Genomic DNA, 71378 nt, shown 5'->3' on the forward strand with positions numbered 1-71378 from the left:
AGTCAAAAAAATTCAGAACCTAGATAAAACTCCCCCTGCTGCTACTCTGATTTGCATTTGTGTGGCTCACAGCATCTTCATTTACATGATAAAGCCTCCCCTAGAATTAAGGGGAGGGGGGGTCATGGGGGGACAACTGCCAAGCAAGGCCCACGTCAATTTCCGACAATTTACGGCAGTTTTCAGTGTTGCCTGCAAATTGCCGTGCACAGTCGTAAACCTGAAGTTCCACGGCAATCTACAGTGTCACATACTGACGAAAATCCCACTTTTCATGCAGTGAAAGGAGATGTACAAGTGGCTCTGATGCAAGTGCGGGCGACACCCATTGACAGTGATCTACCGTCCCCTGCAGAATTACTCCTTGGCAGACCTATCACCACACTCCTACCGAGTCATGCAGATCCGGGTAAACTGGAACACAGACAGCACCTGGAAAGAAGGACGATAAGGATGAAAACACATCATGATCAATGTAGTGGTAGAGACCTACCCCCATTGTTTCGTGGACAGGATGTGAGAGTGCTGGACAAGGAGAGGAAAATATGGCACCCAGGGACTATTGTGGAAAGATGCAGGGAGCCAAGAAGTTACCTGATCCAAACACCAAATGGAAACACAATTAGGCGTACCAGGAGCCATCTTCGTGAAATGTATGCAACACACACACAGAAAATCCAGAAGAAGGTACAATTCGCTGAAACACCCAAAAGAGATGTGACTGAACAAAATCACAAGGATCCAGTTGAACACAAAGTCACACAACCTCTTGAAGCAAAAACAGACAATACAGGCCCTGAGACAACAAAACAAACATGCACAAGGTCCGGACGGGTCATAATCAAGCCAATGCAATACAAGGACTATGTGTAAAACTGAATGAAAAGTTAAGCATTACTATTAATACCAAATATAGGCTGAATGTTCATTTCTGCACACTTAACCCAAACAGGTTGTTATTGTTTAAATTTGCATAGTGTGCACCCTATTGAAACAACATGCAATCTTGTTATGGTCTGGGTTGTCTATCTATGTTATACACTTATGTTAAACAGGGGGGATGTTGTGATACGTAATACGTGATGATGTTATACGCTGTGTGCGTGTACCGGATGTAATGTGAAGTAGAGCACGTTGATCCCTAGTAAAAGATGTTCTTCCTAATCTCTGATTCTGTCTATTAATACTTCAGTGACGTGAGGTCCGACGTACGTCTAACACTCGTAAAGAATTACAGGTGTTCTGGAAGGAGGTTTTGGATGTGATTTCTGAAATGACTGGAGAGAATATCCCTTTGGACCCTAAACTATGTTTATTGCATATATATCCTGGAAATGGCTCTGTTAATGCAAATATATGAAAGCTTATATATTTTAGCTTAGTTGTGTAAGTGTATTCTGTAACTGTATAATTTTATATTCTGAGTTGTTCATGGAGGTTTTACAACAAAATCAATAAATTCAGAGTGAAAAAAAAAAGTAAGGTGCCATGCTCAATGCAGTCTACTGCTTTTGAATACTTTACAGTTTTCAGTTTTTGGTTGCACTAATACTTTTTCTTCATATGTTTAAAAAAATTACTTGCATTAACAAAGGAAACTGTAAAACTGTCTACAGATCACTACACTTCTAGTTCCAAAGTTAATTTAATGTTATTTCACCAGTCTTTAAATAAAATGAATAAACTAATATGGACTTTAACAAGTTTTTAGATTAAGGGCCAGGGTAACCTGACCCAAATCTGATAGCTAAGATTTGACTTCAAGTCAGGGCTGTTAACCACAATTATTATTTGTATAAAAATGTACAATACTATTGAATATGTTTGTTGTAAATTAACTCTGTAGATTGTTGCTTTAGCATTATTTTAAAAGATAGAATAGAAAAAAAAAAAAAAAAAATTATATAATATATATATATATATATATATATATATATATAGAGAGAGAGAGAGAGAGAGAGAGAGAGAGAGAGAGAGAGAGAGAATATAAAGGACAAATATGATCAGCGTGATTTCACTGTGGACATTGGATGAAGAATGACATAATGACAGGCCAGGGTAACCTAACCTCTACTGATATTTATGTTCAAATAAGTTGACAGAAGTCTTGTCTTGTGTACAATTTGATGTTAAAGACATCTGTTAATAATTAATTTAAGAATTAATACTTGGTCAGCAATAAACTACTATAAAAGGTCTGTTTCTCTGAGGAGCTCTTCACAAACCATCAACCATGAGAGTTGTTGTGCTTGCCCTCGCTATAGCCCTTGTGGGTAAGTCAAATATATTTATATATTTATATATTTTTCTTATTCTCTCTCTTTTTAGCTCTTTGGAAAAACTTTTTAACCTCTTGAAAACAGAATTTTTTTAAAATTTCACAGAAAATGTTTTCTGTTTCTTTCAGCGAGTCAACAGATCAACCTTGGTAAGTAATGTGATTTGGCAAATGAGTTTTAAGTGGCAATTTAGATTGCATTATTGCTTAAAAGTACTGACCATAAGAATTGACTCAAATCAAAAATACTGTACACTTTTCAGTTCCTGAGTTTGCCCTTGATAAGACCTATGTATACAAGTATGAGGCTCTGCTCTTGGGTGGTCTTCCTCAAGAAGGTCTGGCTAGAGCAGGTATTAAAATCAGCAGCAAGGTTCACCTCAGTGCCGTGACAGAAAACACGTTCCTGATGAAGGTAATGACCATTAAGAACTGTATACATTGTAGATGTTCAACACTGAGTGAAAAAATGTGTGAGCAAGCACAGGCTGTTTAAAGCAACAATTCCCTCATTTAAAGTTAAAATGTTCCCTTACAGCTCATGGATCCTCTACTCCACGAGTATGCTGGCATTTGGCCCAAGGATCCATTTGTTCCTGCCACTAAGCTCACCTCAGCTCTGGCTGCTCAGCTTCAGATTCCCATCAAGTTTGAGTATGTTAATGGTGTGGTTGGAAAGGTATTCGCCCCTGCAGGAGTCTCCCCTACGGTACTGAACCTGCACAGAGGAATCCTCAACATCCTTCAGCTCAACCTCAAGAAGACCCAGAACATCTATGAACTGCAAGAGGTGAAATAGTGATCCTAGTACGTTTTTCTTATCTATATTGAGTTCTGTGATCTAATTTTTTATTTGTCCATCAAGGCTGGAGCTCAAGGAGTGTGTAGGACCCACTATGTCATCAGTGAGGATCCAAAGGCCAACCACATTATTGTCACCAAGTCTAAGGATCTGAGCCACTGCCAGGAGAGAATCATAAAGGACATCGGCTTGGCATACACTGAGAAATGTGTTGAATGCACAGAGGTAATGAAGAAGAATTTAGATGTTTTCTAAAATATTTAATGAAAATGCCAAGAGGAAAATAGTCATAGACCTTTATCTCAACAGAGGGTCAAGAGTCTGATTGAAACTGCATCTTACAACTACATCATGAAACCAGCTGCTGCCGGTGTATTGATCGCTGAAGCAACAGTTGAGGAAGTGCATCAGTTTTCACCCTTCAATGAGATTCATGGTGCTGTCCAGATGGAAGCAAAGTATGATTGATCCTCTCTGAGATTTCTCTCAAAATATTAATTAACACAATTACTACGATTTTTCATTATCTTTAAGGTTACGTTGAAACTTCAGAAATAATTATTTCTTTCAGACAATCCTTGACTTTTGTTGAGATTGAGAAGACCCCTGTTGTTCCAATCAAAGCTGATTACTTGGCCCGTGGATCCCTGCAGTATGAGTTTTCAACTGAGATTCTTCAGACCCCCATTCAACTCTTGAAGATCAGTGATGCACCAGCCCAGGTATAATTCATTACCAAAAACCTTTAAAGATCTCCAAGTCAAAACCCTTGATCTATGATGATGTTAGCTGAGCACTGCCTTTACTCTTTCTAGATTATAGAGGTCCTAAAGCACTTGGTTACAAACAATGTGGCCATGGTCCATGATGATGCTCCACTTAAGTTTATTCAGCTCATCCAGCTCCTGCGTGTTGCCACCTTGGAGAATATTGAGGCTATCTGGAATCAGTTCAAGGACAAACCAGTTTACAGGTACAATTTGTGAGCAATAAGTTAATAGGAATATAGTTAAAGGGCATTTTTTTTATTATGATTATATTTTAAACAATGAATCTGTTAGGCGCTGGCTTCTGGATGCTCTTCCTGCTGTTGGCACACCAGTCATTGTAAAATTCATCAAGGAGAAGTTCCTGTCTGGTGAACTTACCATTCCTGAGTTCATTCAGGCTCTTGTGGTTGCTCTGCAAATGGTCACTGCTGATTTGGACACTATCCAGATGACAGCTGTGGGTAGATTTTACCATACTTAAAGTGCTGTTATTTAATTCTTACCTAAATTAAATTAATAATTTAATCTGTATTGTGAAATTAATTGTATTTTGCTTTAACAGAGTTTGGCTATGCACGAGAAAATTGCCACAATCCCAGCTCTGCGTGAAGTCGTCATGCTTGGATATGGTTCCATGATTGCCAAACACTGTGTTGCAGTTCCCACTTGCCCTGCTGAGCTCCTCAGGGTAAACACCTCGAGCCCTCCAAAACTTCTGTCAGGGACTTAATCTTTAATATTTGTCTAACTGTACATGTCTCAAACTCCTCAGCCCATCCATGACATTGCTGCAGAAGCCATTTCCAAGAATGACATTCCTCAAATCACTTTGGCGCTGAAAGTTCTGGGCAATGCTGGTCACCCTGCAAGTCTTAAACCCATCATGAAGCTCTTACCTGGACTGAGAACTGCAGCTACTTCTCTGCCTCTTAGAGTCCAGGTTGATGCCATCTTGGCCCTGAGGAACATTGCCAAAAAAGAGCCCAAACTAGTAAGTGTCAGACATTGTAGGAATGTACAGTAAAAGATGATTATGCATATTTTCTTCCAATAATATACTAATCTTGTTCCCTTAGGTTCAGCCAGTGGCTCTGCAGCTTGTATTGGACAGGGCTCTCCACCCTGAAGTGCGTATGGTTGCTTGTATTGTGTTGTTTGAGGCCAAGCCCTCAGTGGCCCTTGTCTCCAATCTTGCTGGTGCTTTGAAGACTGAGACTAACATGCATGTTGCAAGCTTTGCCTATTCCCACATTAAGTCCTTGACCAGAATCACTGCACCTGATTTGGCATCTGTGTAAGATTTTTTTTTTTTCTCATATTGTTTACTTCATCTCGTCAAATGAGAACAAGCCAGCAGTAAAACTGATTGTCCATTTCAGTGCGGGTGCAGCTAATGTTGCCATCAAGCTTATGAGCCGCAAGCTGGACAGGCTTAACTTCCGTTTCAGCAGAGCCCTTCAGCTGGACTTCTATCATAGTGAGTCTTGCAATTTCTATAAGAAAGCTAAAAAAAAAAATGGTATCTTGGGTGTTTCTTAATATGTGTTAAAAATTATTCTGACATAAAAGAGTGCATTTATTCTTACATCTGTCCCTGTGCAGCTCCTCTTATGATTGGAGCTGCTGGTAGTGCCTACATGATCAATGACGCCGCCACCATCCTGCCCAGAGCTGTTGTAGCTAAAGCACGTGCTTACCTGGCTGGAGCTGCTGCTGATGTTCTTGAGGTGGGCCAGTCAATACTTTAAAAAAAAATCAAATTCATGGTATTAAAATGTTTTCAGTCTTCACTCAGTTGATTCTCTCAAACAGATCGGTGTGAGAACTGAAGGAATCCAGGAGGCTCTTCTGCAATCTCCTGCTGCAGATGAAAGTGTAGACCGTATCACAAAGATCAAGCGCACACTGAGAGCAGTAAGTTCATGTATAGTGTATTGTATTATTTTGTACTTTTACGTAATATTATAAAAATGACAGGCAAAATGTATATTACTTCTCTGTTTAACCCTTTAAGCTCACAAATTGGAAGACCTTGCCAACCAATCAGCCATTAGCTTCAGCCTATGTTAAATTACTTGGACAAGAAGTGGCTTATTTCAACATTGACAAGACCATCATTGAGGAAGCAATACCGGTAATTTGTTGTAGTTTATGTCTCCTCTTTCATTACCATATTTTTTTTAGATCTGTCTCACAAATAATTCTTACAATTAGAATTAAGTTTCTCATAAACTCTATTCCCAGATTGTCAATGGACCCAAACCACGTGAAATGTTAAAGGCTGCCCTTAAAGCTTTGCAGGAAGGAATTTCCATTCAGTATGCCAAACCCCTGCTTGCATCTGAAGTGCGTCGTATCTTGCCAACAGCAGTTGGTGTGCCTATGGAGCTCAGTTTGTACACTGCTGCTGTTGCTGCTGCAAGTCTCAATGGTATGTTTTTTCTTCAAATTTGTCATCCTTTCCTTGGATATGAGGGTGTCACTTCAAAGTTTGATGTTGTTCTGTTCATCCTTCTAGTTCAGGCCACCATTACACCTCCTCTCCCAGAGGCCATTGAGACTATGACTCTTGAGCAGCTCAAGAAGACTGATGTTCAACTCCAAGTTGAAGCTAGACCAAGGTACACTTTTGCAGCTACATTCATGAAGATGAGATACAATGTACATAACAACAGTTTTACAAACAATCTCAACAATCACAATTACAAACCTTATTCTTATTTCAGTGTTGCTCTCCAGACCTTTGCTGTGATGGGAGTGAACACTGCCTTCATCCAAGCTGCTGTTATGGCAAGAGGAAAGATCCGTACTATTGTCCCTGGAAAAGTGTCTGCCAGAGCAGACATTCTCAAGGGCAACTACAAGGTGGAGGCTCTGCCTGTTGAGCTTCCTGAACACGTTGCTGATGTGAGGTAATGCAATCTTAGTCAGGCCAGTGTAGCAAACATTTTGAATCAATTCATAAAAAATTCAAAGGTGTCTGAAAGTGAAATATGACCCAGCTTTTTCTTGTCCCTACAGTTTTGAAACTGTTGCTGTGGTCAGAAACATTGAAGAGCCCACCGCTGAGAGAATTGTGCCCTTAGTACCTGAGGTGGCCATGCAAAATGCTGCTTATTATTCGGTAAAATTTGAACACACATGATGGATATGTGTTAGTATGCAGAGCATTCATTTGGTTCAAGTTTTAAAATAGCAAGGCTTGTTATAATATCAAATTATTCTTTTCAGTCCTCTGAAACACCAGATGAGACTCCTGTGAGATCTGCTGCTCCATTTCACAAGACTCTTTGTCTTGCTGTCCCATACATTGAAATCAAGGGGTGCATTGAGGTGCACTCTCACAATGCTGCTTTTATCAGAAATACTCCCCTCTTCAACATTATTGGACAGCACTCAGCCCGTGCTGCACTGACAAGAGGTATTATTTCAGAGAAAATGACATTGATTAAACTCAAATATTTTCAGACAACATAATAATTGTCCTTTTGGCTGTAGCTGAAGGTCCTGCAGTTGAAAGACTTGAGCTTGAAGTCCAAGTTGGTCCTAGAGCTGCTGAGAGGCTCCTTAAGCAAATCAGCCTCATTGATGAGGAGACTCCAGAAGGAAAGGCCTTCCTGTTGAAACTGAGGGAAATCCTGGAGACTGAAGATAAAAATGTGAGCGTCTCTTCTGAAAGCAGCAGCAGAAGCAGCAGAAGCAGCAGCAGCAGTCGCAGCAGCAGCAGTTCAAGCTCCTCCATGTCCAGCTCTCGTATGAGTAAGGTGAGGATATGTCAAATGTACTGTGTTGGTTAGGTAGACAATATTTGTCATAAATATTCATTTATACTTCATTTTTAATGTATTTTCAGACTGCCACTATCATGGAGCCTTTCAGGAAGTTCCACAAAGATCGGGTAACTAGTCTAAAACACATCTGTTAAAAATCTTGTTTCTTTAGATCATCAATTATCATGTCTATAATGATTTTTGCTTGCAGTTCTTGGCAGCCCATGGCGCCTCAAAGGCAGTAAGCAGTGGAAGTGCTGCCTCTAGCTTTGAGGCTATCCAGAAACAGGTGAATCAATTAGTGTTATGTGTTTGTTCATAATAACATAAAATCCAAATGTGAAATTTTGAACTAAAATCCACTTGAATTGATTATGATTTATGGTTTCAGGCTAAGTTCCTCGGAAATGCTAGTCCACCTGTTTTTGCTGTCATTGCCCGTGCTGTGAGAGTTGACCACAAGCTGCTGGGCTACCAACTTGCTGCTTACTTTGACAAGCCAACCGCAAGAGTGCAGCTCATCGTTTCCTCCATCGCTGAAAATGACAACCTGAAGATCTGTGCTGATGGTGCCCTGCTGAGCAAGCACAAAGTCACTGTAAGACTGGAACTTGAGTGAATCTTTTTTTCTTTTTAAAATAATAATTTTCAAAAAATTACCTAAATGAATTTCTCAAGTGAAATTATTGACATCAATACCATTCTTTGGACACAAATGTCCTTTTTCAGGCCAAGGTTGCTTGGGGTCAAGAATGCCAACAGTATGCAGTCATTGCTAAAGCTGAAGCCGGTGTCCTGGGCGAATTCCCTGCTGCACGTCTAGAACTGGAATGGGAGAGGCTGCCGGTTATTGTCACCACCTACGCCAAAAAGTAATGTTCAGCAACACTGAATGACAAATTCATAGAGTAGAAAATGGCACTTGTTTAACCTGCTCTTCTTTATGCATCCCTTCACATTTAGGTTGTCTAAGCACATCCCCATGGCGGCTCTCCAGGCGGGCTTTAGACTTGAAAGAGCAACGAACAGTGAAAAAGAGATTGATCTGACTGCGGCCTTGCCAAATCAGAGATCCTTGAATATCATTGCTAGGATTCCTGAGGTGAAATAATTTTCCTTTAAATTTTGACTCACACAGAGATATAATAAGGAAATACAAATAATAATTTTTTGTTCCTACTTTTCTAGATGACACTGTCTAGGATGGATATTCCTCTTCCTGTCGCTGTTCCCATTAATCCAGACGGAACTCTTTCCATTCATATTGACGAGGACATTCTCTCCTGGATCCAGAAACATATCAAGGAAGAATAAGAAATAAATTACATTTTGAAAATGTGAGCTGTCATTATGTAAAATGTATTGTTCTTTGACTAAATACATTAACAATGTTGTTATGTACAGTATGTAATGTAATGGAATCTAATCCTAATAAATACCCTGCAAGTGTCAGAATTGTGTGAACTGCTTTCATTTTACAATAACACTATGTTTTTTGTAGACTTTTTTTGTTTCACAAATACTCACAATAAACAATTTGTGAAAAATAAATAATATTCACTGTGAAGGGGGGACCAAGTTCAAATTCTGGCTTGTGGTCTTTTCTGATCCCGTTGCTCTTCATCAAAGTATTTTCTTCCCTTTCACCCTGTTTTCATGTGATATTCAACAAATTGCAAATAAAAGTTTATGATTGGGAAACTCCAACTGAATGTAATTAAAGTCTGACAAAGAAAGTCAGGATTTAATTTGGATCTAAAGGTCACACTAGGCCAATATTTATCAACCAGCAGGACAAGGGGACATTTTTTTTTTACAATGAAAAGGCTAAAAACAACAAGAAACCCTCGTAACCCCCGCTCACTGATGGATGGAACGCTATGCTGACTGACAAATGGGGTCTTACTTGGGAGCCCCAATCACCGCTGAGATAAAAAACTAACAGCCAATGCAATTGTTGAGTGGAATTCACATGTCAAGCTACTCCACCGTACAAATGGGTATAAGATGGTGGCATGCATCCACTCATTAGGTTTATGTTGAGGAGCTGAGACAGTGTCCCGGCCATTCAGCGTACCCCGGGTTCAGGGTTGTGGCAGGAGGGACATAATATCTCTCTTCCTTCCATCAGGGAACAAGGGTTACAACAGTAACCAAGATGTTCCCTATCTGTCAGTCATTACGATGTTCGACTGACCCTATGGGATCCCTATGGAAAGCACCACAACCACTGACGAGAACATGAGGATATCGTCTAAGTAAACAAAGACGAAGACATTAAGCATGTCTCTCAAAACGTCATTTACAAGGGCCTGAAAAACTAAAAGGTAGAACGCGGTATTCATAGTGGCCTAGAAGGGTATTGAACGCAGTCTTCCACTCGTCTCCCTCCTTAAGGCCTGTACACACCGGGACGAATATCGCGCGCGCTTATCGCCAGCGTTTTTCGTGCCGTTTTTCGGCGCGTCTTGAGTGTTCACACCCAAGCGATTTTCACTGGCGCTGCGCCGAGTGAACGTGCACATTCAGTCGATGCGCTCGCGGTACACAAGGTGGTGCTGCGGCACTTTAAGCCTCTGACACTCGCTTGTCACACAGAAGGAGAAGAGAGACAGTATTTACGTGCTTGCCAAAACCATAGACATATTATGTATATGGACAAAACCATTCACACACTTTTTGCTAACTGGCAAGCAGCATTAGCAGTTCATCTTCTTCTTTGTCTACTTACTACTTCTTCGTCGTATCAATGTGTGCTCGGCAAGACCGTTTTGTGCTTGAGCGCCACCAAGTCGTGTTTTACTGTCACTTCAGAAGCTCCAGGCACGTGAACAAAAGCGCCGATCTCATTGGTCGGACAGTTTTTTACGCGCCGCGTCAAAATAAAAAAACGAACCCGAGGCGTTTTTTTTTTAAATGACGCTTTTACGCCTGGCGTTTTGCGCGTCGGTGTGAACACTCACATTGGCGCCCATTGTTTAGTCCCGAGGCGTTAAACGTCGGCGATAAACGCGTGCGAAAATCGTCCCGGTGTGAACAGGCCTTTAATGTGTACTAAACTATACATATTGCGGAGGTCCAGTTTCATGAAGATTCTCGCTGCCTGCAAGATTTCAAAGGCTGACGACATCAACGGTAACAGATACTGGTTCTTAAGGGTGATGTTGTTTAGCCCTCGATAATCAATGCAGGGTGCGTCCTTCTTCTTCACGAAAAAGAACCCCGCCCCGGCAGGAGAGGAGGACTGGACAATGGTTCCGGCGGTCAATGACTCAGATAGAGTGCAGATAGAGAATATAACCTCCCGTGAGGTGGTGTTGTACCAGGGCGAAGATCAATACTACAATCGTATGGTCGATGGGGAGGGAGAGAGGTGGCGCGTGAACGACTGAACACTGCCCGCAGATTGTGGTACTCCTCAGGAACCCTAGAGGGATCAATAGACTCCTCCTGAAAAACAGAGATAGAAGAGACAGCAGGGACTGCAGACACAAGACACTTGACATGACACGGTAAACTTCAAGATAAAATAGACCCCTCCCCCGATTATGCTGTAGTAACCATGGGTGACCCAAAACAATAGGGGATAGTGGGGAATGAAAAGTAAAACAAGAAATAGTCTCTTGGTGATTACCAGAAATACTGAGACTCACTGCTACGGTGGCTTGATGAATGTTAGACAGCACACGGCCATCTAATGCAAAGGCAGGGGGAGGATCAGACAGTTCACGTAAGGGAATACCATGTTCAATAGCCCAGCTCTGATCTATGAAGTTTCCCTGAGCACCGGAGTCAATAAGGGCAGAATAAGGAAATGATGAGCCCAGCCAGCACACGACAGCGTCAAACATTTTGCGGTTCTTGTGAAGTGAGGAGATGGGGGTTGCGCTCACCAGTACTCTCTGAACTACTGGCGAGCTCTTGCTTTTACTGGACTGGAAGCAGCATAATGACCAGAGCCGCCACAGAACAGGCAGAGACCCTCCTGAATGCGCCGTTGACGTTCGATGGAAGAAATCTGTGTTCTCCCCAGCTCCATTGGTTCAGGATCAGAGCTTGACTCAGAAAAGGGTGTGGCAGAAGGATACGTCAGTTGTTCGGGGTTGCTTTGGCATGCACGTCGACACAGATCAAAACGCTTGTCAAGGCGGATCACCAGCTCTGCCAGTTGGTTAAACTGGGAAGGAATCTCTTGTGCAAAAATCTCATCCTTGAGTTCATCATTTAACCCTGCCAGGAAACGTGCAGAAAGAATCGAACGTGAATTCGTTCCATTCACAGGTAGTGGCCAAAGTCTGAAACTCAATAGCAAAGTCAGTAGCGGAATGCCTACCCTGGCGCAAGGCGGCGAGCTGCCGAGAAGCTTCCTTTCCGAAGACGGAGCAATCAAACACCCTTATCATCTCCTCCTTAAAGGTAGCGAATTGATGAGAGCACGGGGAACCAGCCTCCCAGAGAGCCGTCCCCCAGTCGCGAGCCTGTCCAGTGAGGAAAGAGACAACGAAGGCAATTTTGGAACGTTCCTCCGCATATGTGGTAGACTGAAGAGACAACACCACCAATAATGAGTTTCACAAGGAGTAAATCCAAAGAATTTTATAAACAGTTAGGACATCTTGATCAACAAATCAAAAAAATAGAATTACAACTTTTTGTTAATGATGACCATGAGGAAAAGAAAAAGCATCTTTCATTAAAAGCACAATACAATAAACTGACTAGTAGTAAAATAGCTACAAATCTGATGTGGCTAAATCAGTCTCACTATGATTAAGGTGAGAAGCCCGGAAAATTATTGGCATGGAGGATAAAAACGATACAATCAATATAGAGCTATAAACCCTCTCTTGCTAGATAATGGACAACTAGATATTGACCCAATAGAAATGAATAATGCCTTAAAATCATATTATAAAAATCTATATAATTCTGAATGCTCAGATACCTCAGTAAACCAAAATAATTTTCTTGATGAAATTGAATTTCCCCAGTTGACAGAAGACATAAAACTAGATCTGGAAAACAATTTATCTATTGAAGAATTGATGGAAGCAGTACAAAATAAAATATGAGTAGCGGAAAAGCGCCTGGGCCTGATGGCTTGCCGCTAGAGATTTATTAAAACTTTTCTAAAAAAACTGCTGCCTCACCTACTCAGTGTGTTCAATGAATCATATGAAACAGGAAAACGGCTCGGGTTATGTATATAACCCATGTTCCCTGAGAAGGGAACGAGCACTGCGTTGGAACGACACTTTGGGGATGCTCCCTAAGCATCAGCGTATCTGAAGTCTGAATGAAAACTAAACCAATCCGATTGGCGTGCGTGATGACGTAACTGTGACGGCATACCCGGAAGTATAAAAGGGGAGCCGGCGCATAATGTCGGCAGCTATTGCTCTGAAGCATGTGCTCCAGGCGTGCCTTGGTGTGGCGACGTGACGCAGTGCTCCAGGCACAACTAGGACTGGCGCACCCTAGCACCAGGCGTCGTAGGGAGATCCAGGCTATAAAACCTGATAAAGGTGTGTGGGGTAGCCCACCCAGCCGCCTCGCAGATATCCTGCAAGGGGACCCCAGAAAGGAGGGCCACTGTGAAATGAGCCCTCACAGCCACAGGTGAAGGCAAACTGCGCACCTGATAGGCCATGGTTCCAAAAGTTGTTGAGATCTCCTCCACTGTGCAGACTTCGCTAAATAAACTCTGAGAGCCCTAACCGGGCAGAGTAGGTGAAGTCTCCCTTCTTCCGCCGCCACGTGAGGCCGAGAATGGAATGCCTGCAGAACCAAGGACCTGACCACCCTTGATGGGACCTTAGGCACATAGCCCGGCCTAGGGTGTAAGATGGCTTTTACTCCGCCCGGGGCAAACTCCAGGCAGGTTGGCGTTACAGCCAAGGCCTGGAGATCTCCCACTCTCCTAAGAGAGGTAATGGCAAGGAGAAAAGCCACCTTAAGGGTCAGGTTCTTTGGTTCAGCTGACTCCAATGGCTCAAAGGGGGCCTCAGCCAGCCCTTTGAGAACCACTGCCAGATCCCAAGTTGGAACTCTGGAACGAGCCGCAGGCCTCATCTTCCGAACCCCACGGAGGAACTGTACAACCAGCTGGTGCCTACCCAAAGGCCCATCACCCATAGGAGCATGGAAAGCCGCAATGGCAGCCACATACACCTTGAGTGTGGACGGGATCAGACCCGCAGAGAAGCGATCTTGAAGGAACTCCAGCACTGAATGCCACTGGGCAGTTAACTGGGTCCACCTCACGCTCCCTACACCAAGTGGAAAATACATTCCACTTGAGGCTGTACAGTCTCCTCGTAGACGGAGCCCTGGAACTGAGTAAGGTCTCTATCACCTCTGCCGACAGGCCAGCCTCTAGGTACCAGGCCCCCTCAGGGGCCAGACCCAAAGGTTCCAAATCTCCGGGCGGGGGTAAAATATTGTGCCCGCCGCCTGAGATAGGAGATCCCTCCTCAGAGGAATCTGCCACGGATGACCTGCCAGCAGAGCTATGATATCCGAGAACCACACTCGAGTCGGCCAACGGGGTGCTACCAGAAGTAGGCTGACCCCCTGTCGACGGACCCTCTCCGGGACTCCCGGGATGGATGCGTGAGGGAAAACCACAGTGGACAGTGGGACGTCTCTCGAGACGCAAACAGGTACACTTCCACAGGGCCGAACCTCTCGCCTATGGCCTCCACCACCTCTGGGTGGAGTCGCCACTCCCCAGGCCTCAGCCCCTGCCTCGACAGGATGTCTGCTCCCTGATTCTGGAACCCTGGGACATACATTGGCCTGATGGACAACAGTTTCCCTTGGGACCACAGGAGGATCTGATGCGCCAGTCTGCATAGAGGGCGCGACCTCAAACCCCCCTGATACTGCGCCCCAACCAGTGAGGGAGGCATCTGTTGAAACGGATTTCCGGCAACAGGACGCTCCCAACACTGGCCCCTGGGACAGAAACCAAGGTTTCTTCCATATGACTAGGGAACGAAGGCCACTGCGTGTTACCCTGATCATACAGAATGGATTTCCCCTCAAGGAAAGCCACCTGGTTTACTTCCGTATCAGGACATGGTGGCCGCGGAGGTCCGGGAAAAAGCTCCTCAGAGCTTTGTAGACCGCCAGCATTTCCAGGCAGTAGATGTGCCAGGAGAAATGCTGGGTCTCCCACAGACCTCTCGCAAAGCGGCCGCCATGACCACGTCCCAGCCAGTGAGGGAGGCGTCTGTTGAAACGGATTTCCGGCAACAGGACGCTCCCAACACTGGCCGCTGGGACAGAAACCAAGGTTTCTTCATATGACTAGGGAACGAAGGCATCTGCGCGTTACCCTGATCATACAGAATGGTTTTCCCCTCGAGGAAAACCCCCTGATTCCCAGCCACCACTGTAAGGGTCTCGTGCAGCAGGCCAAGAGATATTCTGTTGGACGCAGCTGCAATGAGCCCCAGCTGTCCTTAAACTGCTTCACAGTGATGCTGTGGCCTAGCTTCATTTTAGAGACCACTGCCCGTATGGACTCGATACGTGCGGGAGACAATTGTGCCCACAACGTAGAGAGTCCCATACGACTCCCAGGAACACAGTTCTCTGAGAAGGCGTCAACACGCTACTGCGTGTAGAGTCTCAACCCCAAGCACTGAGAGCAGCCAAGGACGACACCTCAGTGCCGAACAGCTGCTACTGCGAGGGGAAAGGGCTAGGCCGCCTGGAAGAACCTGATATTGGTACGCTTTGCCCCCAAAAGCAAACCTCAGGAACTTCCTGTGACACAGAAGGATGGATACAGGGAAGTATGCGTCCTCTTCAGACCCATCGTGACAGACCAGTCCTCAGACTGGATCTGAATCACAATGGAGGAATTGCTAAGCATCTTGAATCTGAATCTCCTCAGAGAACGATTCAAGTACCTCAGATCTAAAGTTGGACGCAACTCGCCATCCTTCTTAGGAACTATGAAGTTCCGGCTGTAGAACCCGGACTCCCTGTCTGGCGGAGGAGCACATTCTGTGGCCTCCCTACCAACATGGAGTGAACTTCCTGTTCCATTACCCGAACCTGCACAGGCACCACTGCCGTCCAGACCACCCCACTGAACTTCGGGGGAAGGTAACCGAACTGCAGTCTGTATCCCCTTTTCTACAGTCGCAGGCCCCAAGCTGATATATTCGTAGGCATAACCATGCGCCGAGATAATCTGCTAAGGGAACCAGCCTCTCGAGGCCGGCCTCGGGTGTCAACCGAGCCTCCTCCCCGACCCCATGAAGTGGCCAACCGGCAGGGCAAAATCGAGGAAGATTTTTGGTGTGCGTACGCGTTTGTTGGACCGCCGCAAGTCTCGCTAGAGGCGGCTGGTGCAGTGCACGTGCGCGGGGAAGCGTACTAGACGGCAGGAGCACAGCATCGATTCCCGAAAACTCCACAGGGGAGACGACCTCGATCGCTTCTACCCGGGAGAAGGGGCTGGCCAGCAAGGGCCTCATCTAAGGGAGCAGCTCGACAGGGCCGCAACACTAGGGCGGACACTGCGATTAGCAATTGCCTGAAACTGATGTGTCCCGCAGGCCACAAGGCGGCGAGAACGACATCAACTTCAGGAGGACTCCATCTTAGGTGAATATCCAGACAAGTCAAACACGCTTGGGTGACAGAATTAAAGTATCCAACTTATCAAAGTCAGATAACATGACACTCAATTCCTCGGAATTAAATGCCATCATAATCACCCAACCCATGCAACCTGGTCTGAATAATAGGCTGAATAAAAAATACATCTAACACCTCAAAGTCAGATAATATTTTAATTAAATTCCTCGGAATTAAATGCAGCCACAATAAGGTGAAACATGGTCTGAATGATAGGCTGAATATCTAACTCCTCAAAGTCAGATCATTAAGCCAACCAGTATCCCGTGCACAACGATCGCGTGTGTTCACTTTGATTGCAGACCCATAACCTGCGCGCTGCAAGATTGAATCTTGCATATAAGAAGTGCTTATAACTTCGACTGCCTCGATGCTGAGCACGTCTAATTCCTCAGAATCAGACCGCTCAAGCATCGGGTCCTCCGCCCCGGGGGAAGAAGCCGCAGCGCGGGCTTCCACGCAGGGAAGGAGAACATCTGAACTGTCAGACAAAGACTGGGAAGATGCCTCAGCAGTCCCAAGTCTCACTGACATGTCCATCCGTGAGCCCCATCACCGGCCTCGCCGCACCGCCTCTGCGGATGCGGGACCGATCCACGGGGCTCACGGGGCTGGCCGGCCTCAACGAACACGGCCAGCCGAGAGCGGAGCAGCCTGAGTTTCAGCTTCTCATAATGCTCGCAAGCGGCTCCCTCGAGAGCCGCCCAAGCATGCTGAACACCCAGGCACTGCACACACAGCAGGTGTGCATCCGAGCCCGACATGTAACGGGGACACGGGTGCACACACTGCTTAAACTCTCTTATCTTTTCCATCATTCACACACTTTTCGCTTTCACAACTGGACAATTCAACAGTAAATAGAAGGACAATTTTGACAGAGAGCACTATGCTGAAGAGCAAGAACTGCCGACATTATGCGCCGGCTCCCCTTTTATACTTCCGGGTATGCCGTCACAGTTACGTCATCATGCACGCCAATCGGATTGGTTTAGTTTTCATTCAGACTTCAGATACGCTGATGCTTAGGGAGCATCCCCAAAGTGTCGTTCCGACGCAGTGAGAGTTCCCTCGAAAGGGAACTGCCCCCTTCTTTAAGATCTGCATTAATTACTCTTGTGTTAAAACCGAGCAAATCCCCAACAGATAAGGCATCTTATCGACTTGATGTCATGTGACACAAAAATACTATGCAAGGTTTTAGCAAGAAGGATTGAAATTCATATACCCAAATTGATCCTATATGATCAAAATGTAATAATACTCGTAGAGTTTTAAACATATTATATAAAAAGCATAACACCAAAGACCATGCAATCCCGTCCTTAGATGCTAAAAAGGCGTTTGACAGGATTGAATGAGGTTACCTATTTGAAACACTTAGAAGATATGGATTGGGAATAGAATATTTAAAATGGCTCAAACTACTGAACAATAAACCATTAGCCCAAGTTATAACTAACAGTACCATCTCAAAATGATTTAATTGGGCTAGAGGTACTAGACAATGCCCATTGTCTCTTTTATTGTTTTTGTGTGCAGTCGAACCATTGGCAATGACTATTAGAAAGAGCCCAGATATAAAAGGTGTGAAGATAGGAGAGAGGGAGCATTGCATATCTCTATTCACAGATTATATTGTTTTTGTAACGTAACTGCTCTGAGACAGAAGGTTGAGGATCCAAGGGTAACCCACAATCGTAGTCAAAAACAGGCAAAAGGTCATACACAGGCAATCAGTCCAATCAGGCAAACAAGACAGGAGAGACAGGCAAACGGGTAATCCACGGAACAGGCAAGAAATCCAAAACCAGAGACATGAAACCAGGGAAACCACTCAGAAATGCAGTTTACAACAAACAAGACATCACAGTGAATGACAGAGCGAACATGGTTTATATAGGCTAGGGGTAATGGGGTAATGAGGTAATGAGACACAGGTGCAAACAATGAGTGATGATGAGTCTGTGCAAAGGATTATGGGTAATGTAGTCTTTGATGGAATGACAGTCCGGGTTGGAGTGCCCTCTGGTGGTGATCACGGGCACTCACACTGGTGAATTGTGAAATTCTAACCAATTTGAAGAACCCTATCCCTGCACTGGTCAATATAGGCCTACTGGGGAAATTTGGAAGATTCTCTGGTTATAAAGACAATAAAAATAAAAGTATTCTGTTATTACTAAATGACCAGGAAAACCCCTGTAGATTATACACAATTTAAAAATGCAACGGATGGTTTCACTTATTTAGGGATTCAAATAACATCATCATATCATATAAATGATATTGTCCCCTCTAATTATGACCCGCTATTAAAGAGAGTTATGGAAAATTTGGATAAATGGGGTGCAATGCCCATTTCCTTAATAGGCCAAATAAGTGTAATCAAAATGTCAGTCTTACTCAAATTTCTATACCTTTTTCAGTCTATTCCTCTACCACTACCTGCTGCTTTCCTCTCCACTTCCACTAAAGCCATTACAAGATTCATATGGAATAATAGGCGCCCTCGACTACGTTTATCCCTTCTCTACCTACCATATGATCAAGGAGGGCTTAAAATACCAAATATAAAACTATATTACTGGGCAGCACAGCTTCAAACAGCAATATTTTACTTTTTTATTTTACAGACCACCCTGCTTGGATCGATATTGAGAAAGATGAACTACCACTCCCTTTACAGTCATTTATATTCTCAGCACAAATTAAAATACTTAAAACGTCCACTCTTAACCCCTTTCTCAGAAATACCATATCAGTTTGGCATGAGGCCCATTCCTTTTTGGAGGAAACAATATCTATATCTCCTTTTTCACCAACAAGGGGCAACAACAAATGTATACCTGGAATAAAGGATATGGTGTTTAAAAAAAGGCTGTTGAAAGGAAAATGCATGATAAAAAACGTATATGTAGGAGGTACACTCATGACCTTCCAACAGTTGGTCAGATAATATACACTTCCGCAAAAGCATTTCTTTAAATATATTCAAATTAGGAGTAACATATATTCCAAAATTAAAAGAACCTCAACTCTCTACTTTAGAACAAATTACTCTAAATCATATGAATGATAGAGGAATGCTTTCTATGTTTTATAAGACATTATTGTCTGGATCAAATGAGAGCTCCCAGGCATACCTATCAGCATGGAAAAGAGATCTCCAGGTGGAGATCACTGTGGAGGAATGGGAGCACTCCTGCCTCTTAGCTCAAACTCAATCCATCAATACTAGATGTAGAATACTACAATATAAATGGATGTTTAGGACATATATTACCCCAGTTAAACTGCATAGGATCAATTCTAACATACCAGACAATTGCATAAAATGTAATGATGAAACTGGTACATTGTTTCATTGTATGTGGCAGTGTAAAGAATTACAGGTGTTCTGGAATGAGGTTTTGGATATGATTTCTGAAATGACTGGAGAGAATATCCCTTTGGACCCTAAACTATGTGTATTGCATATATATCCTGGAAATGGAAAAATATGAAAGCTTATAGATTTTAGCTTAGTGGTGTAAGTGTATTCTGTAACTGTATAATTTTATATTCTGAATTGTTCATGGAGGTTTTACAACAAAATCAATAAATTCAGAATGAAAAAAAAAGTGAGGTGCCATGCTCAATGCAGTCTACTGCTATTGAATACTTTACAGTTTTCCGTTTTTGGTTGCACTCATACTTTTTCTTCATGTGTTTAAAAAAATTACTTGCATTAACAAAGTAAACTGTAAAACTGTCCACAGATCACTCCACATCTAGTTCCAAAGTTCATTTAATGTTATTTCACCAGTCTTTAAATAAAATGAATAAACTAATATGGACTTTAACAAGTTTTTAGATTAAGGGCCAGGGAAAACTGATAGCGAAGATTTGACTTCAAGTCAGGGCTATTGAATATGTTTGCTGTAAATTACCTCCATAGACTGTTGCTTTAGCATTATTTTATATGATAGAATTAAAAAGATATTATATATATATATATATATATATATATATATATATATATATATATATATATATATATATATATATATATATATAATTTTTTTATTTTTTATATTATATAAAATAATGATCCTATGCAGGCTAACTGGGGTAATATATGTCCTAAACATCCATTTTTTGTAGTATTCTACATCTAGTATTGATGGATTGAGTTTGAGCTAAGAGACAGGAGTGCTCCCATTCCTCCACAGGGATTTTGGAATATATGTAACTACAAATTTGAAGATATATTATATATATATTATATAATAGTTATATATATTATACATAATATTATATATATATATATATATATATATATATATATATATATATATATATATATATATATATATATATATATATATATATATATATATATATATATATATATATATAAAAACAAATGATCAGCGTGATTTCACTGTGGACATTGGATGAAGAATGACATAATGACAGGCCAGGGTAACCTAACCTTTACTGATATTTAAGTTCAAATAAGTTGACAGAAGTCTCGTCTTGTGTACAATTTGATGTTAAAGACATCTGTTAATAATTAATTTAAGAATTAATACTTGGTCAGCAATAAACTACTATAAAAGGTATGTTTCTCTGAGGAGCTCTTCACAAACCATCAGCCATGAGAGTTGTTGTGCTTGCCCTCGCTATAGCCCTTGTGGGTAAGTCAAAATATATTTATACATATTTTTTTCTTCTCTCTCTTTTTAGCTCTTTGGAAAAACTTTGGAATCTCTTGAAAACAGAATTTTAAAAAAAATTCACAGATATTGTTTTCTGTTTCTTTCAGCGAGTCAACAGATCAACCTTGGTAAGTAATGTGATTTGGCAAATGAGTTTTAAGTGGTAATTTAGATTGCATTATTGCTTAAAAGTAATGACCATACGAATTGACTCAAATCAAAAATACTGTACACTTTTCAGTTCCTGAGTTTGCCCTTGACAAGACCTATGTGTACAAGTATGAGGCTCTGCTCTTGGGTGGTCTTCCTCAAGAAGGTCTGGCCAGAGCAGGTATTAAAATCAGCAGCAAGGTTCACCTCAGTGCCGTGACAGAAAACACCTTCCTGATGAAGGTAATGACCATTAAGAACTGTATACATTGTAGATGTTCAACACTGAGAGAAAAAATGTGTGACCAAGCACAGGCTGTTTAAAGCAACAATTCCCTCATTTAAAGTTAAAATGTTCCCTTACAGCTCATGGATCCTCTACTTCACGAGTATGCTGGCATTTGGCCCAAGGATCCATTTGTTCCTGCCACTAAGCTCACCTCAGCTCTGGCTGCTCAGCTTCAGATTCCCATCAAGTTTGAGTATGCTAATGGTGTGGTTGGAAAGGTATTCGCCCCTGCAGGAGTCTCCCCTACTGTACTGAACCTGCACAGAGGAATTCTCAACATCCTTCAGCTCAACCTCAAGAAGACCCAGAACATCTATAAACTGCAAGAGGTGAAATAGTGATCCTAGTACGTTTTTTATCTATATTGAGTTCTGCAATCTAATTTTTTATTTGTCCATCAAGGCTGGAGCTCAGGGAGTGTGTAGGACCCACTATGTCATCAGTGAGGATCCAAAGGCCAACCACATTATTGTCACCAAGTCTAAGGATCTGAGCCACTGCCAGGAGAGAATCATAAAGGACGTCGGCTTGGCATACACTGAAAAATGTGTTGAATGCACAGAGGTAATTGAGAGATTTTCTAAAATATTTAATGAAAATGCCAAGTGGAAAATAGTCATAGACCTTTATTTCAACAGAGGGTCAAGAGTCTGATTGAAACTGCATCTTACAACTACATCATGAAACCAGCTGCTGCCGGTGTATTGATCGCTGAAGCAACAGTTGAGGAAGTGCATCAGTTTTCACCCTTCAATGAGATTCATGGTGCTGTCCAGATGGAAGCAAAGTATGATTGATCCTCTCTGAGATTTCTCTCAAAATATGAATTAACACAATTACTACGATTTTTCATTATCTTTAAGGTTACTTTGAAATTTCAGAAATAATTATTTCTTTCAGACAATCCTTGACCTTTGTTGAGATTGAGAAGACCCCTGTTGTTCCAATCAAAGCTGATTACTTGACCCGTGGATCCCTGCAGTATGAGTTTTCAACTGAGATTCTTCAGACCCCCATTCAACTCTTGAAGATCAGTGATGCACCAGCCCAGGTATAATTCGTTACCAAAAACCTTTAAAGATCTCCAAGTCAAAACCCTTGATCTATGATGAAGATGTTAACTGAGCACTGCCTTTACTCTTTCTAGATTATCGAGGTCCTAAAGCACTTGGTTGCAAACAATGTTGCCATGGTCCATGATGATGCTCCACTTAAGTTTGTTCAGCTCATCCAGCTCCTGCGTGTTGCCACCTTGGAGAATATTGAGGCTATCTGGAATCAGTTCAAGGACAAACCAGTTTACAGGTACAATTTGTGAGCAATAAGTTAATAGGAATATAGTTAAAGGGCATTTTTTTTATTATGATTATATTTTAAACAATTAATCTGTTAGGCGCTGGCTTCTGGATGCTCTTCCTGCTGTTGGCACACCAGTCATTGTAAAATTCATCAAGGAGAAGTTCCTGTCTGGTGAACTTACCATTCCTGAGTTCATTCAGGCTCTTGTGGTTGCTCTGCAAATGGTCACTGCTGATTTGGACACTATCCAGATGACAGCTGTGGGTAGATTTTACCATACTTAAAGTGCTGTTATTTAATTCTTACCTAAATTAAATTAATAATTTAATCTGTATTGTGAAATTAATTGTATTTTGCTTTAACAGAGTTTGGCTATGCACGAGAAAATTGCCACAATCCCAGCTCTGCGTGAAGTCGTCATGCTTGGATATGGTTCCATGATTGCCAAACACTGTGTTGCAGTTCCCACTTGCCCTGCTGAGCTCCTCAGGGTAAACACCTCGAGCCCTCCAAAAACTTCTGTCAGGGACTTAATCTTTGATATTTTTCTAACTGTTTGTGCCTCAAACTCCTCAGCCCATTCATGACATTGTGGCAGAAGCAATTTCCAAGAATGACATTCCTCAAATCACTTTGGCTCTGAAAGTTCTGGGCAATGCTGGTCACCCTGCCAGTCTTAAACCCATCATGAAGCTCCTACCTGGACTGAGAACTGCAGCTACTTCTCTGCCTCTTAGAGTCCAGGTTGATGCCATCTTGGCCCTAAGGAACATTGCCAAGAAAGAGCCTAAACTGGTAAGTGTCAGACATTGTAGGAATTAAATTTTTTTGTTGTTGCACATATTCTTCCAATAATAAAATAAACGTATTTCCTTCCTCAGGTTCAGCCAGTGGCTCTGCAGCTTGTATTGGACAGGGCTCTCCACCCTGAAGTTCGTATGGTTGCTTGTATTGTGTTGTTTGAGGCCAAGCCCTCAGTGGCCCTTGTCTCCAGTCTTGCTGGTGCTTTGAAGACTGAGACTAACATGCATGTTGCAAGCTTTGCCTATTCCCACATCAAGTCCTTGACCAGAATCACTGCACCTGATATGGCATCTGTGTAAGAAAAAAAATATTTCTCATATCGTTTACTTCATCTCATCAAATGAGAACAAGCCAGAAGTAAACCTGATTGTCCATTTCAGTGCGGGTGCAGCTAATGTTGCCATCAAGCTCATGAGCCGCAAGCTGGACAGGCTTAGCTTCCGTTTCAGCAGAGCCCTTCAGCTGGACTTCTATCATAGTGAGTCGTGCAATTTTTATAAGAAAGCTAAAAAAAATTGTATCTTGGGTGTTTTTTAATATGTGTTAAAAAATCTCCTTACATGAAAGATTGCATTTATTCTTACCTCTGTCCCTGTGCAGCTCCTCTTATGATTGGAGCTGCTGGTAGTGCCTACATGATCAATGATGCCGCCACCATCCTGCCCAGAGCTGTTGTAGCTAAAGCACGTGCTTACCTGGCCGGAGCTGCTGCTGATGTTCTTGAGGTGGGCCAGTCAATACTTTTAAAACAAAATCTAATTCATGGTTTTAAAATGTTTTCAGTCTTCACTCAGTTGATTCTCTCAAACAGATCGGTGTGAGAACTGAAGGAATCCAGGAGGCTCTTCTGCAATCTCCTGCTGCAGATGAAAGTGTAGACCGTATCACAAAGATCAAGCGCACTCTGAGAGCAGTAAGTTCATGTATAGTGTATTGTATAATTTTTTACTTTTACATAAAATTATAAAAATGACAGGCAAAATGTATATTACTTCTCTGTTTTAACCCTTTAAGCTCGCCAATTGGAAGACCTTGCCAACCAATCAGCCCTTAGCTTCAGCCTATGTTAAATTACTTGGACAAGAAGTGGCTTATTTCAACATTGACAAGACCATCATTGAGGAAGCAATACCGGTAATTTGTTGTAGTTTATGTCTCCTCTTTCATTACCATATTTTTTTTAGATCTGTCTCACAAATAATTCTTATAATTAGAATTAAGTTTCTCATAAACTCTATTCACAGATTGTCACTGGACCCAAACCACGTGAAATGTTGAAGGCTGCCCTTAAAGCTTTGCAGGAAGGAATTGCCATTCAGTATGCCAAACCCCTGCTTGCATCTGAAGTGCGTCGTATCTTGCCAACAGCAGTTGGTGTGCCCATGGAGCTCAGTTTGTACACTGCTGCTGTCGCTGCTGCAAGTCTCAATGGTATGTTATTTCTTAAAATTTGTCATCCTTTCCTTGGATATGAGGGTGTCACTTCAAAGTTTGATGTTGTTCTGTTCATCCTTCTAGTTCAGGCCACCATTACACCTCCTCTCCCAGAGGCCATTGAGACTATGACTCTTGAGCAGCTCAAGAAGACTGATGTTCAACTCCAAGTTGAAGCTAGACCAAGGTACACTTTTGCAGCTACATTCATGAAGATGAGATACAATGTACATAACAACAGTTTTACAAACAATCTCAACAATCACAATTGCAAACCTTATTCTTATTTCAGTGTTGCTCTCCAGACCTTTGCTGTGATGGGAGTGAACACTGCCTTCATCCAAGCTGCTGTTATGGCAAGAGGAAAGATCCGTACTATTGTCCCTGGAAAAGTGTCTGCAAGAGCAGACATTCTCAAGGGCAACTACAAGGTGGAGGCTCTTCCTGTTGAGCTTCCTGAACACATTGCTGATGTGAGGTAATGCAATCTTAGTCAGGCCAATGTAGCAAACATTTTGAATGAATTCATAAACAATTCAAAAGGTTTCTGAAAGTGATTTATGACCCACCTTTTTCTTGCCCTACAGCTTTGAAACTTTTGCTGTGGTCAGAAACATTGAAGAGCCCACCGCCGAGAGAATTGTGCCCTTAGTACCTGAGGTGGCCTTGCAAAATGCCCAGACTCCTGCTTATTATTCGGTAAACTTTGAACACACATGATGGTTATGTGTTAGTATGCAGAGCATTCATTTTGTTTAAGTTTTAAAATAGCAAGGCTTGTTATAATATCTAATTATTCTTTTCAGTCCTCTGAAATACCAGATGAGACTCCTGTGAGATCTGCTGCTCCATTTCACAAGACTCTTTGTCTTGCTGTCCCATACATTGAAATCAAGGGGTGCATTGAGGTGCACTCTCACAATGCTGCTTTTATCAGAAATACTCCTCTCTTCAACATTATTGGACAGCACTCAGCCCGTGCTGCACTGACAAGAGGTATTATTTCAGAGAAAATGACATTGATTAAACTCAAATATTTTCAGACAACATAATAATTGTCCTTTTGGCTGTAGCTGAAGGTCCTGCAGTTGAAAGACTTGAGCTTGAAGTCCAAGTTGGTCCTAGAGCTGCTGAGAGGCTCCTTAAGCAAATCAGCCTCATTGATGAGGAGACTCCAGAAGGAAAGGCCTTCCTGTTGAAACTGAGGGAAATCCTGGAGACTGAAGATAAAAATGTGAGCGTCTCTTCTGAAAGCAGCAGCAGAAGCAGCAGAAGCAGCAGCAGCAGTCGCAGCAGCAGCAGTTCAAGCTCCTCCATGTCCAGCTCTCGTATGAGTAAGGTGAGGATATGTCAAATGTACTGTGTTGGTTAGGTAGACATTATTTGTCATAAATATTCATTTATACTTCATTTTTAATGTATTTTCAGACTGCCACTATCATGGAGCCTTTCAGGAAGTTCCACAAAGATCGGGTAACTAGTCTAAAACACATCTGTTAAAAATCTTGTTTCTTTAGATCATCAATTATCATGTCTATAATGATTTTTGCTTGCAGTTCTTGGCAGCCCATGGCGCCTCAAAGGCAGTAAGCAGTGGAAGTGCTGCCTCTAGCTTTGAGGCTATCCAGAAACAGGTGAATCAATTAGTGTTATGTGTTTGTTCATAATAACATAAAATCCAAATGTGAAATTTTGAACTAAAATCCACTTGAATTGATTATGATTTATGGTTTCAGGCTAAGTTCCTCGGAAATGCTAGTCCACCTGTTTTTGCTGTCATTGCCCGTGCTGTGAGAGTTGACCACAAGCTGCTGGGCTACCAACTTGCTGCTTACTTTGACAAGCCAACCGCAAGAGTGCAGCTCATCGTTTCCTCCATCGCTGAAAATGACAACCTGAAGATCTGTGCTGATGGTGCCCTGCTGAGCAAGCACAAAGTCACTGTAAGACTGGAACTTGAGTGAATCTTTTTTTCTTTTTAAAATAATAATTTTCAAAAAATTACCTAAATGAATTTCTCAAGTGAAATTATTGACATAAATACCATTCTTTGGACACAAATGTCCTTTTTCAGGCCAAGGTTGCTTGGGGTCAAGAATGCCAACAGTATGCAGTCATTGCTAAAGCTGAAGCCGGTGTCCTGGGCGAATTCCCTGCTGCACGTCTAGAGCTGGAATGGGAGAGGCTGCCGGTTATTGTCACCACCTACGCCAAAAAGTAATGTTCAGCAACACTGAATGACAAATTCATAGAGTAGAAAATGGCACTTGTTTAACCTGCTCTTCTTTATGCATCCCTTCACATTTAGGTTGTCTAAGCATATCCCCATGGCGGCTCTCCAGGCGGGCTTTAGACTTGAAAGAGCTACGAACAGTGAAAAAGAGATTGATCTGACTGCGGCCTTGCCAAATCAGAGATCCTTGAATATCATTGCTAGGATTCCTGAGGTGAAATAATTTTCCTTTAAATTTTGACTCACACAGAGATATAATAAGGAAATACAAATAATAATTTTTTGTTCCTACTTTTCTAGATGACACTGTCTAGGATGGATATTCCTCTTCCTGTCGCTGTTCCCATTAATCCAGACGGAACTCTTTCCATTCATATTGACGAGGACATTCTCTCCTGGATCCAGAAACATATCAAGGAAGAATAAGAAATAAATTACATTTTGAAAATGTGAGCTGTCATTATGTAAAATGTATTGTTCTTTGACAAAATACATTAACAATGTTGTTATGTACAGTATGTAATGTAATGGAATCTAATCCTAATAAATACCCTGCAAGTGTCAGAATTGTGTGAACTGCTTTCATTTTACAATAACACTATGTTTTTTGTAGACTTTTTTTGTTTCACAAATACTCACAATAAACAATTTGTGAAAAATAAATAATATTCACTGTGAAGGGGGGACCAAGTTCAAATTCTGGCTTGTGGTCTTTTCTGATCCCGTTGCTCTTCATCAAAGTATTTTCTTCCCTTTCACCCTGCTTTCATGTGATATTCAACAAAATGCAAATAAAAGTTTATGATTGGGAAACTCCAACTGAATGTAATTAAAGTCTGACAAAGAAAGTCAGGATTTAATTTGGATCTAAAGGTCACACTAGGCCAATATTTATCAACCAGCAGGACAAGGGGACATTTTTTTTTTTACAATGAAAAGGCTAAAAACAACAAGAAACCCTCGTAACCCCCGCTCACTGATGGATGGAACGCTATGCTGACTGACAAATGGGGTCTTACTTGGGAGCCCCAATCACCGCTGAGATAAAAAACTAACAGCCAATGCAATTGTTGAGTGGAATTTACATGTCAAGCTACTCCCCCGTACAAATGGGTATAAGATGGTGCATGCATCCACTCATTAGGTTTATGTTGAGGAGCTGAGACAGTGTCCCGGCCATTCAGCGTACCCCGGGTTCAGGGTTGTGGCAGGAGGGACATAATATCTCTCATCCTTCCATCAGGGAACAAGGGTTACAACAGTAACCAAGATGTTCCCTATCTGTCAGTCATTACGATGTTCGACTGACCCTATGGGATCCCTATGGAAAGCGCCACAACCACTGACGAGAACATGAGGATATCGTCTAAGTAAACAAAGACGAAGACATTAAGCATGTCTCTCAAAACGTCATTTACAAGGGCCTGAAAAACTAAAAGGTAGAACGCGGTATTCATAGTGGCCTAGAAGGGTATTGAACGCAGTCTTCCACTCGTCTCCCTCCTTAATGTGTACTAAATGATACATATTGCGGAGGTCCAGTTTCGTGAAGATTCTCGCTGCCTGCAAGATTTCAAAGGCTGACGACATCAACGGTAACAGATACTGGTTCTTAAGGGTGATGTTGTTTAGCCCTCGATAATCAATGCAGGGTGCGTCCTTCTTCTTCACGAAAAAGAACCCCGCCACGGCAGGAGAGGAGGACTGGACAATGGTTCCGGCGGTCAATGACTCAGATAGAGTGCAGATAGAGAATATAACCTCCCGTGAGGTGGTGTTGTACCAGGGCGAAGATCAATACTACAATCGTATGGTCGATGGGGAGGGAGAGAGGTGGCCCGTGAACGACTGAACACTGCCCGCAGATTGTGGTACTCCTCAGGAACCCTAGAGGGATCAATAGACTCCTCCTGAAAAACAGAGATAGAAGAGACAGCAGGGACTGCAGACACAAAACACTTGACATGACACGGTAAACTTCAAGATAAAATAGACCCCTCCCCCGATTATGCTGTAGTAACCATGGGTGACCCAAAACAATAGGGGATAGTGGGGAATGAAAAGTAAAACAAGAAATAGTCTCTTGGTGATTACCAGAAATACTGAGACTCACTGCTACGGTGGCTTGATGAATGTTAGACAGCACACGGCCATCTAATGCAAAGGCAGGGGGAGGATCAGACAGTTCACGTAAGGGAATACCATGTTCAATAGCCCAGCTCTGATCTATGAAGTTTCCCTGAGCACCGGAGTCAATAAGGGCAGAATAGGGAAATGATGAGCCCAGCCAGCACACGACAGCGTCAAACATTTTGCGGTTCTTGTGAAGTGAGGAGATGGGGGTTGCGCTTACCAGTACTCCCTGAACTACTGGCGAGCTCTTGCTTTTACTGGACTGGAAGCAGCATAATGACCAGAGCCGCCACAGAACAGGCAGAGACCCTCCTGAATGCGCCGTTGACGTTCGATGGAAGAAATCTGTGTTCTCCCCAGCTCCATTGGTTCAGGATCAGAGCTTGACTCAGAAAAGGGTGTGGAAGAAGGATACGTCAGTTGTTCGGGGTTGCTTTGGCATGCACGTCGACACAGATCAAAACGCTTGTCAAGGCGGATCACCAGCTCCGCCAGTTGGTTAAACTGGGAAGGAATCTCTTGTGCAAAAATCTCATCCTTGAGTTCATCATTTAACCCGTCCAGGAAACGTGCAGAAAGAATCGAACGTGAATTCGTTCCATTCACAGGTAGTGGCCAAAGTCTGAAACTCAATAGCAAAGTCAGTAGCGGAATGCCTACCCTGGCGCAAGGCGGCGAGCTGCCGAGAAGCTTCCTTTCCGAAGATGGAGCAATCAAACACCCTTATCATCTCCTCCTTAAAGGTAGCGAATTGATGAGAGCACGGGGAACCAGCCTCCCAGAGAGCCGTCCCCCAGTCGCGAGCCTGTCCAGTGAGGAAAGAGACAACGAAGGCAATTTTGGAACGTTCCTCCGCATATGTGGTAGACTGAAGAGACAACACCACCAATAATGAGTTTCACAAGGAGTAAATCCAAAGAATTTTATAAACAGTTAGGACATCTTGATCAACAAATCAAAAAAATAGAATTACAACTTTTTGTTAATGATGACCATGAGGAAAAGAAAAAGCATCTTTCATTAAAAGCACAATACAATAAACTGACTAGTAGTAAAATAGCTACAAATCTGATGTGGCTAAATCAGTCTCACTATGATTAAGGTGAGAAGCCCGGAAAATTATTGGCATGGAGGATAAAAACGATACAATCAATATAGAGCTATAAACCCTCTCTTGCTAGATAATGGACAACTAGATATTGACCCAATAGAAATGAATAATGCCTTAAAATCATATTATAAAAATCTATATAATTCTGAATGCTTAGATACCTCAGTAGACCAAAATAATTTTCTTGATGAAATTGAATTTCCCCAGTTGACAGAAGACATAAAACTAGATCTGGAAAACAATTTATCTATTGAAGAATTGATGGAAGCAGTACAAAATAAAATATGAGTAGCGGAAAAGCGCCTGGGCCTGATGGCTTGCCGCTAGAGATTTATTAAAACTTTTCTAAAAAAACTGCTGCCTCACCTACTCAGAGTGTTCAATGAATCATATGAAACAGGAAAACGGCTCGGGTTATGTATATAACCCATGTTTCCTGAGAAGGGAACGAGCACTGCGTTGGAACGACACTTTGGGGATGCTCCCTAAGCATCAGCGTATCTGAAGTCTGAATGAAAACTAAACCAATCCGATTGGTGTGCGTGATGACGTAACTGTGACGGCATACCCGGAAGTATAAAAGGGGAGCCGGCGCATAATGTCGGCAGCTATTGCTCTGAAGCATGTGCTCCAGGCGTGCCGAGGTGTGGCGACGCGACGCAGTGCTCCAGGCACAACTAGGACTGGCGCACCCTAGCACCAGGCGTCGTAGGGAGATCCAGGCTATAAAACCTGATAAAGGTGTGTGGGGTAGCCCACCCAGCCGCCTCGCAGATATCCTGCAAGGGGACCCCAGAAAGGAGGGCCACCGTGGAATGAGCCCTCACAGCCACAGGTGAAGGCAAACTGCGCACCTGATAGGCCATGGTTCCAAAAGTTGTTGAGATCTCCTCCACTGTGCAGACTTCGCCAAATAAACTCTGAGAGCCCTAACCGGGCAGAGTAGGTGAAGTCTCCCTTCTTCCGCCGTCACGTGAGGCGGAGAATGGAATGCCTGCAGAACCAAGGACCTGACCACCCTTGATGGGACCTTAGGCACATAGCCCGGCCTAGGGTGTAAGATGGCTTTTACTCCGCCCGGGGCAAACTCCAGGCAGGTTGGCGTTACAGCCAAGGCCTGGAGATCTCCCACTCTCCTAAGAGAGGTAATGGCAAGGAGAAAAGCCACCTTAAGGGTCAGGTTCTTTGGTTCAGCTGACTCCAATGGCTCAAAGGGGGCCTCAGCCAGCCCTTTGAGAACCACTGCCAGATCCCAAGTTGGAACTCTGGAACGAGCCGCAGGCCTCATCTTCCGAACCCCACGGAGGAACTGTATAACCAGCTGGTGCCTACCCAAAGGCCCATCACCCATAGGAGCATGGAAAGCCGCAATGGCAGCCACATACACCTTGAGTGTGGACGGGGTCAGACCCGCAGAGAAGCGATCTTGGAGGAACTCCAGCACTGAATGCCACTGGGCAGTTAACTGGGTCCACCTCACGCTCCCTGCACCAAGTGGAAAATACATTCTACTTGAGGCTGTACAGTCTCCTCGTAGACGGAGCCCTGGAACTGAGTAAGGTCTCTATCACCTCTGCCGACAGGCCAGCCTCTAGGTACCAGTCCCCCTCAGGGGCCAGACCCAAAGGTTCCAAATCTCCGGGCGGGGGTAAAATATTGTGCCCGCCGCCTGAGATAGGAGATCCCTCCTCAGCGGAATCTGCCACGGATGACCTGCCAGCAGAGCTATGATATCCAAGAACCACACTCGAGTCGGCCAACGGGGTGCTACCAGAAGTAGGCTGACCCCCTGTCGACGGACCCTCTCCGGGACTCCCGGGATGGATGCGTGAGGGAAAACCACAGTGGACAGTGGGACGTCTCTCGAGACGCAAACAGGTACACTTCCACTGGGCCGAACCTCTCGCCTATGGCCTCCACCACCTCTGGGTGGAGTCGCCACTCCCCGGGCCTCAGCCCCTGCCTCGACAGGATGTCTGCTCCCTGATTCTGGAACCCTGGGACATACATTGGCCTGATGGACAACAGTTTCCCTTGGGACCACAGGAGGATCTGATGCGCCAGTCTGCATAGAGGGCGCGACCTCAAACCCCCCTGAAACTGCGCCCCAACCAGTGAGGGAGGCATCTGTTGAAACGGATTTCCGGCAACAGGACGCTCCCAACACTGGCCCCTGGGACAGAAACCAAGGTTTCTTCCATATGACTAGGGAACGAAGGCCACTGCGCGTTACCCTGATCATACAGAATGGATTTCCCCTCAAGGAAAGCCACCTGGTTTACTTCCGTATCAGGACATGGTGGCCGCGGAGGTCCGGGAAAAAGCTCCTCAGAGCTTTGTAGACCGCCAGCATTTCCAGGCAGTAGATGTGCCAGGAGAAATGCTGGGTCTCCCACAGACCTCTCGCAAAGCGGCCGCCATGACCACGTCCCAGCCAGTGAGGGAGGCGTCTGTTGAAACGGATTTCCGGCAACAGGACGCTCCCAACACTGGCCGCTGGGACAGAAACCAAGGTTTCTTCATATGACTAGGGAACGAAGGCATCTGCGCGTTACCCTGATCATACAGAATGGTTTTCCCCTCGAGGAAAACCCCCTGATTCCCAGCCACCACTGTAAGGGTCTCGTGCAGCAGGCCAAGAGATATTCTGTTGGACGCAGCCGCAATGAGCCCCAGCTGTCCTTAAACTGCTTCACAGTGATGCTGTGGCCTAGCTTCATTTTAGAGACCACTGCCCGTATGGACTCGATACGTGCGGGAGACAATTGTGCCCATAACGTAGAGAGTCCCATACGACTCCCAGGAACACAGTTCTCTGAGAAGGCATCAACACGCTACTGCGTGTCTCAACCCCAAGCACTGAGAGCAGCCAAGGACGACACCTCAGTGCCGAACAGCTGCTACTGCGAGGGGAAAGGGCTAGGCCGCCTGGAAGAACCCGATATTGGTACGCTTTGCCCCCAAAAGCAAACCTCAGGAACTTCCTTTGACACAGAAGGATGGATACAGGGAAGTATGCGTCCTCTTCAGACCCATCGTGAACGACCAGTCCTCAGACTGGATCTGAATCACAATGGAGGAATTGCTAAGCATCATGAATCTGAATCTCCTCAGAGAACGATTCAAGTACCTCAGATCTAAAGTTGGACGCAACTCGCCATCCTTCTTAGGAACTATGAAGTTCCGGCTGTAGAACCTGGACTCCCTGTCTGGCGGAGGAGCACATTCTGTGGCCTCCCTACCAACATGGAGTGAACTTCCTGTTCCATTACCCGAACCTGCCCAGGCACCACTGCCATCCAGACCACCCCACTGAACTTCGGGGGAAGGTAACCGAACTGCAGTCTGTATCCCCTTTTCTACAGTCGCAGGCCCCAAGCTGATATATTCGTAGGCATAACCATGCGCCGAGATAATCTGCTAAGGGAACCAGCCTCTCGAGGCCGGCCTCGGGTGTCAACCGAGCCTCCTCCCCGACCCCATGAAGTGGCCAACCGGCAGGGCACAATCGAGGAAGATTTTTGGTGTGCGTACGCGTTTGCTGGACCGCCGCAAGTCTCGCTAGAGGCGGCTGGTGCAGTGCACGTGCGCGGGGAAGTGTACTAGACGACGGGAGCACAGCATCGATTCCCGAAAACTCCACAGGGGAGACGACCTCGATCGCTCCTACCCGGGAGAGGGGGCTGGCCAGCAAGGGCCTCATCTAAGGGAGCAGCTCGACAGGGCCGCAACACTAGGGCGGACACTGCGATTAGCAATTGCCTGAAACTGATGTGTCCCGCAGGCCACAAGGCGGCGAGAACGACATCAACTTCAGGAGGGCTCCATCTTAGATGAATATCCAGACAAGTCAAACACGCTTGGGTGACAGAATTAAAGTATCCAACTTATCAAAGTCAGATAACATGACACTCAATTCCTCGGAATTAAATGCCATCATAATCACCCAACCCATGCAACCTGGTCTGAATAATAGGCTGAATAAAAAATACATCTAACTCCTCAAAGTCAGATAATATTTTAATTAAATTCCTCGGAATTAAATGCAGCCACAATAAGATGAAACATGGTCTGAATGATAGGCTGAATATCTAACTCCTCAAAGTCAGATCATATTTTATTTAATTCCTCAGAATTAAATGTAGCCCTAATCATCAGACGACACTGTTTTATTGTATTTATACGGACTCATAAACCACGCGTTGCCTCAGCAACGTGGTTCAAGCCGTCATAATACAATTGGCTTTCATCCCTCGAGAAAAGCCAAACAGTATCACACAATACGGTGAACCATGGTCTGAGTGACAGGCTGAATATCTAACTCCTCAGAGTCAGATCATATTTCATTTAAATCCTCAGACTTAAATGCAGCCATAATCATCAGGCGATACTGTTTTATCATACTATACGGACTCGTAAACCACACGTCGCCTTAAGCCAACCAGTATCCCATGCACAACGATTCTAATTCCTCAGAATCAGACCGCTCAAGCATCGGGTCCTCCGCCCCGGGGGAAGAAGCCGCAGCGCGGGCTTCCACGCAGGGAAGGAGAACATCTGAACTGTCAGACAAAGACTGGGAAGATGCCTCAGCAGTCCCAAGTCTCACTGACATGTCCATCCGTGAGCCCCATCACCGGCCTCGCCGCACCGCCTCGGCGGATGCGGGACCGATCCACGGGGCTCACGGGGCTGGCCGGCCTCAACGAACACGGCCAGCCGAGAGCGGAGCAGCCTGAGTGTCAGCTTCTCATAATGCTCGCAAGCGGCTCCCTCGAGAGCCGCCCAAGCATGCTGAACACCCAGGCACTGCACACACAGCAGGTGTGCATCCGAGCCCGACATGTAACGGGGACACGGGTGCACACACTGCTTAAACTCTCTTATCTTTTCCATCATTCACACACTTTTCGCTTTCACAACTGGACAATTCAACAGTAAATAGAAGGACAATTTTGACAGAGAGCACTATGCTGAAGAGCAAGAACTGCCGACATTATGCGCCGGCTCCCCTTTTATACTTCCGGGTATGCCGTCACAGTTACGTCATCATGCACGCCAATCGGATTGGTTTAGTTTTCATTCAGACTTCAGATACGCTGATGCTTAGGGAGCATCCCCAAAGTGTCGTTCCGACGCAGTGAGAGTTCCCTCGAAAGGGAACTGCCCCCTTCTTTAAGATCTGCATTAATTACTCTTGTGTTAAAACCGAGCAAATCCCCAACAGATAAGGCATCTTATCGACTTGATGTCATGTGACACAAAAATACTATGCAAGGTTTTAGCAAGAAGGATTGAAATTCATATACCCAAATTGATCCTATATGATCAAAATGTAATAATACTCGTAGAGTTTTAAACATATTATATAAAAAGCATAACACCAAAGACCATGCAATCCCGTCCTTAGATGCTAAAAAGGCGTTTGACAGGATTGAATGAGGTTACCTATTTGAAACACTTAGAAGATATGGATTGGGAATAGAATATTTAAAATGGCTCAAACTACTGAACAATAAACCATTAGCCCAAGTTATAACTAACAGTACCATCTCAAAATGATTTAATTGGGCTAGAGGTACTAGACAATGCCCATTGTCTCTTTTATTGTTTTTGTGTGCAGTCGAACCATTGGCAATGACTATTAGAAAGAGCCCAGATATAAAAGGTGTGAAGATAGGAGAGAGGGAGCATTGCATATCTCTATTCACAGATTATATTGTTTTTGTAACGTAACTGCTCTGAGACAGAAGGTTGAGGATCCAAGGGTAACCCACAATCGTAGTCAAAAACAGGCAAAAGGTCATACACAGGCAATCAGTCCAATCAGGCAAACAAGACAGGAGAGACAGGCAAACGGGTAATCCACGGAACAGGCAAGAAATCCAAAACCAGAGACATGAAACCAGGGAAACCACTCAGAAATGCAGTTTACAACAAACAAGACATCACAGTGAATGACAGAGCGAACATGGTTTATATAGGCTAGGGGTAATGGGGTAATGAGGTAATGAGACACAGGTGCAAACAATGAGTGATGATGAGTCTGTGCAAAGGATTATGGGTAATGTAGTCTTTGATGGAATGACAGTCCGGGTTGGAGTGCCCTCTGGTGGTGATCACGGGCACTCACACTGGTGAATTGTGAAATTCTAACCAATTTGAAGAACCCTATCCCTGCACTGGTCAATATAGGCCTACTGGGGAAATTTGGAAGATTCTCTGGTTATAAAGTCAATAAAAATAAAAGTATTCTGTTATTACTAAATGACCAGGAAAACCCCTGTAGATTATACACAATTTAAAAATGCAACGGATGGTTTCACTTATTTAGGGATTCAAATAACATCATCATATCATATAAATGATATTGTCCCCTCTAATTATGACCCGCTATTAAAGAGAGTTATGGAAAATTTGGATAAATGGGGTGCAATGCCCATTTCCTTAATAGGCCAAATAAGTGTAATCAAAATGTCAGTCTTACTTAAATTAAAGTAATTTAAATTTCTATACCTTTTTCAGTCTATTCCTCTACCACTACCTGCTGCTTTCCTCTCCACTTCCACTAAAGCCATTACAAGATTCATATGGAATAATAGGCGCCCTCGACTACGTTTATCCCTTCTCTACCTACCATATGATCAAGGAGGGCTTAAAATACCAAATATAAAACTATATTACTGGGCAGCACAGCTTCAAACAGCAATATTTTACTTTTTTATTTTACAGACCACCCTGCTTGGATCGATATTGAGAAAGATGAACTACCACTCCCTTTACAGTCATTTATATTCTCAGCACAAATTAAAATACTTAAAACGTCCACTCTTAACCCCTTTCTCAGAAATACCATATCAGTTTGGCATGAGGCCCATTCCTTTTTGGAGGAAACAATATCTATATCTCCTTTTTCACCAACAAGGGGCAACAACAAATGTATACCTGGAATAAAGGATATGGTGTTTAAAAAAAGGCTGTTGAAAGGAAAATGCATGATAAAAAACGTATATGTAGGAGGTACACTCATGACCTTCCAACAGTTGGTCAGATAATATACACTTCCGCAAAAGCATTTCTTTAAATATATTCAAATTAGGAGTAACATATATTCCAAAATTAAAAGAACCTCAACTCTCTACTTTAGAACAAATTACTCTAAATCATATGAATGATAGAGGAATGCTTTCTATGTTTTATAAGACATTATTGTCTGGATCAAATGAGAGCTCCCAGGCATACCTATCAGCATGGAAAAGAGATCTCCAGGTGGAGATCACTGTGGAGGAATGGGAGCACTCCTGCCTCTTAGCTCAAACTCAATCCATCAATACTAGATGTAGAATACTACAATATAAATGGATGTTTAGGACATATATTACCCCAGTTAAACTGCATAGGATCAATTCTAACATACCAGACAATTGCATAAAATGTAATGATGAAACTGGTACATTGTTTCATTGTATGTGGCAGTGTAAAGAATTACAGGTGTTCTGGAATGAGGTTTTGGATATGATTTCTGAAATGACTGGAGAGAATATCCCTTTGGACCCTAAACTATGTGTATTGCATATATATCCTGGAAATGGAAAAATATGAAAGCTTATAGATTTTAGCTTAGTGGTGTAAGTGTATTCTGTAACTGTATAATTTTATATTCTGAATTGTTCATGGAGGTTTTACAACAAAATCAATAAATTCAGAGTGAAAAAAAAAGTGAGGTGCCATGCTCAATGCAGTCTACTGCTATTGAATACTTTACAGTTTTCCGTTTTTGGTTGCACTCATACTTTTTCTTCATGTGTTTAAAAAAAACTGTAAAACTGTAAAACTGTCCACAGATCACTCCACATCTAGTTCCAAAGTTCATTTAATGTTATTTCACCAGTCTTTAAATAAAATGAATAAACTAATATGGACTTTAACAAGTTTTTAGATTAAGGGCCAGGGAAAACTGATAGCGAAGATTTGACTTCAAGTCAGGGCTATTGAATATGTTTGCTGTAAATTACCTCCATAGACTGTTGCTTTAGCATTATTTTATATGATAGAATTAAAAAGATATTATATATATATATATATATATATATATATATATATATATATATATATATATATATATATATATATATATATATATATATATATATATATATATATAATTTTTTTATTTTTTATATTATATAAAATAATGATCCTATGCAGGCTAACTGGGGTAATATATGTCCTAAACATCCATTTTTTGTAGTATTCTACATCTAGTATTGATGGATTGAGTTTGAGCTAAGAGACAGGAGTGCTCCCATTCCTCCACAGGGATTTTGGAATATATGTAACTACAAATTTGAAGATATATTATATATATATTATATAATAGTTATATATATTATACATAATATTATATATATATATATATACTGATATTTAAGTTCAAATAAGTTGACAGAAGTCTCGTCTTGTGTACAATTTGATGTTAAAGACATCTGTTAATAATTAATTTAAGAATTAATACTTGGTCAGCAATAAACTACTATAAAAGGTATGTTTCTCTGAGGAGCTCTTCACAAACCATCAGCCATGAGAGTTGTTGTGCTTGCCCTCGCTATAGCCCTTGTGGGTAAGTCAAAATATATTTATACATATTTTTTTCTTCTCTCTCTTTTTAGCTCTTTGGAAAAACTTTGGAATCCCTTGAAAACAGAATTTTAAAAAAAATTCACAGATATTGTTTTCTGTTTCTTTCAGCGAGTCAACAGATCAACCTTGGTAAGTAATGTGATTTGGCAAATGAGTTTTAAGTGGTAATTTAGATTGCATTATTGCTTAAAAGTAATGACCATACGAATTGACTCAAATCAAAAATACTGTACACTTTTCAGTTCCTGAGTTTGCCCTTGACAAGACCTATGTGTACAAGTATGAGGCTCTGCTCTTGGGTGGTCTTCCTCAAGAAGGTCTGGCCAGAGCAGGTATTAAAATCAGCAGCAAGGTTCACCTCAGTGCCGTGACAGAAAACACCTTCCTGATGAAGGTAATGACCATTAAGAACTGTATACATTGTAGATGTTCAACACTGAGAGAAAAAATGTGTGACCAAGCACAGGCTGTTTAAAGCAACAATTCCCTCATTTAAAGTTAAAATGTTCCCTTACAGCTCATGGATCCTCTACTTCACGAGTATGCTGGCATTTGGCCCAAGGATCCATTTGTTCCTGCCACTAAGCTCACCTCAGCTCTGGCTGCTCAGCTTCAGATTCCCATCAAGTTTGAGTATGCTAATGGTGTGGTTGGAAAGGTATTCGCCCCTGCAGGAGTCTCCCCTACTGTACTGAACCTGCACAGAGGAATCCTCAACATCCTTCAGCTCAACCTCAAGAAGACCCAGAACATCTATGAACTGCAAGAGGTGAAATAGTGATCCTAGTACGTTTTTTATCTATATTGAGTTCTGCAATCTAATTTTTTATTTGTCCATCAAGGCTGGAGCTCAGGGAGTGTGTAGGACCCACTATGTCATCAGTGAGGATCCAAAGGCCAACCACATTATTGTCACCAAGTCTAAGGATCTGAGCCACTGCCAGGAGAGAATCATAAAGGACGTCGGCTTGGCATACACTGAAAAATGTGTTGAATGCACAGAGGTAATTGAGAGATTTTCTAAAATATTTAATGAAAATGCCAAGTGGAAAATAGTCATAGACCTTTATTTCAACAGAGGGTCAAGAGTCTGATTGAAACTGCATCTTACAACTACATCATGAAACCAGCTGCTGCCGGTGTATTGATCGCTGAAGCAACAGTTGAGGAAGTGCATCAGTTTTCACCCTTCAATGAGATTCATGGTGCTGTCCAGATGGAAGCAAAGTATGATTGATCCTCTCTGAGATTTCTCTCAAAATATGAATTAACACAATTACTACGATTTTTCATTATCTTTAAGGTTACTTTGAAATTTCAGAAATAATTATTTCTTTCAGACAATCCTTGACCTTTGTTGAGATTGAGAAGACCCCTGTTGTTCCAATCAAAGCTGATTACTTGACCCGTGGATCCCTGCAGTATGAGTTTTCAACTGAGATTCTTCAGACCCCCATTCAACTCTTGAAGATCAGTGATGCACCAGCCCAGGTATAATTCGTTACCAAAAACCTTTAAAGATCTCCAAGTCAAAACCCTTGATCTATGATGAAGATGTTAACTGAGCACTGCCTTTACTCTTTCTAGATTATCGAGGTCCTAAAGCACTTGGTTGCAAACAATGTTGCCATGGTCCATGATGATGCTCCACTTAAGTTTGTTCAGCTCGTCCAGCTCCTGCGTGTTGCCACCTTGGAGAATATTGAGGCTATCTGGAATCAGTTCAAGGACAAACCAGTTTACAGGTACAATTTGTGAGCAATAAGTTAATAGGAATATAGTTAAAGGGCATTTTTTTTATTATGATTATATTTTAAACAATGAATCTGTTAGGCGCTGGCTTCTGGATGCTCTTCCTGCTGTTGGCACACCAGTCATTGTAAAATTCATCAAGGAGAAGTTCCTGTCTGGTGAACTTACCATTCCTGAGTTCATTCAGGCTCTTGTGGTTGCTCTGCAAATGGTCACTGCTGATTTGGACACTATCCAGATGACAGCTGTGGGTAGATTTTACCATACTTAAAGTGCTGTTATTTAATTCTTACCTAAATTAAATTTATAATTTAATCTGTATTGTGAAATTAATTGTATTTTGCTTTAACAGAGTTTGGCTATGCACGAGAAAATTGCCACAATCCCAGCTCTGCGTGAAGTCGTCATGCTTGGATATGGTTCCATGATTGCCAAACACTGTGTTGCAGTTCCCACTTGCCCTGCTGAGCTCCTCAGGGTAAACACCTCGAGCCCTCCAAAAACTTCTGTCAGGGACTTAATCTTTGATATTTTTCTAACTGTTTGTGCCTCAAACTCCTCAGCCCATTCATGACATTGTGGCTGAAGCAATTTCCAAGAATGACATTCCTCAAATCACTTTGGCTCTGAAAGTTCTGGGCAATGCTGGTCACCCTGCCAGTCTTAAACCCATCATGAAGCTCCTACCTGGACTGAGAACTGCAGCTACTTCTCTGCCTCTTAGAGTCCAGGTTGATGCCATCTTGGCCCTAAGGAACATTGCCAAGAAAGAGCCTAAACTGGTAAGTGTCAGACATTGTAGGAATTACATTTTTTTGTTGTTGCACATATTCTTCCAATAATAAAATAAACGTATTTCCTTCCTCAGGTTCAGCCAGTGGCTCTGCAGCTTGTATTGGACAGGGCTCTCCACCCTGAAGTGCGTATGGTTGCTTGTATTGTGTTGTTTGAGGCCAAGCCCTCAGTGGCCCTTGTCTCCAGTCTTGCTGGTGCTTTGAAGACTGAGACTAACATGCATGTTGCAAGCTTTGCCTATTCCCACATCAAGTCCTTGACCAGAATCACTGCACCTGATATGGCATCTGTGTAAGAAAAAAAATATTTCTCATATCGTTTACTTCATCTCATCAAATGAGAACAAGCCAGAAGTAAACCTGATTGTCCATTTCAGTGCGGGTGCAGCTAATGTTGCCATCAAGCTCATGAGCCGCAAGCTGGACAGGCTTAGCTTCCGTTTCAGCAGAGCCCTTCAGCTGGACTTCTATCATAGTGAGTCTTGCAATTTTTATAAGAAAGCTAAAAAAATTGTATCTTGGGTGTTTTTTAATATGTGTTAAAAAATCTCCTTACATGAAAGATTGCATTTATTCTTACCTCTGTCCCTGTGCAGCTCCTCTTATGATTGGAGCTGCTGGTAGTGCCTACATGATCAATGATGCCGCCACCATCCTGCCCAGAGCTGTTGTAGCTAAAGCACGTGCTTACCTGGCCGGAGCTGCTGCTGATGTTCTTGAGGTGGGCCAGTCAATACTTTTAAAACAAAATCTAATTCATGGTTTTAAAATGTTTTCAGTCTTCACTCAGTTGATTCTCTCAAACAGATCGGTGTGAGAACTGAAGGAATCCAGGAGGCTCTTCTGCAATCTCCTGCTGCAGATGAAAGTGTAGACCGTATCACAAAGATCAAGCGCACTCTGAGAGCAGTAAGTTCATGTATAGTGTATTGTATAATTTTTTACTTTTACATAAAATTATAAAAATGACAGGCAAAATGTATATTACTTCTCTGTTTTAACCCTTTAAGCTCGCCAATTGGAAGACCTTGCCAACCAATCAGCCCTTAGCTTCAGCCTATGTTAAATTACTTGGACAAGAAGTGGCTTATTTCAACATTGACAAGACCATCATTGAGGAAGCAATACCGGTAATTTGTTGTAGTTTATGTCTCCTCTTTCATTACCATATTTTTTTTAGATCTGTCTCACAAATAATTCTTACAAATAGAATTAAGTTTCTCATAAACTCTATTCACAGATTGTCACTGGACCCAAACCACGTGAAATGTTGAAGGCTGCCCTTAAAGCTTTGCAGGAAGGAATTGCCATTCAGTATGCCAAACCCCTGCTTGCATCTGAAGTGCGTCGTATCTTGCCAACAGCAGTTGGTGTGCCCATGGAGCTCAGTTTGTACACTGCTGCTGTCGCTGCTGCAAGTCTCAATGGTATGTTATTTCTTAAAATTTGTCATCCTTTCCTTGGATATGAGGGTGTCACTTCAAAGTTTGATGTTGTTCTGTTCATCCTTCTAGTTCAGGCCACCATTACACCTCCTCTCCCAGAGGCCATTGAGACTATGACTCTTGAGCAGCTCAAGAAGACTGATGTTCAACTCCAAGTTGAAGCTAGACCAAGGTACACTTTTGCAGCTACATTCATGAAGATGAGATACAATGTACATAACAACAGTTTTACAAACAATCTCAACAATCACAATTGCAAACCTTATTCTTATTTCAGTGTTGCTCTCCAGACCTTTGCTGTGATGGGAGTGAACACTGCCTTCATCCAAGCTGCTGTTATGGCAAGAGGAAAGATCCGTACTATTGTCCCTGGAAAAGTGTCTGCAAGAGCAGACATTCTCAAGGGCAACTACAAGGTGGAGGCTCTTCCTGTTGAGCTTCCTGAACACATTGCTGATGTGAGGTAATGCAATCTTAGTCAGGCCAATGTAGCAAACATTTTGAATGAATTCATAAACAATTCAAAAGGTTTCTGAAAGTGATTTATGACCCACCTTTTTCTTGCCCTACAGCTTTGAAACTTTTGCTGTGGTCAGAAACATTGAAGAGCCCACCGCCGAGAGAATTGTGCCCTTAGTACCTGAGGTGGCCTTGCAAAATGCCCAGACTCCTGCTTATTATTCGGTAAACTTTGAACACACATGATGGTTATGTGTTAGTATGCAGAGCATTCATTTTGTTTAAGTTTTAAAATAGCAAGGCTTGTTATAATATCTAATTATTCTTTTCAGTCCTCTGAAATACCAGATGAGACTCCTGTGAGATCTGCTGCTCCATTTCACAAGACTCTTTGTCTTGCTGTCCCATACATTGAAATCAAGGGGTGCATTGAGGTGCACTCTCACAATGCTGCTTTTATCAGAAATACTCCTCTCTTCAACATTATTGGACAGCACTCAGCCCGTGCTGCACTGACAAGAGGTATTATTTCAGAGAAAATGACATTGATTAAACTCAAATATTTTCAGACAACATAATAATTGTCCTTTTGGCTGTAGCTGAAGGTCCTGCAGTTGAAAGACTTGAGCTTGAAGTCCAAGTTGGTCCTAGAGCTGCTGAGAGGCTCCTTAAGCAAATCAGCCTCATTGATGAGGAGACTCCAGAAGGAAAGGCCTTCCTGTTGAAACTGAGGGAAATCCTGGAGACTGAAGATAAAAATGTGAGCGTCTCTTCTGAAAGCAGCAGCAGAAGCAGCAGAAGCAGCAGCAGCAGTCGCAGCAGCAGCAGTTCAAGCTCCTCCATGTCCAGCTCTCGTATGAGTAAGGTGAGGATATGTCAAATGTACTGTGTTGGTTAGGTAGACAATATTTGTCATAAATATTCATTTATACTTCATTTTTAATGTATTTTCAGACTGCCACTATCATGGAGCCTTTCAGGAAGTTCCACAAAGATCGGGTAACTAGTCTAAAACACATCTGTTAAAAATCTTGTTTCTTTAGATCATCAATTATCATGTCTATAATGATTTTTGCTTGCAGTTCTTGGCAGCCCATGGCGCCTCAAAGGCAGTAAGCAGTGGAAGTGCTGCCTCTAGCTTTGAGGCTATCCAGAAACAGGTGAATCAATTAGTGTTATGTGTTTGTTCATAATAACATAAAATCCAAATGTGAAATTTTGAACTAAAATCCACTTGAATTGATTATGATTTATGGTTTCAGGCTAAGTTCCTCGGAAATGCTAGTCCACCTGTTTTTGCTGTCATTGCCCGTGCTGTGAGAGTTGACCACAAGCTGCTGGGCTACCAACTTGCTGCTTACTTTGACAAGCCAACCGCAAGAGTGCAGCTCATCGTTTCCTCCATCGCTGAAAATGACAACCTGAAGATCTGTGCTGATGGTGCCCTGCTGAGCAAGCACAAAGTCACTGTAAGACTGGAACTTGAGTGAATCTTTTTTTCTTTTTAAAATAATAATTTTCAAAAAATTACCTAAATGAATTTCTCAAGTGAAATTATTGACATAAATACCATTCTTTGGACACAAATGTCCTTTTTCAGGCCAAGGTTGCTTGGGGTCAAGAATGCCAACAGTATGCAGTCATTGCTAAAGCTGAAGCCGGTGTCCTGGGCGAATTCCCTGCTGCACGTCTAGAGCTGGAATGGGAGAGGCTGCCGGTTATTGTCACCACCTACGCCAAAAAGTAATGTTCAGCAACACTGAATGACAAATTCATAGAGTAGAAAATGGCACTTGTTTAACCTGCTCTTCTTTATGCATCCCTTCACATTTAGGTTGTCTAAGCATATCCCCATGGCGGCTCTCCAGGCGGGCTTTAGACTTGAAAGAGCTACGAACAGTGAAAAAGAGATTGATCTGACTGCGGCCTTGCCAAATCAGAGATCCTTGAATATCATTGCTAGGATTCCTGAGGTGAAATAATTTTCCTTTAAATTTTGACTCACACAGAGATATAATAAGGAAATACAAATAATAATTTTTTGTTCCTACTTTTCTAGATGACACTGTCTAGGATGGATATTCCTCTTCCTGTCGCTGTTCCCATTAATCCAGACGGAACTCTTTCCATTCATATTGACGAGGACATTCTCTCCTGGATCCAGAAACATATCAAGGAAGAATAAGAAATAAATTACATTTTGAAAATGTGAGCTGTCATTATGTAAAATGTATTGTTCTTTGACAAAATACATTAACAATGTTGTTATGTACAGTATGTAATGTAATGGAATCTAATCCTAATAAATACCCTGCAAGTGTCAGAATTGTGTGAACTGCTTTCATTTTACAATAACACTATGTTTTTTGTAGACTTTTTTTGTTTCACAAATACTCACAATAAACAATTTGTGAAAAATAAATAATATTCACTGTGAAGGGGGGACCAAGTTCAAATTCTGGCTTGTGGTCTTTTCTGATCCCGTTGCTCTTCATCAAAGTATTTTCTTCCCTTTCACCCTGCTTTCATGTGATATTCAACAAAATGCAAATAAAAGTTTATGATTGGGAAACTCCAACTGAATGTAATTAAAGTCTGACAAAGAAAGTCAGGATTTAATTTGGATCTAAAGGTCACACTAGGCCAATATTTATCAACCAGCAGGACAAGGGGACATTTTTTTTTTTACAATGAAAAGGCTAAAAACAACAAGAAACTCTCGTAACCCCCGCTCACTGATGGATGGAACGCTATGCTGACTGACAAATGGGGTCTTACTTGGGAGCCCCAATCACCGCTGAGATAAAAAACTAACAGCCAATGCAATTGTTGAGTGGAATTTACATGTCAAGCTACTCCCCCGTACAAATGGGTATAAGATGGTGCATGCATCCACTCATTAGGTTTATGTTGAGGAGCTGAGACAGTGTCCCGGCCATTCAGCGTACCCCGGGTTCAGGGTTGTGGCAGGAGGGACATAATATCTCTCATCCTTCCATCAGGGAACAAGGGTTACAACAGTAACCAAGATGTTCCCTATCTGTCAGTCATTACGATGTTCGACTGACCCTATGGGATCCCTATGGAAAGCGCCACAACCACTGACGAGAACATGAGGATATCGTCTAAGTAAACAAAGACGAAGACATTAAGCATGTCTCTCAAAACGTCATTTACAAGGGCCTGAAAAACTAAAAGGTAGAACGCGGTATTCATAGTGGCCTAGAAGGGTATTGAACGCAGTCTTCCACTCGTCTCCCTCCTTAATGTGTACTAAATGATACATATTGCGGAGGTCCAGTTTCGTGAAGATTCTCGCTGCCTGCAAGATTTCAAAGGCTGACGACATCAACGGTAACAGATACTGGTTCTTAAGGGTGATGTTGTTTAGCCCTCGATAATCAATGCAGGGTGCGTCCTTCTTCTTCACGAAAAAGAACCCCGCCACGGCAGGAGAGGAGGACTGGACAATGGTTCCGGCGGTCAATGACTCAGATAGAGTGCAGATAGAGAATATAACCTCCCGTGAGGTGGTGTTGTACCAGGGCGAAGATCAATACTACAATCGTATGGTCGATGGGGAGGGAGAGAGGTGGCCCGTGAACGACTGAACACTGCCCGCAGATTGTGGTACTCCTCAGGAACCCTAGAGGGATCAATAGACTCCTCCTGAAAAACAGAGATAGAAGAGACAGCAGGGACTGCAGACACAAAACACTTGACATGACACGGTAAACTTCAAGATAAAATAGACCCCTCCCCCGATTATGCTGTAGTAACCATGGGTGACCCAAAACAATAGGGGATAGTGGGGAATGAAAAGTAAAACAAGAAATAGTCTCTTGGTGATTACCAGAAATACTGAGACTCACTGCTACGGTGGCTTGATGAATGTTAGACAGCACACGGCCATCTAATGCAAAGGCAGGGGGAGGATCAGACAGTTCACGTAAGGGAATACCATGTTCAATAGCCCAGCTCTGATCTATGAAGTTTCCCTGAGCACCGGAGTCAATAAGGGCAGAATAGGGAAATGATGAGCCCAGCCAGCACACGACAGCGTCAAACATTTTGCGGTTCTTGTGAAGTGAGGAGATGGGGGTTGCGCTTACCAGTACTCCCTGAACTACTGGCGAGCTCTTGCTTTTACTGGACTGGAAGCAGCATAATGACCAGAGCCGCCACAGAACAGGCAGAGACCCTCCTGAATGCGCCGTTGACGTTCGATGGAAGAAATCTGTGTTCTCCCCAGCTCCATTGGTTCAGGATCAGAGCTTGACTCAGAAAAGGGTGTGGAAGAAGGATACGTCAGTTGTTCGGGGTTGCTTTGGCATGCACGTCGACACAGATCAAAACGCTTGTCAAGGCGGATCACCAGCTCCGCCAGTTGGTTAAACTGGGAAGGAATCTCTTGTGCAAAAATCTCATCCTTGAGTTCATCATTTAACCCGTCCAGGAAACGTGCAGAAAGAATCGAACGTGAATTCGTTCCATTCACAGGTAGTGGCCAAAGTCTGAAACTCAATAGCAAAGTCAGTAGCGGAATGCCTACCCTGGCGCAAGGCGGCGAGCTGCCGAGAAGCTTCCTTTCCGAAGATGGAGCAATCAAACACCCTTATCATCTCCTCCTTAAAGGTAGCGAATTGATGAGAGCACGGGGAACCAGCCTCCCAGAGAGCCGTCCCCCAGTCGCGAGCCTGTCCAGTGAGGAAAGAGACAACGAAGGCAATTTTGGAACGTTCCTCCGCATATGTGGTAGACTGAAGAGACAACACCACCAATAATGAGTTTCACAAGGAGTAAATCCAAAGAATTTTATAAACAGTTAGGACATCTTGATCAACAAATCAAAAAAATAGAATTACAACTTTTTGTTAATGATGACCATGAGGAAAAGAAAAAGCATCTTTCATTAAAAGCACAATACAATAAACTGACTAGTAGTAAAATAGCTACAAATCTGATGTGGCTAAATCAGTCTCACTATGATTAAGGTGAGAAGCCCGGAAAATTATTGGCATGGAGGATAAAAACGATACAATCAATATAGAGCTATAAACCCTCTCTTGCTAGATAATGGACAACTAGATATTGACCCAATAGAAATGAATAATGCCTTAAAATCATATTATAAAAATCTATATAATTCTGAATGCTTAGATACCTCAGTAGACCAAAATAATTTTCTTGATGAAATTGAATTTCCCCAGTTGACAGAAGACATAAAACTAGATCTGGAAAACAATTTATCTATTGAAGAATTGATGGAAGCAGTACAAAATAAAATATGAGTAGCGGAAAAGCGCCTGGGCCTGATGGCTTGCCGCTAGAGATTTATTAAAACTTTTCTAAAAAAACTGCTGCCTCACCTACTCAGAGTGTTCAATGAATCATATGAAACAGGAAAACGGCTCGGGTTATGTATATAACCCATGTTTCCTGAGAAGGGAACGAGCACTGCGTTGGAACGACACTTTGGGGATGCTCCCTAAGCATCAGCGTATCTGAAGTCTGAATGAAAACTAAACCAATCCGATTGGTGTGCGTGATGACGTAACTGTGACGGCATACCCGGAAGTATAAAAGGGGAGCCGGCGCATAATGTCGGCAGCTATTGCTCTGAAGCATGTGCTCCAGGCGTGCCGAGGTGTGGCGACGCGACGCAGTGCTCCAGGCACAACTAGGACTGGCGCACCCTAGCACCAGGCGTCGTAGGGAGATCCAGGCTATAAAACCTGATAAAGGTGTGTGGGGTAGCCCACCCAGCCGCCTCGCAGATATCCTGCAAGGGGACCCCAGAAAGGAGGGCCACCGTGGAATGAGCCCTCACAGCCACAGGTGAAGGCAAACTGCGCACCTGATAGGCCATGGTTCCAAAAGTTGTTGAGATCTCCTCCACTGTGCAGACTTCGCCAAATAAACTCTGAGAGCCCTAACCGGGCAGAGTAGGTGAAGTCTCCCTTCTTCCGCCGTCACGTGAGGCGGAGAATGGAATGCCTGCAGAACCAAGGACCTGACCACCCTTGATGGGACCTTAGGCACATAGCCCGGCCTAGGGTGTAAGATGGCTTTTACTCCGCCCGGGGCAAACTCCAGGCAGGTTGGCGTTACAGCCAAGGCCTGGAGATCTCCCACTCTCCTAAGAGAGGTAATGGCAAGGAGAAAAGCCACCTTAAGGGTCAGGTTCTTTGGTTCAGCTGACTCCAATGGCTCAAAGGGGGCCTCAGCCAGCCCTTTGAGAACCACTGCCAGATCCCAAGTTGGAACTCTGGAACGAGCCGCAGGCCTCATCTTCCGAACCCCACGGAGGAACTGTATAACCAGCTGGTGCCTACCCAAAGGCCCATCACCCATAGGAGCATGGAAAGCCGCAATGGCAGCCACATACACCTTGAGTGTGGACGGGGTCAGACCCGCAGAGAAGCGATCTTGGAGGAACTCCAGCACTGAATGCCACTGGGCAGTTAACTGGGTCCACCTCACGCTCCCTGCACCAAGTGGAAAATACATTCTACTTGAGGCTGTACAGTCTCCTCGTAGACGGAGCCCTGGAACTGAGTAAGGTCTCTATCACCTCTGCCGACAGGCCAGCCTCTAGGTACCAGTCCCCCTCAGGGGCCAGACCCAAAGGTTCCAAATCTCCGGGCGGGGGTAAAATATTGTGCCCGCCGCCTGAGATAGGAGATCCCTCCTCAGCGGAATCTGCCACGGATGACCTGCCAGCAGAGCTATGATATCCAAGAACCACACTCGAGTCGGCCAACGGGGTGCTACCAGAAGTAGGCTGACCCCCTGTCGACGGACCCTCTCCGGGACTCCCGGGATGGATGCGTGAGGGAAAACCACAGTGGACAGTGGGACGTCTCTCGAGACGCAAACAGGTACACTTCCACTGGGCCGAACCTCTCGCCTATGGCCTCCACCACCTCTGGGTGGAGTCGCCACTCCCCGGGCCTCAGCCCCTGCCTCGACAGGATGTCTGCTCCCTGATTCTGGAACCCTGGGACATACATTGGCCTGATGGACAACAGTTTCCCTTGGGACCACAGGAGGATCTGATGCGCCAGTCTGCATAGAGGGCGCGACCTCAAACCCCCCTGAAACTGCGCCCCAACCAGTGAGGGAGGCATCTGTTGAAACGGATTTCCGGCAACAGGACGCTCCCAACACTGGCCCCTGGGACAGAAACCAAGGTTTCTTCCATATGACTAGGGAACGAAGGCCACTGCGCGTTACCCTGATCATACAGAATGGATTTCCCCTCAAGGAAAGCCACCTGGTTTACTTCGGTATCAGGACATGGTGGCCGCGGAGGTCCGGGAAAAAGCTCCTCAGAGCTTTGTAGACCGCCAGCATTTCCAGGCAGTAGATGTGCGAGGAGAAATGCTGGGTCTCCCACAGACCTCTCGCAAAGCGGCCGCCATGACCACGTCCCAGCCAGTGAGGGAGGCGTCTGTTGAAACGGATTTCCGGCAACAGGACGCTCCCAACACTGGCCGCTGGGACAGAAACCAAGGTTTCTTCATATGACTAGGGAACGAAGGCATCTGCGCGTTACCCTGATCATACAGAATGGTTTTCCCCTCGAGGAAAACCCCCTGATTCCCAGCCACCACTGTAAGGGTCTCGTGCAGCAGGCCAAGAGATATTCTGTTGGACGCAGCCGCAATGAGCCCCAGCTGTCCTTAAACTGCTTCACAGTGATGCTGTGGCCTAGCTTCATTTTAGAGACCACTGCCCGTATGGACTCGATACGTGCGGGAGACAATTGTGCCCATAACGTAGAGAGTCCCATACGACTCCCAGGAACACAGTTCTCTGAGAAGGCATCAACACGCTACTGCGTGTCTCAACCCCAAGCACTGAGAGCAGCCAAGGACGACACCTCAGTGCCGAACAGCTGCTACTGCGAGGGGAAAGGGCTAGGCCGCCTGGAAGAACCCGATATTGGTACGCTTTGCCCCCAAAAGCAAACCTCAGGAACTTCCTTTGACACAGAAGGATGGATACAGGGAAGTATGCGTCCTCTTCAGACCCATCGTGAACGACCAGTCCTCAGACTGGATCTGAATCACAATGGAGGAATTGCTAAGCATCATGAATCTGAATCTCCTCAGAGAACGATTCAAGTACCTCAGATCTAAAGTTGGACGCAACTCGCCATCCTTCTTAGGAACTATGAAGTTCCGGCTGTAGAACCTGGACTCCCTGTCTGGCGGAGGAGCACATTCTGTGGCCTCCCTACCAACATGGAGTGAACTTCCTGTTCCATTACCCGAACCTGCCCAGGCACCACTGCCATCCAGACCACCCCACTGAACTTCGGGGGAAGGTAACCGAACTGCAGTCTGTATCCCCTTTTCTACAGTCGCAGGCCCCAAGCTGATATATTCGTAGGCATAACCATGCGCCGAGATAATCTGCTAAGGGAACCAGCCTCTCGAGGCCGGCCTCGGGTGTCAACCGAGCCTCCTCCCCGACCCCATGAAGTGGCCAACCGGCAGGGCACAATCGAGGAAGATTTTTGGTGTACGTACGCGTTTGCTGGACCGCCGCAAGTCTCGCTAGAGGCGGCTGGTGCAGTGCACGTGCGCGGGGAAGTGTACTAGACGACGGGAGCACAGCATCGATTCCCGAAAACTCCACAGGGGAGACGACCTCGATCGCTCCTACCCGGGAGAGGGGGCTGGCCAGCAAGGGCCTCATCTAAGGGAGCAGCTCGACAGGGCCGCAACACTAGGGCGGACACTGCGATTAGCAATTGCCTGAAACTGATGTGTCCCGCAGGCCACAAGGCGGCGAGAACGACATCAACTTCAGGAGGGCTCCATCTTAGATGAATATCCAGACAAGTCAAACACGCTTGGGTGACAGAATTAAAGTATCCAACTTATCAAAGTCAGATAACATGACACTCAATTCCTCGGAATTAAATGCCATCATAATCACCCAACCCATGCAACCTGGTCTGAATAATAGGCTGAATAAAAAATACATCTAACTCCTCAAAGTCAGATAATATTTTAATTAAATTCCTCGGAATTAAATGCAGCCACAATAAGGTGAAACATGGTCTGAATGATAGGCTGAATATCTAACTCCTCAAAGTCAGATCATATTTTATTTAATTCCTCAGAATTAAATGTAGCCCTAATCATCAGACGACACTGTTTTATTGTATTTATACGGACTCATAAACCACGCGTTGCCTCAGCAACGTGGTTCAAGCCGTCATAATACAATTGGCTTTCATCCCTCGAGAAAAGCCAAACAGTATCACACAATACGGTGAACCATGGTCTGAGTGACAGGCTGAATATCTAACTCCTCAGAGTCAGATCATATTTCATTTAAATCCTCAGACTTAAATGCAGCCATAATCATCAGGCGATACTGTTTTATCATACTATACGGACTCGTAAACCACACGTCGCCTTAAGCCAACCAGTATCCCATGCACAACGATTCTAATTCCTCAGAATCAGACCGCTCAAGCATCGGGTCCTCCGCCCCGGGGGAAGAAGCCGCAGCGCGGGCTTCCACGCAGGGAAGGAGAACATCTGAACTGTCAGACAAAGACTGGGAAGATGCCTCAGCAGTCCCAAGTCTCACTGACATGTCCATCCGTGAGCCCCATCACCGGCCTCGCCGCACCGCCTCGGCGGATGCGGGACCGATCCACGGGGCTCACGGGGCTGGCCGGCCTCAACGAACACGGCCAGCCGAGAGCGGAGCAGCCTGAGTGTCAGCTTCTCATAATGCTCGCAAGCGGCTCCCTCGAGAGCCGCCCAAGCATGCTAAACACCCAGGCACTGCACACACAGCAGGTGTGCATCCGAGCCCGACATGTAACGGGGACACGGGTGCACACACTGCTTAAACTCTCTTATCTTTTCCATCATTCACACACTTTTCGCTTTCACAACTGGACAATTCAACAGTAAATAGAAGGACAATTTTGACAGAGAGCACTATGCTGAAGAGCAAGAACTGCCGACATTATGCGCCGGCTCCCCTTTTATACTTCCGGGTATGCCGTCACAGTTACGTCATCATGCACGCCAATCGGATTGGTTTAGTTTTCATTCAGACTTCAGATACGCTGATGCTTAGGGAGCATCCCCAAAGTGTCGTTCCGACGCAGTGAGAGTTCCCTCGAAAGGGAACTGCCCCCTTCTTTAAGATCTGCATTAATTACTCTTGTGTTAAAACCGAGCAAATCCCCAACAGATAAGGCATCTTATCGACTTGATGTCATGTGACACAAAAATACTATGCAAGGTTTTAGCAAGAAGGATTGAAATTCATATACCCAAATTGATCCTATATGATCAAAATGTAATAATACTCGTAGAGTTTTAAACATATTATATAAAAAGCATAACACCAAAGACCATGCAATCCCGTCCTTAGATGCTAAAAAGGCGTTTGACAGGATTGAATGAGGTTACCTATTTGAAACACTTAGAAGATATGGATTGGGAATAGAATATTTAAAATGGCTCAAACTACTGAACAATAAACCATTAGCCCAAGTTATAACTAACAGTACCATCTCAAAATGATTTAATTGGGCTAGAGGTACTAGACAATGCCCATTGTCTCTTTTATTGTTTTTGTGTGCAGTCGAACCATTGGCAATGACTATTAGAAAGAGCCCAGATATAAAAGGTGTGAAGATAGGAGAGAGGGAGCATTGCATATCTCTATTCACAGATTATATTGTTTTTGTAACGTAACTGCTCTGAGACAGAAGGTTGAGGATCCAAGGGTAACCCACAATCGTAGTCAAAAACAGGCAAAAGGTCATACACAGGCAATCAGTCCAATCAGGCAAACAAGACAGGAGAGACAGGCAAACGGGTAATCCACGGAACAGGCAAGAAATCCAAAACCAGAGACATGAAACCAGGGAAACCACTCAGAAATGCAGTTTACAACAAACAAGACATCACAGTGAATGACAGAGCGAACATGGTTTATATAGGCTAGGGGTAATGGGGTAATGAGGTAATGAGACACAGGTGCAAACAATGAGTGATGATGAGTCTGTGCAAAGGATTATGGGTAATGTAGTCTTTGATGGAATGACAGTCCGGGTTGGAGTGCCCTCTGGTGGTGATCACGGGCACTCACACTGGTGAATTGTGAAATTCTAACCAATTTGAAGAACCCTATCCCTGCACTGGTCAATATAGGCCTACTGGGGAAATTTGGAAGATTCTCTGGTTATAAAGTCAATAAAAATAAAAGTATTCTGTTATTACTAAATGACCAGGAAAACCCCTGTAGATTATACACAATTTAAAAATGCAACGGATGGTTTCACTTATTTAGGGATTCAAATAACATCATCATATCATATAAATGATATTGTCCCCTCTAATTATGACCCGCTATTAAAGAGAGTTATGGAAAATTTGGATAAATGGGGTGCAATGCCCATTTCCTTAATAGGCCAAATAAGTGTAATCAAAATGTCAGTCTTACTTAAATTAAAGTAATTTAAATTTCTATACCTTTTTCAGTCTATTCCTCTACCACTACCTGCTGCTTTCCTCTCCACTTCCACTAAAGCCATTACAAGATTCATATGGAATAATAGGCGCCCTCGACTACGTTTATCCCTTCTCTACCTACCATATGATCAAGGAGGGCTTAAAATACCAAATATAAAACTATATTACTGGGCAGCACAGCTTCAAACAGCAATATTTTACTTTTTTATTTTACAGACCACCCTGCTTGGATCGATATTGAGAAAGATGAACTACCACTCCCTTTACAGTCATTTATATTCTCAGCACAAATTAAAATACTTAAAACGTCCACTCTTAACCCCTTTCTCAGAAATACCATATCAGTTTGGCATGAGGCCCATTCCTTTTTGGAGGAAACAATATCTATATCTCCTTTTTCACCAACAAGGGGCAACAACAAATGTATACCTGGAATAAAGGATATGGTGTTTAAAAAAAGGCTGTTGAAAGGAAAATGCATGATAAAAAACGTATATGTAGGAGGTACACTCATGACCTTCCAACAGTTGGTCAGATAATATACACTTCCGCAAAAGCATTTCTTTAAATATATTCAAATTAGGAGTAACATATATTCCAAAATTAAAAGAACCTCAACTCTCTACTTTAGAACAAATTACTCTAAATCATATGAATGATAGAGGAATGCTTTCTATGTTTTATAAGACATTATTGTCTGGATCAAATGAGAGCTCCCAGGCATACCTATCAGCATGGAAAAGAGATCTCCAGGTGGAGATCACTGTGGAGGAATGGGAGCACTCCTGCCTCTTAGCTCAAACTCAATCCATCAATACTAGATGTAGAATACTACAATATAAATGGATGTTTAGGACATATATTACCCCAGTTAAACTGCATAGGATCAATTCTAACATACCAGACAATTGCATAAAATGTAATGACGAAACTGGTACATTGTTTCATTATATGTGGCAGTGTAAAGAATTACAGGTGTTCTGGAATGAGGTTTTGGATATGATTTCTGAAATGATTGGAGAGAATATCCCTTTGGACCCTAAACTATGTTTATTGCATATATATCCTGGAAATGGAAAAATATGAAAGCTTATAGATTTTAGCTTAGTGGTGTAAGTGTATTCTGTAACTGTATAATTTTATATTCTGAATTGTTCATGGAGGTTTTACAACAAAATCAATAAATTCAGAGTGAAAAAAAAAGTGAGGTGCCATGCTCAATGCAGTCTACTGCAATTGAATACTTTACAGTTTTCCGTTTTTGGTTGCACTCATACTTTTTCTTCATGTGTTTAAAAAAATTACTTGCATTAACAAAGTAAACTGTAAAACTGTCCACAGATCACTCCACATCTAGTTCCAAAGTTCATTTAATGTTATTTCACCAGTCTTTAAATAAAATGAATAAACTAATATGGACTTTAACAAGTTTTTAGATTAAGGGCCAGGGAAAACTGATAGCGAAGATTTGACTTCAAGTCAGGGCTATTGAATATGTTTGCTGTAAATTACCTCCATAGACTGTTGCTTTAGCATTATTTTATATGATAGAATTAAAAAGATATTATATATATATATATATATATATATATATATATAATTTTTTTATTTTTTATATTATATAAAATAATGATCCTATGCAGGCTAACTGGGGTAATATATGTCCTAAACATCCATTTTTTGTAGTATTCTACATCTAGTATTGATGGATTGAGTTTGAGCTAAGAGACAGGAGTGCTCCCATTCCTCCACAGGGATTTTGGAATATATGTAACTACAAATTTGAAGATATATTATATATATATTATATAATAGTTATATATATTATACATAATATTATATATATATATATATATATATATATATATATATATATATATATATATATATATATATATATATATATATATAAAAACAAATGATCAGCGTGATTTCACTGTGGACATTGGATGAAGAATGACATAATGACAGGCCAGGGTAACCTAACCTTTACTGATATTTAAGTTCAAATAAGTTGACAGAAGTCTCGTCTTGTGTACAATTTGATGTTAAAGACATCTGTTAATAATTAATTTAAGAATTAATACTTGGTCAGCAATAAACTACTATAAAAGGTATGTTTCTCTGAGGAGCTCTTCACAAACCATCAGCCATGAGAGTTGTTGTGCTTGCCCTCGCTATAGCCCTTGTGGGTAAGTCAAAATATATTTATACATATTTTTTTCTTCTCTCTCTTTTTAGCTCTTTGGAAAAACTTTGGAATCTCTTGAAAACAGAATTTTAAAAAAAATTCACAGATATTGTTTTCTGTTTCTTTCAGCGAGTCAACAGATCAACCTTGGTAAGTAATGTGATTTGGCAAATGAGTTTTAAGTGGTAATTTAGATTGCATTATTGCTTAAAAGTAATGACCATACGAATTGACTCAAATCAAAAATACTGTACACTTTTCAGTTCCTGAGTTTGCCCTTGACAAGACCTATGTGTACAAGTATGAGGCTCTGCTCTTGGGTGGTCTTCCTCAAGAAGGTCTGGCCAGAGCAGGTATTAAAATCAGCAGCAAGGTTCACCTCAGTGCCGTGACAGAAAACACCTTCCTGATGAAGGTAATGACCATTAAGAACTGTATACATTGTAGATGTTCAACACTGAGAGAAAAAATGTGTGACCAAGCACAGGCTGTTTAAAGCAACAATTCCCTCATTTAAAGTTAAAATGTTCCCTTACAGCTCATGGATCCTCTACTTCACGAGTATGCTGGCATTTGGCCCAAGGATCCATTTGTTCCTGCCACTAAGCTCACCTCAGCTCTGGCTGCTCAGCTTCAGATTCCCATCAAGTTTGAGTATGCTAATGGTGTGGTTGGAAAGGTATTCGCCCCTGCAGGAGTCTCCCCTACTGTACTGAACCTGCACAGAGGAATTCTCAACATCCTTCAGCTCAACCTCAAGAAGACCCAGAACATCTATGAACTGCAAGAGGTGAAATAGTGATCCTAGTACGTTTTTCTTATCTATATTGAGTTCTGTGATCTAATTTTTTATTTGTCCATCAAGGCTGGAGCTCAAGGAGTGTGTAGGACCCACTATGTCATCAGTGAGGATCCAAAGGCCAACCACATTATTGTCACCAAGTCTAAGGATCTGAGCCACTGCCAGGAGAGAATCATAAAGGACGTCGGCTTGGCATACACTGAAAAATGTGTTGAATGCACAGAGGTAATTGAGAGATTTTCTAAAATATTTAATGAAAATGCCAAGTGGAAAATAGTCATAGACCTTTATTTCAACAGAGGGTCAAGAGTCTGATTGAAACTGCATCTTACAACTACATCATGAAACCAGCTGCTGCCGGTGTATTGATCGCTGAAGCAACAGTTGAGGAAGTGCATCAGTTTTCACCCTTCAATGAGATTCATGGTGCTGTCCAGATGGAAGCAAAGTATGATTGATCCTCTCTGAGATTTCTCTCAAAATATGAATTAACACAATTACTACGATTTTTCATTATCTTTAAGGTTACTTTGAAATTTCAGAAATAATTATTTCTTTCAGACAATCCTTGACCTTTGTTGAGATTGAGAAGACCCCTGTTGTTCCAATCAAAGCTGATTACTTGACCCGTGGATCCCTGCAGTATGAGTTTTCAACTGAGATTCTTCAGACCCCCATTCAACTCTTGAAGATCAGTGATGCACCAGCCCAGGTATAATTCGTTACCAAAAACCTTTAAAGATCTCCAAGTCAAAACCCTTGATCTATGATGAAGATGTTAACTGAGCACTGCCTTTACTCTTTCTAGATTATCGAGGTCCTAAAGCACTTGGTTGCAAACAATGTTGCCATGGTCCATGATGATGCTCCACTTAAGTTTGTTCAGCTCATCCAGCTCCTGCGTGTTGCCACCTTGGAGAATATTGAGGCTATCTGGAATCAGTTCAAGGACAAACCAGTTTACAGGTACAATTTGTGAGCAATAAGTTAATAGGAATATAGTTAAAGGGCATTTTTTTTATTATGATTATATTTTAAACAATGAATCTGTTAGGCGCTGGCTTCTGGATGCTCTTCCTGCTGTTGGCACACCAGTCATTGTAAAATTCATCAAGGAGAAGTTCCTGTCTGGTGAACTTACCATTCCTGAGTTCATTCAGGCTCTTGTGGTTGCTCTGCAAATGGTCACTGCTGATTTGGACACTATCCAGATGACAGCTGTGGGTAGATTTTACCATACTTAAAGTGCTGTTATTTAATTCTTACCTAAATTAAATTAATAATTTAATCTGTATTGTGAAATTAATTGTATTTTGCTTTAACAGAGTTTGGCTATGCACGAGAAAATTGCCACAATCCCAGCTCTGCGTGAAGTCGTCATGCTTGGATATGGTTCCATGATTGCCAAACACTGTGTTGCAGTTCCCACTTGCCCTGCTGAGCTCCTCAGGGTAAACACCTCGAGCCCTCCAAAAACTTCTGTCAGGGACTTAATCTTTGATATTTTTCTAACTGTTTGTGCCTCAAACTCCTCAGCCCATTCATGACATTGTGGCAGAAGCAATTTCCAAGAATGACATTCCTCAAATCACTTTGGCTCTGAAAGTTCTGGGCAATGCTGGTCACCCTGCCAGTCTTAAACCCATCATGAAGCTCCTACCTGGACTGAGAACTGCAGCTACTTCTCTGCCTCTTAGAGTCCAGGTTGATGCCATCTTGGCCCTAAGGAACATTGCCAAGAAAGAGCCTAAACTGGTAAGTGTCAGACATTGTAGGAATTACATTTTTTTGTTGTTGCACATATTCTTCCAATAATAAAATAAACGTATTTCCTTCCTCAGGTTCAGCCAGTGGCTCTGCAGCTTGTATTGGACAGGGCTCTCCACCCTGAAGTGCGTATGGTTGCTTGTATTGTGTTGTTTGAGGCCAAGCCCTCAGTGGCCCTTGTCTCCAGTCTTGCTGGTGCTTTGAAGACTGAGACTAACATGCATGTTGCAAGCTTTGCCTATTCCCACATCAAGTCCTTGACCAGAATCACTGCACCTGATATGGCATCTGTGTAAGAAAAAAAATATTTCTCATATCGTTTACTTCATCTCATCAAATGAGAACAAGCCAGAAGTAAACCTGATTGTCCATTTCAGTGCGGGTGCAGCTAATGTTGCCATCAAGCTCATGAGCCGCAAGCTGGACAGGCTTAGCTTCCGTTTCAGCAGAGCCCTTCAGCTGGACTTCTATCATAGTGAGTCGTGCAATTTTTATAAGAAAGCTAAAAAAAATTGTATCTTGGGTGTTTTTTAATATGTGTTAAAAAATCTCCTTACATGAAAGATTGCATTTATTCTTACCTCTGTCCCTGTGCAGCTCCTCTTATGATTGGAGCTGCTGGTAGTGCCTACATGATCAATGATGCCGCCACCATCCTGCCCAGAGCTGTTGTAGCTAAAGCACGTGCTTACCTGGCCGGAGCTGCTGCTGATGTTCTTGAGGTGGGCCAGTCAATACTTTTAAAACAAAATCTAATTCATGGTTTTAAAATGTTTTCAGTCTTCACTCAGTTGATTCTCTCAAACAGATCGGTGTGAGAACTGAAGGAATCCAGGAGGCTCTTCTGCAATCTCCTGCTGCAGATGAAAGTGTAGACCGTATCACAAAGATCAAGCGCACTCTGAGAGCAGTAAGTTCATGTATAGTGTATTGTATAATTTTTTACTTTTACATAAAATTATAAAAATGACAGGCAAAATGTATATTACTTCTCTGTTTTAACCCTTTAAGCTCGCCAATTGGAAGACCTTGCCAACCAATCAGCCCTTAGCTTCAGCCTATGTTAAATTACTTGGACAAGAAGTGGCTTATTTCAACATTGACAAGACCATCATTGAGGAAGCAATACCGGTAATTTGTTGTAGTTTATGTCTCCTCTTTCATTACCATATTTTTTTTAGATCTGTCTCACAAATAATTCTTATAATTAGAATTAAGTTTCTCATAAACTCTATTCACAGATTGTCACTGGACCCAAACCACGTGAAATGTTGAAGGCTGCCCTTAAAGCTTTGCAGGAAGGAATTGCCATTCAGTATGCCAAACCCCTGCTTGCATCTGAAGTGCGTCGTATCTTGCCAACAGCAGTTGGTGTGCCCATGGAGCTCAGTTTGTACACTGCTGCTGTCGCTGCTGCAAGTCTCAATGGTATGTTATTTCTTAAAATTTGTCATCCTTTCCTTGGATATGAGGGTGTCACTTCAAAGTTTGATGTTGTTCTGTTCATCCTTCTAGTTCAGGCCACTATTACACCTCCTCTCCCAGAGGCCATTGAGACTATGACTCTTGAGCAGCTCAAGAAGACTGATGTTCAACTCCAAGTTGAAGCTAGACCAAGGTACACTTTTGCAGCTACATTCATGAAGATGAGATACAATGTACATAACAACAGTTTTACAAACAATCTCAACAATCACAATTGCAAACCTTATTCTTATTTCAGTGTTGCTCTCCAGACCTTTGCTGTGATGGGAGTGAACACTGCCTTCATCCAAGCTGCTGTTATGGCAAGAGGAAAGATCCGTACTATTGTCCCTGGAAAAGTGTCTGCAAGAGCAGACATTCTCAAGGGCAACTACAAGGTGGAGGCTCTTCCTGTTGAGCTTCCTGAACACATTGCTGATGTGAGGTAATGCAATCTTAGTCAGGCCAATGTAGCAAACATTTTGAATGAATTCATAAACAATTCAAAAGGTTTCTGAAAGTGATTTATGACCCACCTTTTTCTTGCCCTACAGCTTTGAAACTTTTGCTGTGGTCAGAAACATTGAAGAGCCCACCGCCGAGAGAATTGTGCCCTTAGTACCTGAGGTGGCCTTGCAAAATGCCCAGACTCCTGCTTATTATTCGGTAAACTTTGAACACACATGATGGTTATGTGTTAGTATGCAGAGCATTCATTTTGTTTAAGTTTTAAAATAGCAAGGCTTGTTATAATATCTAATTATTCTTTTCAGTCCTCTGAAATACCAGATGAGACTCCTGTGAGATCTGCTGCTCCATTTCACAAGACTCTTTGTCTTGCTGTCCCATACATTGAAATCAAGGGGTGCATTGAGGTGCACTCTCACAATGCTGCTTTTATCAGAAATACTCCTCTCTTCAACATTATTGGACAGCACTCAGCCCGTGCTGCACTGACAAGAGGTATTATTTCAGAGAAAATGACATTGATTAAACTCAAATATTTTCAGACAACATAATAATTGTCCTTTTGGCTGTAGCTGAAGGTCCTGCAGTTGAAAGACTTGAGCTTGAAGTCCAAGTTGGTCCTAGAGCTGCTGAGAGGCTCCTTAAGCAAATCAGCCTCATTGATGAGGAGACTCCAGAAGGAAAGGCCTTCCTGTTGAAACTGAGGGAAATCCTGGAGACTGAAGATAAAAATGTGAGCGTCTCTTCTGAAAGCAGCAGCAGAAGCAGCAGAAGCAGCAGCAGCAGTCGCAGCAGCAGCAGTTCAAGCTCCTCCATGTCCAGCTCTCGTATGAGTAAGGTGAGGATATGTCAAATGTACTGTGTTGGTTAGGTAGACAATATTTGTCATAAATATTCATTTATACTTCATTTTTAATGTATTTTCAGACTGCCACTATCATGGAGCCTTTCAGGAAGTTCCACAAAGATCGGGTAACTAGTCTAAAACACATCTGTTAAAAATCTTGTTTCTTTAGATCATCAATTATCATGTCTATAATGATTTTTGCTTGCAGTTCTTGGCAGCCCATGGCGCCTCAAAGGCAGTAAGCAGTGGAAGTGCTGCCTCTAGCTTTGAGGCTATCCAGAAACAGGTGAATCAATTAGTGTTATGTGTTTGTTCATAATAACATAAAATCCAAATGTGAAATTTTGAACTAAAATCCACTTGAATTGATTATGATTTATGGTTTCAGGCTAAGTTCCTCGGAAATGCTAGTCCACCTGTTTTTGCTGTCATTGCCCGTGCTGTGAGAGTTGACCACAAGCTGCTGGGCTACCAACTTGCTGCTTACTTTGACAAGCCAACCGCAAGAGTGCAGCTCATCGTTTCCTCCATCGCTGAAAATGACAACCTGAAGATCTGTGCTGATGGTGCCCTGCTGAGCAAGCACAAAGTCACTGTAAGACTGGAACTTGAGTGAATCTTTTTTTCTTTTTAAAATAATAATTTTCAAAAAATTACCTAAATGAATTTCTCAAGTGAAATTATTGACATAAATACCATTCTTTGGACACAAATGTCCTTTTTCAGGCCAAGGTTGCTTGGGGTCAAGAATGCCAACAGTATGCAGTCATTGCTAAAGCTGAAGCCGGTGTCCTGGGCGAATTCCCTGCTGCACGTCTAGAGCTGGAATGGGAGAGGCTGCCGGTTATTGTCACCACCTACGCCAAAAAGTAATGTTCAGCAACACTGAATGACAAATTCATAGAGTAGAAAATGGCACTTGTTTAACCTGCTCTTCTTTATGCATCCCTTCACATTTAGGTTGTCTAAGCATATCCCCATGGCGGCTCTCCAGGTGGGCTTTAGACTTGAAAGAGCTACGAACAGTGAAAAAGAGATTGATCTGACTGCGGCCTTGCCAAATCAGAGATCCTTGAATATCATTGCTAGGATTCCTGAGGTGAAATAATTTTCCTTTAAATTTTGACTCACACAGAGATATAATAAGGAAATACAAATAATAATTTTTTGTTCCTACTTTTCTAGATGACACTGTCTAGGATGGATATTCCTCTTCCTGTCGCTGTTCCCATTAATCCAGACGGAACTCTTTCCATTCATATTGACGAGGACATTCTCTCCTGGATCCAGAAACATATCAAGGAAGAATAAGAAATAAATTACATTTTGAAAATGTGAGCTGTCATTATGTAAAATGTATTGTTCTTTGACAAAATACATTAACAATGTTGTTATGTACAGTATGTAATGTAATGGAATCTAATCCTAATAAATACCCTGCAAGTGTCAGAATTGTGTGAACTGCTTTCATTTTACAATAACACTATGTTTTTTGTAGACTTTTTTTGTTTCACAAATACTCACAATAAACAATTTGTGAAAAATAAATAATATTCACTGTGAAGGGGGGACCAAGTTCAAATTCTGGCTTGTGGTCTTTTCTGATCCCGTTGCTCTTCATCAAAGTATTTTCTTCCCTTTCACCCTGCTTTCATGTGATATTCAACAAAATGCAAATAAAAGTTTATGATTGGGAAACTCCAACTGAATGTAATTAAAGTCTGACAAAGAAAGTCAGGATTTAATTTGGATCTAAAGGTCACACTAGGCCAATATTTATCAACCAGCAGGACAAGGGGACATTTTTTTTTTTACAATGAAAAGGCTAAAAACAACAAGAAACCCTCGTAACCCCCGCTCACTGATGGATGGAACGCTATGCTGACTGACAAATGGGGTCTTACTTGGGAGCCCCAATCACCGCTGAGATAAAAAACGAACAGCCAATGCAATTGTTGAGTGGAATTTACATGTCAAGCTACTCCCCCGTACAAATGGGTATAAGATGGTGGCATGCATCCACTCATTAGGTTTATGTTGAGGAGCTGAGACGGTGTCCCGGCCATTCAGCGTACCCCGGGTTCAGGGTTGTGGCAGGAGGGACATAATATCTCTCATCCTTCCATCAGGGAACAAGGGTTACAACAGTAACCAAGATGTTCCCTATCTGTCAGTCATTACGATGTTCGACTGACCCTATGGGATCCCTATGGAAAGCGCCACAACCACTGACGAGAACATGAGGATATCGTCTAAGTAAACAAAGACGAAGACATTAAGCATGTCTCTCAAAACGTCATTTACAAGGGCCTGAAAAACTAAAAGGTAGAACGCGGTATTCATAGTGGCCTAGAAGGGTATTGAACGCAGTCTTCCACTCGTCTCCCTCCTTAATGTGTACTAAATGATACATATTGCGGAGATCCAGTTTCGTGAAGATTCTCGCTGCCTGCAAGATTTCAAAGGCTGACGACATCAACGGTAACAGATACTGGTTCTTAAGGGTGATGTTGTTTAGCCCTCGATAATCAATGCAGGGTGCGTCCTTCTTCTTCACGAAAAAGAACCCCGCCCCGGCAGGAGAGGAGGACTGGACAATGGTTCCGGCGGTCAATGACTCAGATAGAGTGCAGATAGAGAATATAACCTCCCGTGAGGTGGTGTTGTACCAGGGCGAAGATCAATACTACAATCGTATGGTCGATGGGGAGGGAGAGAGGTGGCCCGTGAATGACTGAACACTGCCCGCAGATTGTGGTACTCCTCAGGAACCCTAGAGGGATCAATAGACTCCTCCTGAAAAACAGAGATAGAAGAGACAGCAGGGACTGCAGACACAAAACACTTGACATGACACGGTAAACTTCAAGATAAAATAGACCCCTCCCCCGATTATGCTGTAGTAACCATGGGTGACCCAAAACAATAGGGGATAGTGGGGAATGAAAAGTAAAACAAGAAATAGTCTCTTGGTGATTACCAGAAATACTGAGACTCACTGCTACGGTGGCTTGATGAATGTTAGACAGCACACGGCCATCTAATGCAAAGGCAGGGGGAGGATCAGACAGTTCACGTAAGGGAATACCATGTTCAATAGCCCAGCTCTGATCTATGAAGTTTCCCTGAGCACCGGAGTCAATAAGGGCAGAATAGGGAAATGATGAGCCCAGCCAGCACACGACAGCGTCAAACATTTTGCGGTTCTTGTGAAGTGAGGAGATGGGGGTTGCGCTTACCAGTACTCCCTGAACTACTGGCGAGCTCTTGCTTTTACTGGACTGGAAGCAGCATAATGACCAGAGCCGCCACAGAACAGGCAGAGACCCTCCTGAATGCGCCGTTGACGTTCGATGGAAGAAATCTGTGTTCTCCCCAGCTCCATTGGTTCAGGATCAGAGCTTGACTCAGAAAAGGGTGTGGAAGAAGGATACGTCAGTTGTTCGGGGTTGCTTTGGCATGCACGTCGACACAGATCAAAACGCTTGTCAAGGCGGATCACCAGCTCCGCCAGTTGGTTAAACTGGGAAGGAATCTCTTGTGCAAAAATCTCATCCTTGAGTTCATCATTTAACCCGTCCAGGAAACGTGCAGAAAGAATCGAACGTGAATTCGTTCCATTCACAGGTAGTGGCCAAAGTCTGAAACTCAATAGCAAAGTCAGTAGCGGAATGCCTACCCTGGCGCAAGGCGGCGAGCTGCCGAGAAGCTTCCTTTCCGAAGACGGAGCAATCAAACACCCTTATCATCTCCTCCTTAAAGGTAGCGAATTGATGAGAGCACGGGGAACCAGCCTCCCAGAGAGCCGTCCCCCAGTCGCGAGCCTGTCCAGTGAGGAAAGAGACAACGAAGGCAATTTTGGAACGTTCCTCCGCATATGTGGTAGACTGAAGAGACAACACCACCAATAATGAGTTTCACAAGGAGTAAATCCAAAGAATTTTATAAACAGTTAGGACATCTTGATCAACAAATCAAAAAAATAGAATTACAACTTTTTGTTAATGATGACCATGAGGAAAAGAAAAAGCATCTTTCATTAAAAGCACAATACAATAAACTGACTAGTAGTAAAATAGCTACAAATCTGATGTGGCTAAATCAGTCTCACTATGATTAAGGTGAGAAGCCCGGAAAATTATTGGCATGGAGGATAAAAACGATACAATCAATATAGAGCTATAAACCCTCTCTTGCTAGATAATGGACAACTAGATATTGACCCAATAGAAATGAATAATGCCTTAAAATCATATTATAAAAATCTATATAATTCTGAATGCTTAGATACCTCAGTAGACCAAAATAATTTTCTTGATGAAATTGAATTTCCCCAGTTGACAGAAGACATAAAACTAGATCTGGAAAACAATTTATCTATTGAAGAATTGATGGAAGCAGTACAAAATAAAATATGAGTAGCGGAAAAGCGCCTGGGCCTGATGGCTTGCCGCTAGAGATTTATTAAAACTTTTCTAAAAAAACTGCTGCCTCACCTACTCAGAGTGTTCAATGAATCATATGAAACAGGAAAACGGCTCGGGTTATGTATATAACCCATGTTTCCTGAGAAGGGAACGAGCACTGCGTTGGAACGACACTTTGGGGATGCTCCCTAAGCATCAGCGTATCTGAAGTCTGAATGAAAACTAAACCAATCCGATTGGTGTGCGTGATGACGTAACTGTGACGGCATACCCGGAAGTATAAAAGGGGAGCCGGCGCATAATGTCGGCAGCTATTGCTCTGAAGCATGTGCTCCAGGCGTGCCGAGGTGTGGCGACGCGACGCAGTGCTCCAGGCACAACTAGGACTGGCGCACCCTAGCACCAGGCGTCGTAGGGAGATCCAGGCTATAAAACCTGATAAAGGTGTGTGGGGTAGCCCACCCAGCCGCCTCGCAGATATCCTGCAAGGGGACCCCAGAAAGGAGGGCCACCGTGGAATGAGCCCTCACAGCCACAGGTGAAGGCAAACTGCGCACCTGATAGGCCATGGTTCCAAAAGTTGTTGAGATCTCCTCCACTGTGCAGACTTCGCCAAATAAACTCTGAGAGCCCTAACCGGGCAGAGTAGGTGAAGTCTCCCTTCTTCCGCCGTCACGTGAGGCGGAGAATGGAATGCCTGCAGAACCAAGGACCTGACCACCCTTGATGGGACCTTAGGCACATAGCCCGGCCTAGGGTGTAAGATGGCTTTTACTCCGCCCGGGGCAAACTCCAGGCAGGTTGGCGTTACAGCCAAGGCCTGGAGATCTCCCACTCTCCTAAGAGAGGTAATGGCAAGGAGAAAAGCCACCTTAAGGGTCAGGTTCTTTGGTTCAGCTGACTCCAATGGCTCAAAGGGGGCCTCAGCCAGCCCTTTGAGAACCACTGCCAGATCCCAAGTTGGAACTCTGGAACGAGCCGCAGGCCTCATCTTCCGAACCCCACGGAGGAACTGTACAACCAGCTGGTGCCTACCCAAAGGCCCATCACCCATAGGAGCATGGAAAGCCGCAATGGCAGCCACATACACCTTGAGTGTGGACGGGGTCAGACCCGCAGAGAAGCGATCTTGGAGGAACTCCAGCACTGAATGCCACTGGGCAGTTAACTGGGTCCACCTCACGCTCCCTGCACCAAGTGGAAAATACATTCTACTTGAGGCTGTACAGTCTCCTCGTAGACGGAGCCCTGGAACTGAGTAAGGTCTCTATCACCTCTGCCGACAGGCCAGCCTCTAGGTACCAGTCCCCCTCAGGGGCCAGACCCAAAGGTTCCAAATCTCCGGGCGGGGGTAAAATATTGTGCCCGCCGCCTGAGATAGGAGATCCCTCCTCAGCGGAATCTGCCACGGATGACCTGCCAGCAGAGCTATGATATCCGAGAACCACACTCGAGTCGGCCAACGGGGTGCTACCAGAAGTAGGCTGACCCCCTGTCGACGGACCCTCTCCGGGACTCCCGGGATGGATGCGTGAGGGAAAACCACAGTGGACAGTGGGACGTCTCTCGAGACGCAAACAGGTACACTTCCACTGGGCCGAACCTCTCGCCTATGGCCTCCACCACCTCTGGGTGGAGTCGCCACTCCCCGGGCCTCAGCCCCTGCCTCGACAGGATGTCTGCTCCCTGATTCTGGAACCCTGGGACATACATTGGCCTGATGGACAACAGTTTCCCTTGGGACCACAGGAGGATCTGATGCGCCAGTCTGCATAGAGGGCGCGACCTCAAACCCCCCTGATACTGCGCCCCAACCAGTGAGGGAGGCATCTGTTGAAACGGATTTCCGGCAACAGGACGCTCCCAACACTGGCCCCTGGGACAGAAACCAAGGTTTCTTCCATATGACTAGGGAACGAAGGCCACTGCGCGTTACCCTGATCATACAGAATGGATTTCCCCTCAAGGAAAGCCACCTGGTTTACTTCCGTATCAGGACATGGTGGCCGCGGAGGTCCGGGAAAAAGCTCCTCAGAGCTTTGTAGACCGCCAGCATTTCCAGGCAGTAGATGTGCCAGGAGAAATGCTGGGTCTCCCACAGACCTCTCGCAAAGCGGCCGCCATGACCACGTCCCAGCCAGTGAGGGAGGCGTCTGTTGAAACGGATTTCCGGCAACAGGACGCTCCCAACACTGGCCGCTGGGACAGAAACCAAGGTTTCTTCATATGACTAGGGAACGAAGGCATCTGCGCGTTACCCTGATCATACAGAATGGTTTTCCCCTCGAGGAAAACCCCCTGATTCCCAGCCACCACTGTAAGGGTCTCGTGCAGCAGGCCAAGAGATATTCTGTTGGACGCAGCCGCAATGAGCCCCAGCTGTCCTTAAACTGCTTCACAGTGATGCTGTGGCCTAGCTTCATTTTAGAGACCACTGCCCGTATGGACTCGATACGTGCGGGAGACAATTGTGCCCATAACGTAGAGAGTCCCATACGACTCCCAGGAACACAGTTCTCTGAGAAGGCATCAACACGCTACTGCGTGTCTCAACCCCAAGCACTGAGAGCAGCCAAGGACGACACCTCAGTGCCGAACAGCTGCTACTGCGAGGGGAAAGGGCTAGGCCGCCTGGAAGAACCCGATATTGGTACGCTTTGCCCCCAAAAGCAAACCTCAGGAACTTCCTTTGACACAGAAGGATGGATACAGGGAAGTATGCGTCCTCTTCAGACCCATCGTGAACGACCAGTCCTCAGACTGGATCTGAATCACAATGGAGGAATTGCTAAGCATCATGAATCTGAATCTCCTCAGAGAACGATTCAAGTACCTCAGATCTAAAGTTGGACGCAACTCGCCATCCTTCTTAGGAACTATGAAGTTCCGGCTGTAGAACCTGGACTCCCTGTCTGGCGGAGGAGCACATTCTGTGGCCTCCCTACCAACATGGAGTGAACTTCCTGTTCCATTACCCGAACCTGCCCAGGCACCACTGCCATCCAGACCACCCCACTGAACTTCGGGGGAAGGTAACCGAACTGCAGTCTGTATCCCCTTTTCTACAGTCGCAGGCCCCAAGCTGATATATTCGTAGGCATAACCATGCGCCGAGATAATCTGCTAAGGGAACCAGCCTCTCGAGGCCGGCCTCGGGTGTCAACCGAGCCTCCTCCCCGACCCCATGAAGTGGCCAACCGGCAGGGCACAATCGAGGAAGATTTTTGGTGTGCGTACGCGTTTGCTGGACCGCCGCAAGTCTCGCTAGAGGCGGCTGGTGCAGTGCACGTGCGGGGGGAAGTGTACTAGACGGCGGGAGCACAGCATCGATTCCCGAAAACTCCACAGGGGAGACGACCTCGATCGCTCCTACCCGGGAGAGGGGGCTGGCCAGCAAGGGCCTCATCTAAGGGAGCAGCTCGACAGGGCCGCAACACTAGGGCGGACACTGCGATTAGCAATTGCCTGAAACTGATGTGTCCCGCAGGCCACAAGGCGGCGAGAACGACATCAACTTCAGGAGGGCTCCATCTTAGATGAATATCCAGACAAGTCAAACACGCTTGGGTGACAGAATTAAAGTATCCAACTTATCAAAGTCAGATAACATGACACTCAATTCCTCGGAATTAAATGCCATCATAATCACCCAACCCATGCAACCTGGTCTGAATAATAGGCTGAATAAAAAATACATCTAACTCCTCAAAGTCAGATAATATTTTAATTAAATTCCTCGGAATTAAATGCAGCCACAATAAGGTGAAACATGGTCTGAATGATAGGCTGAATATCTAACTCCTCAAAGTCAGATCATATTTTATTTAATTCCTCAGAATTAAATGTAGCCCTAATCATCAGACGACACTGTTTTATTGTATTTATACGGACTCATAAACCACGCGTTGCCTCAGCAACGTGGTTCAAGCCGTCATAATACAATTGGCTTTCATCCCTCGAGAAAAAAGCCAAACAGTATCACACAATACGGTGAACCATGGTCTGAGTGACAGGCTGAATATCTAACTCCTCAGAGTCAGATCATATTTCATTTAAATCCTCAGACTTAAATGCAGCCATAATCATCAGGCGATACTGTTTTATCATACTATACGGACTCGTAAACCACACGTCGCCTTAAGCCAACCAGTATCCCATGCACAACGATCGCGTGTGTTCACTTTGATTGCAGACCCATAACCTGCGCGCTGCAAGATTGAATCTTGCATATAAGAAGTGCTTATAACTTCGACTGCCTCGATGCTGAGCACGTCTAATTCCTCAGAATCAGACCGCTCAAGCATCGGGTCCTCCGCCCCGGGGGAAGAAGCCGCAGCGCGGGCTTCCACGCAGGGAAGGAGAACATCTGAAC

General features: G+C 43.5%; 4 protein-coding genes across 4 annotated transcripts; all 4 read left to right on the forward strand.

Annotated features, from left to right (window-relative positions):
- Positions 1 to 2221: 2221 nt before the first annotated feature.
- LOC307120175 (vitellogenin-like) lies at positions 2222 to 8934 on the forward strand (the record flags this gene model as incomplete). Its single annotated transcript, XM_079807061.1, has 28 exons — positions 2222 to 2273; positions 2408 to 2428; positions 2542 to 2693; positions 2817 to 3068; positions 3144 to 3305; positions 3390 to 3538; positions 3652 to 3802; positions 3896 to 4053; positions 4142 to 4307; positions 4413 to 4538; positions 4623 to 4841; positions 4927 to 5144; positions 5230 to 5327; positions 5453 to 5577; positions 5663 to 5764; positions 5865 to 5984; positions 6095 to 6281; positions 6369 to 6471; positions 6577 to 6762; positions 6872 to 6974; positions 7082 to 7271; positions 7349 to 7614; positions 7704 to 7748; positions 7832 to 7909; positions 8012 to 8218; positions 8350 to 8492; positions 8584 to 8722; positions 8809 to 8934. The coding sequence occupies exons 1-28, from the start codon at positions 2234 to 2236 to the stop codon at positions 8932 to 8934; spliced, it is 4032 nt and encodes a 1343-aa protein (XP_079663187.1). The 5' UTR covers positions 2222 to 2233.
- Positions 8935 to 20905: 11971 nt separating this feature from the next.
- Positions 20906 to 27613, forward strand: LOC307120762 (vitellogenin-like; the record flags this gene model as incomplete). The annotated part of the gene is made up of 28 exons (XM_079807935.1): positions 20906 to 20957; positions 21086 to 21106; positions 21220 to 21371; positions 21495 to 21746; positions 21820 to 21981; positions 22056 to 22204; positions 22318 to 22468; positions 22565 to 22722; positions 22811 to 22976; positions 23082 to 23207; positions 23293 to 23511; positions 23598 to 23815; positions 23901 to 23998; positions 24121 to 24245; positions 24332 to 24433; positions 24535 to 24654; positions 24765 to 24951; positions 25039 to 25141; positions 25247 to 25432; positions 25542 to 25653; positions 25761 to 25950; positions 26028 to 26293; positions 26383 to 26427; positions 26511 to 26588; positions 26691 to 26897; positions 27029 to 27171; positions 27263 to 27401; positions 27488 to 27613. The coding sequence occupies exons 1-28, from the start codon at positions 20918 to 20920 to the stop codon at positions 27611 to 27613; spliced, it is 4041 nt and encodes a 1346-aa protein (XP_079664061.1). The 5' UTR covers positions 20906 to 20917.
- An 11386-nt stretch (positions 27614 to 38999) lies between these two features.
- Positions 39000 to 45706, forward strand: LOC307120218 (vitellogenin-like; the record flags this gene model as incomplete). The annotated part of the gene is made up of 28 exons (XM_079807104.1): positions 39000 to 39051; positions 39180 to 39200; positions 39314 to 39465; positions 39589 to 39840; positions 39914 to 40075; positions 40150 to 40298; positions 40412 to 40562; positions 40659 to 40816; positions 40905 to 41070; positions 41176 to 41301; positions 41387 to 41605; positions 41692 to 41909; positions 41995 to 42092; positions 42214 to 42338; positions 42425 to 42526; positions 42628 to 42747; positions 42858 to 43044; positions 43132 to 43234; positions 43340 to 43525; positions 43635 to 43746; positions 43854 to 44043; positions 44121 to 44386; positions 44476 to 44520; positions 44604 to 44681; positions 44784 to 44990; positions 45122 to 45264; positions 45356 to 45494; positions 45581 to 45706. The coding sequence occupies exons 1-28, from the start codon at positions 39012 to 39014 to the stop codon at positions 45704 to 45706; spliced, it is 4041 nt and encodes a 1346-aa protein (XP_079663230.1). The 5' UTR covers positions 39000 to 39011.
- An 11474-nt stretch (positions 45707 to 57180) lies between these two features.
- LOC307120618 (vitellogenin-like) lies at positions 57181 to 63890 on the forward strand (the record flags this gene model as incomplete). The annotated part of the gene is made up of 28 exons (XM_079807740.1): positions 57181 to 57232; positions 57361 to 57381; positions 57495 to 57646; positions 57770 to 58021; positions 58097 to 58258; positions 58333 to 58481; positions 58595 to 58745; positions 58842 to 58999; positions 59088 to 59253; positions 59359 to 59484; positions 59570 to 59788; positions 59875 to 60092; positions 60178 to 60275; positions 60398 to 60522; positions 60609 to 60710; positions 60812 to 60931; positions 61042 to 61228; positions 61316 to 61418; positions 61524 to 61709; positions 61819 to 61930; positions 62038 to 62227; positions 62305 to 62570; positions 62660 to 62704; positions 62788 to 62865; positions 62968 to 63174; positions 63306 to 63448; positions 63540 to 63678; positions 63765 to 63890. The coding sequence occupies exons 1-28, from the start codon at positions 57193 to 57195 to the stop codon at positions 63888 to 63890; spliced, it is 4041 nt and encodes a 1346-aa protein (XP_079663866.1). The 5' UTR covers positions 57181 to 57192.
- Positions 63891 to 71378: the final 7488 nt, after the last annotated feature.

The sequence above is a fragment of the Gobio gobio genome (assembly GCF_949357685.1).
Source record: "Gobio gobio genome assembly, chromosome: 24".
Taxonomy (NCBI): domain Eukaryota; kingdom Metazoa; phylum Chordata; class Actinopteri; order Cypriniformes; family Gobionidae; genus Gobio; species Gobio gobio.